At 45.3% G+C, this 72089-nt stretch overlaps 9 protein-coding genes across 9 annotated transcripts; 6 read left to right on the forward strand and 3 right to left on the reverse strand.

Moving 5' to 3' along the window:
• Window positions 1-16109: 16109 nt before the first annotated feature.
• On the forward strand, window positions 16110-16754 carry LOC309564738 (histone H1B-like; the record flags this gene model as incomplete). Its single annotated transcript, XM_082269421.1, has 1 exon — window positions 16110-16754. One exon carries the CDS (start codon window positions 16110-16112, stop codon window positions 16752-16754), a length of 645 nt encoding a protein of 214 aa, XP_082125547.1.
• A 2320-nt stretch (window positions 16755-19074) lies between these two features.
• Window positions 19075-19485, reverse strand: LOC309564751 (histone H3.2; the record flags this gene model as incomplete). The annotated part of the gene is made up of 1 exon (XM_082269433.1): window positions 19075-19485. One exon carries the CDS (start codon window positions 19483-19485, stop codon window positions 19075-19077), a length of 411 nt encoding a protein of 136 aa, XP_082125559.1.
• Window positions 19486-22658: 3173 nt separating this feature from the next.
• Window positions 22659-22970, forward strand: LOC309564831 (histone H4; the record flags this gene model as incomplete). The annotated part of the gene is made up of 1 exon (XM_082269514.1): window positions 22659-22970. The coding sequence occupies one exon, from the start codon at window positions 22659-22661 to the stop codon at window positions 22968-22970; it is 312 nt and encodes a 103-aa protein (XP_082125640.1).
• Window positions 22971-24377: 1407 nt separating this feature from the next.
• Window positions 24378-24770, reverse strand: LOC309564777 (histone H2A type 1-like; the record flags this gene model as incomplete). The annotated part of the gene is made up of 1 exon (XM_082269459.1): window positions 24378-24770. The coding sequence occupies one exon, from the start codon at window positions 24768-24770 to the stop codon at window positions 24378-24380; it is 393 nt and encodes a 130-aa protein (XP_082125585.1).
• Window positions 24771-25094: 324 nt separating this feature from the next.
• On the forward strand, window positions 25095-38895 carry LOC309563334 (histone H2B 1.1-like; the record flags this gene model as incomplete). The annotated part of the gene is made up of 2 exons (XM_082267729.1): window positions 25095-25448; window positions 38572-38895. The coding sequence occupies 2 exons, from the start codon at window positions 25095-25097 to the stop codon at window positions 38893-38895; spliced, it is 678 nt and encodes a 225-aa protein (XP_082123855.1).
• Window positions 38896-41128: 2233 nt separating this feature from the next.
• Window positions 41129-41509, forward strand: LOC309564794 (histone H2B 1.1; the record flags this gene model as incomplete). Its single annotated transcript, XM_082269476.1, has 1 exon — window positions 41129-41509. The coding sequence occupies one exon, from the start codon at window positions 41129-41131 to the stop codon at window positions 41507-41509; it is 381 nt and encodes a 126-aa protein (XP_082125602.1).
• Window positions 41510-44671: 3162 nt separating this feature from the next.
• Window positions 44672-45082, forward strand: LOC309564754 (histone H3.2; the record flags this gene model as incomplete). The annotated part of the gene is made up of 1 exon (XM_082269436.1): window positions 44672-45082. The coding sequence occupies one exon, from the start codon at window positions 44672-44674 to the stop codon at window positions 45080-45082; it is 411 nt and encodes a 136-aa protein (XP_082125562.1).
• Window positions 45083-45898: 816 nt separating this feature from the next.
• LOC309564734 (uncharacterized protein) lies at window positions 45899-46555 on the reverse strand (the record flags this gene model as incomplete). Its single annotated transcript, XM_082269417.1, has 1 exon — window positions 45899-46555. One exon carries the CDS (start codon window positions 46553-46555, stop codon window positions 45899-45901), a length of 657 nt encoding a protein of 218 aa, XP_082125543.1.
• A 4101-nt stretch (window positions 46556-50656) lies between these two features.
• Window positions 50657-50968, forward strand: LOC309564833 (histone H4; the record flags this gene model as incomplete). Its single annotated transcript, XM_082269516.1, has 1 exon — window positions 50657-50968. One exon carries the CDS (start codon window positions 50657-50659, stop codon window positions 50966-50968), a length of 312 nt encoding a protein of 103 aa, XP_082125642.1.
• Between the last annotated feature and the right edge of the window lie 21121 nt (window positions 50969-72089).

Here is a 72089-nt window from a genome sequence, read left to right on the forward strand (position 1 = left end):
AATAGTGTTCCTATCATTGGCATCAGCGAGAGGAATAGCGAACCATCCTTGTTGTTAGTGAGAGGAATAGTGCCACGTTATTGGCATCAGTGGGAGGAATAGTGCCCCATCATTGCTATCATGGGGGGAATCTTGCCCTATCACTGGTATTAGTGGGAGGAACAGTACCCCATCATTGGTATTAGTGGGAGAAATAGTGCCCCATCATTGGTATCAGTGGCAGGAATAGTGCCCCATTATTTTTATCAGTTGGAGGAATAGTGCCCCATCATTGGTGTAGGTGGGAGGAATAGTGTCCCATCATTGTTGTCAGTGGGAGGAATAGAGCCCCATCATTGGTATCAGTGGGAGGAATAGTGTCCCATCATTGGCATCAGTGGGAGGAATAGTGTCCCATCATTGGTATCAGTGGGGGAAATAGTGCCCCATCATTGGTATCAGTGGAGTGGAAGGAAATAGTGCCACATCATTGGTATCAATGAGAGCAATAGTGCCCCATCATTGGTATCAGTGGGAGGAATAGTGTCCTATCATTGGTATCAATGAAAGGAATAGTGCCCCGTCATTGGCATCAGTGGGAGGAATAGTACTCTATTCTTGGTCTCAGCAGGAGGAATAGTGTCCCATCATTGCTATCGGTGGGAGGAATAGTGCCCCATCATTGACATCAGTGGGAGGAATAGTACTCTATTCTTGGTCTCAGCAGGAGGAATAGTGCCCCATCATTGGTATCAGTGTGAGGAATAGTGCCCCATCATTGACATCAATGGGAGGAATAATGCCCCATCATTGGTATCAATGAGAGGAATAGTGTCCGATCATTGGTATCAGTAGGAGGAATAGTGTCCCATCATTGGTATCAATGAAAGGAATAGTGCCTCCATCAGAGCTGGGACAAGGCCATCCAGCGCCCAGGGCGAAGACACCAAACTGCGCCCCCCCAAGATGTAGGAACATAATGTTTTAGCAATATAAAAAAGAGAATTGAGCACTAATTGGCACACTTAGCCCTAAGAAGATATTCCCTTTCCAAGCCAAATATTTCCACAAACAAATATCCTCCCTCCTCCCAGTACACATCTCTCCCTGCTGAAATCCCCCTCCCTGCACAAATCTTTCCCCCCATCCTCTCTAAGCTCAAAGCCTCTCTCTTCCCAAATGTTCCCTGCTAGCACAACTATCACTATTCAAAAAAGCTCTGTTAGCGCACATTCTCACCCCTCAAATTTCCCCTCCAAACACAAATTCTCCCCTCTCCAAATCCCCCCTCCCAGCACAAATCTTCTCCTCCCCCAAATGTCCCCTCCTAACACAAATACCCATCAATTTTCCTACTAGCACAAATCCTCTCCCCCAAATCCCCCCCCCCCCTCCAAAAAAAAATGTTTTCCCTTCTTGCACGAATCCCCCCTCCTAGCACAAATCCTCTTCCCCATCCCCCCAGCACAAACCCCCCAAATTCCTCCTCCTAGCCCATCCCACCAAATCCCCCATCCTAGCACAAATCCCCCCTCTTAGCACAAATCCTCTTCCCCCATCCCCCCAGCACAAACCCCCCAAATTCCTCCTCCTAGCACATCCCACCAAATTCCCCCTCCTAGCACAAATCCTACCCCCAAATTTCCCCTCTAGCACAAATACCCCCAATCATCCCTACTAGCATAAATCCCCCCCTTTCCCATTTCTAACAGCCCAAAAACTCCCCATCCTGGCACAAATACCCCATCACCTCTTCTAGCCAAACCCCCCAAATACCCTCTTAGCCCAAATCCCCCCATCCCCCCAGCACAAATCCCCCCTCCTGGCACAAATCCTCTTCCCTCCATCCCCACAGCAAAAAATACCCCCTCCTGGCACAAATCCTCTGCCCCCCCCCCCCTTCCCACAGCACAAATATCCCTCCTGGCACAAATTCTCTTCCCTCCATCCACACAGCAAAAATCCCCCCTCCTGGCACAAATCCTCTCCCCCCCCCCATCCCAGCAGCACAAATCCCCCCTCCTAGCACAAACCCTCTTCCCCCATCTACCCAGCACATATCCCCCCTCCTGGCACAAATCCTCTTCCCCCAACCCCACCGCATAAGTCCCCCCCTCCTGGCACAAATCCTCCCCCCCATCTCCCTAAATCACCCTCCTAGTACCCCCCAAATGTTCCCCTTCTAGAACAAGTCTTAATTTCCCCCTAGCACAAATCCCCCCATCATTCCTACTGGCACAACCCCCCCCCCCCCAAATACCCCTTTTTAACAGCCCCAAGACTTCCTGTTCTGGCACAAATCCCCCCACCCCATCCCAATAATCTCTTCAAAGACAATCCCCAAGTCCCCCCTCCTGGCACAAATCCTCACCCCCCCCAGCACCCTCCCCCCAATTTCCCTGCTAGAAGAAATCTTATCTTGTCATCTCTCAAATTCCCCATCCCAGCACATCCCCCCCCCCCCCCCCCATATCGATCCCACCTAGAAGTAATCATCTTCTCCCCACCCCTCCTAGTACAAATACTTTTGGGGGGATTGTCCTGGGGGGGGGGGAATAAGAGAATTTGTACTAGGAGGGGTGGGGAGGAGATGATTACTTCATGGTGGGATCGATATGGGAGAGGGGGGGGGGGGGGGATTGTGCTGAGATGGTGGAATTTGAGAGGTGACAGGATAAGATTTGTGCCCCCGGTGCAGACAGTTCACCCTTTCCTCCAGACCTCAGATATAGCGCGGCACATCAATCTGTGATCCTCCTCTTCTGACTGGCTCCTTCTCATCTTCATATGTCAGAGCGGAGGAGGAGCCTAGGAGAAGACAATTCCTCAAGCTTTGCACGGAGAGATGCGGCTGCAGAAGGGGAGAAGATTGCGGCTCAGGAATGACACTGGATGTCAGATCGGGACTATACAGAGTTTGTTATCCCCTCTCCTCCCAGCAAAAAATGTGGAAAGGGGGCGGGTAACAAACTCTGTATAGTCCCGATCTGACATCCAGTGTCATTCCTGAGCCGCAATCTTCTTCCCCTTCTGAAGCCGCATCTCTCCGCTAGCCCAGCTGTCCGTGCAAAGGTTTAGGAAATGTCTTCTCCTAGGCTCCTCCTCCGCTCTGACATATGAAGATGAGAAGGAAAAGCCGAAGTCCCGATCTGACGACCGCTACAGTGATAGGAGTCAGTGTGAAGCCTGGCGAGAAGAGAGAGAGAGAGTACATCCCGCTCTCTCCTCTCAACTAATAGCCACAGAAACACTCTTGGCAGCGCCCCCTCCACCTCCCATGCTAACGACGCCCAGGGCAGCCGACCCTGCCGCCCACCCCTTGTACCGGCCCTGGCCTCCATCACTTGTGTTAGTGAGAGGAATAGTGCTCCATCACTTGTGTTAGTGAAATGAATAGTGCCCCATCTTTGGGGCACATATTGATGTGTCCACTCTGTTCACTCCTCTCCTTCCTGTCTCTATCCTCTTGTAGTATTGTGAGCTTGGTTTCTCCCTGACTAAAGAGTGCCCGTTGAAAATTGGAAGGAGGCAACCGCTGACCCTAAAACATTGTGAGTACTGACCAGAATTCTGTGCCCCAGTGAATACATGCAGATTCTCTTTACTCCAGAAGGCCCTTATATTTGCTGGCTTTGTGGTGTTCTCTTACATGGATTGTTTCAGTTATAATCTTCTGCTCTAGTGTACAGAGACTGCCTAGGAGAAAGAGAAGTGTCCTCTTGTTCTTCATTCTTCCTGGGGTATTCTCTAGTCTACTCTTGTATCTTTTCCAGGTTGTGATTTCATATAAAGTAACAATGTAAGGTGGGTGATTGTGGGATTTAAAATTGTAACAATGTTTCTGAGTGCAGCATAAATGTTCACTCAGTGCTGACACCTAGTGGTCAGTCGGGGTATAACACTTTGGTGTGTTTGCAGTAGAATAGAGGAATATATACAGTCAGAATGTGGAGATGATCTCCACAATCCAGAGAGAATCAGGATGCGACTAGAAGAAAATCTGGAGGCATCCAGAGCCCTGCAGAGGAGAGGACACAGCTGAGGCGTGAAAGAGGCAGAAATCACAAACGTACCATAAAAATAAATGACTTAAATGTCATAAAAAAAAAAAAAAAAAACTTAATTATTTTTTTTTTTTTTATTCCCCCAAACATACCTCAATTCTAATACTGAGCTCCATATTGTTCTGATCGGACAGTTACAGTATTTAGGGGAAATACTGGCACAAAAGATCAACACAACACTGCCACCGTGCGGCCATTTCATCAAACAGCAACAGGATGATTTATTTTTTTACGCTGTAATCGTAGAACAAAGACAATAAATGCGGCTCCAAAGGAAATACATAAAAATCATTGGATCAAACCATTTAAAAATTAAAAAAAATCTGATTGTTTCAACCCCCTTTAAGTGTGTGTCTACACATTTGTTCATCATTATTATTTTTTTTTTTTTTTCCTAGCAGGAATGTCATTTTCTGATCGTGATGAGTGATTTAATATATTTATTATTACCAAATGTGCATACAATGAAAGTTAGTGAATGTTATAGTGCATGGGGATGGGATGAGAGCTGTGATAGTAGAAATATCGGCTTAGAAGAGTCTTTAGGAGAATGTATTTCCACCCAACCATACAAAGAGCCCCACATATGTGTTTTTTTTTTGTCTCATTCTTTTTTTTTTTTTTTTCAAATATCATTTTATTGAAAAGTTTTCCTTCTCTTTTATAAAAAAACAAAAAAAATAAACAGTACGACCACAATACATGTTTCTCTCATTCTTTATTAATGTGATAAATTGTATTATTACTGTCAGGAAAAGGGCACTCTAAAGGCAAACACTTTGTCTTCTTATTCACACTCAGACTTGTAATACAGGTGAATAGTAATGAGGGGAAATCTCTCATCTCTTTTCATTACAATATATCAGCATTGTTGTTGGGGGATGGGATTGGATCTTCTTATTGTACAACATTACAGGGACTGATCCTCATTGCTCTCCATCCTTTACTTCTGATGGATGATTACATATTCTATACATTCCAAACAAGAATCCTTCCAACTGAAAAGGAACACAAATCTCATCACCTCCTTCACACTCATCAGAAGACAAAATCCTATCTGAAGGAATCTCCCACAACTGCGATTGGATCAACTTTCCAATTCCTTCCTATAAATGGATCCCAGGAATTCCATAGACCGTTACAGTCATCTCCGATCCACTCAGCCGACCTTACCGGGAACATTGATCAACTCAGGGGGATTCATGAACCGAGAATAAGAAATACGTTGGAAATAATAATTTCAGGATGTTTCATTTCACAATACAGAATCCGCCCTGCTATAGAGATCAATAGAAAGTCTACAGAACAAGTATTTTCTGGGCTGAGAACAGAGAGATCTCACAATACATTTCTTTGGATTCCTCATAAGAAGACATTATTACTGGCTGATGAAGGAGACGCCCACAGCTGTGATTGGCTCAGATTTCCAATAGCAGTTTTCAAATTTGCCCGCCAGAATTGTGTAGATCGTTACATAGAAATATTCAGCCCTTTTATACCGCCAAATCCGACACGGAGGAGATCATCAGATGAGACATTTATCGGCTAAATCCCATTATTACTCCAATGCCATTCGTACAGAAGGATTCTCTGTTACTAAACCATGAGAAAACACTTCAATATGTTCTCAGAATCCAGGATCTCACCACTGCTACACACACAGCATGATAGAGAAATGTATTCTATTATAGATCTCTACTTTTCTATATATGATGGGGAAATCATCACATACAGATCTGATCATCAATTTATGTCTCTTTCAGACATTTATCAGTGAAAGATTGTCCTCATATCACAAGCAGAATATGTATAACAAGAAATGTCTGGTAGTAACCATGACACATAAATATGTACAATGAATGAATAAAGAAACTATTTCATGCCTTAAGAACCAGATCGGTTTCCTCTTTGTATCACACAATCCGCCAAATGTTACAAGGTTCTAAGAACGTAAAATTCTCTACAGAAAGGCGCATGCGCGGCAGCTCCCGAGATGGCCGCTTAAGCCAGGAGCTCCGCGCCATCCCGGCTCACTCTCCCGCCCCGGGCAGCTAAACGGCCGAACACCGCTTTCACACCCTCCGCCGGTCACGCTACATAACGGCGGCAACCACCCTAGGACCGCGGAAGTGCCGTCCCGGATCGTTCCCCAGCCCCCAGCAGCCTAACGGCCACGAACGGCCTCCGGACCCGCCGCCGGTCACGCTACGCATCAGCGGCACCCGTCCTGTGACCGCGAGTCGGTCAACCCGGATTACTCACCGGCCCTGAGCAGTTACACGGCCACGAACGGCCTCCGGACCCGCCGCCAGCTACACGAAAGAGGCACCCGCCCTACGACCGAGAGTCGGTCATCCCGGCCCCTCCTTACACCCCGATCAGTGGAACTGCCACATATTGCCCCCAGACCCGCAGCTGGACACGCTACATCGGAGGGGCACCCGTCCTATGACCGCAAACCGGGTCAGAAGGGACCTAAGGAGTCAATTTCAGGCATCTGTGGGGGAGATCGATACTTCCAAAATGGCGGACCCTATGCCTCAGAGTGAGAACATGGAGGAGGGAGGACAGGCACAGACTCTGATAGCGCAGCAGATCGGGGGTCTGCAGGAAATGACCCCAAGGAACACAGTGAGTAACCCCCTTATGCTGACACCCTCCCCAGCCTCCACAGAATCCCTTCTCAGCAGAACTCTGGGGGCCTTCTCCCCTGACTATGTTTCTCCTCACATCACCTCAGGGATGCCTGCCATGGAGGGTGCAGGCAGACATGAATCCCTACTATATAATGACCTGCTCATCAAAATGTCATCTTTATTAGACAGGGGCTTGAACCAAATAGCAGACAGAATTACAGCAGACATGAAAATGGACTTTCAGAATCTGGGACACAGGATGGAAGCAATAGAGGGCAAACTTGATGTGACTGTAGCTAAAACGAATCAGCACACAGGGCTCATACAGTCTCTACAGGAACAATTGGACTCTGCTTTACTTCAAGTTGAAGATCTGGAGAACAGGTCCCGCAGGTATAACTTTCGCCTGCGGGGCCTTCCTGACTCTGTCACGGACATTCCTACTGCTATTCAGGGGTTAATTAAGGACCTCATCCCAGACATTCCTGCGCATAAATTGGAGCTGGACAGGGCCCATAGAGCACTGGGGCCTCCCAGGAGAGATGGTAACCCTAAAGATGTTGTGGTTAAGCCCCACTTCTTCTCAGTAAAAGAAGAAATCATTCACAGAGCTAGAAATGCTAAGCAACTTACCTGTCAGGGTCACCCGGTTCAAATATTTACCGACCTGGCCCCGTCCACGATCCAACGTCGGAGGACCCTAAAACCGTTATTGTCCATTTTATCACAGAAAGAACTGAAATACTGGTGGTCATTCCCCTTTGCACTCAAGTTTACTTACAAGAACAAGACATACTCTTTTTCAAGCTTCTCAGACGGTGAAAAACTACTTCATCACCTTCATTTGCTTCCTCAAACATCGGACCCAATCCCCTCCACTTCGAGCTCTGGATCCGCCAAACGCCCTACTCCATCTAGCCCTATTGCTCCCCTCTGGCACAAGTCCAACTTCAAGCGCTCCAAGGACGGAAAGCCTCCCTGATCATCTCTAGCTGACTCTCCTACCATTTTCATACCTGGGGTATTTTTGCCCCCATTAGTGACTTCCTCCTCATGTCCTGAGTCTGGCGAGTTGCTAAGTTAATTTTGTTGTCAACCAACTGACTGCTCTACATTTACCTTTTGAACAACACCCCCCCCCCTTTTTTTTTTTTTTTTTTTTTTTTTTTTCTTTTTTTTTTCGGGTTTTGAATTATATCCCCTGGATTTGACTGTTTCCCATTCACCCGATCGATGCAAACATCATACGCTCGGGCTAGGTTACCTAGTATGGTCCAATGACTCCGGTCATTTGCTTTTCAATCTTTCATTGGGAAACGGGATGTGTTACGTTATATAATGTATATGGCTGTTCTTTCATTGTTATTCTTCATTTTTGATATATAGTATGGGCGGGAGCACAGCCGGGGTGGCCGGATGGCGCCTCCTTTGATCACGAGAGAAAATCTCGGTTCTCTCTCGTGATCTTTTCCAGCCTCCCCAATTTGGGGGGCAGGAACTGTGCGATACCATTTGCCGGGTCGCAGCAGACCTCGACCCGGCAACTGTCATCCTTTTTGGATGTAGGTCTGCCTCCTCTTTACCTTTTCTGAGTTCTATTCACCCCTTCTCTTCTTACCCTTCTACAGTTGGTCTCCAGGATCAAGCTTTTCAGACATATATTTACACGCAAGCCCCCCCAAGCAGTCCGGTCTCCCTGCAGGAATCCTCACCACGGGTTCAGGTAAGTGACATGGTGTTCCAGATGCACTCACACTCTCTGCCCCATGGCTAGTTCTAAAAGTTCAGTACCATACCTCAGGATAGCGACTCATAATGTGCAGGGTCTAAACTCTCCCATGAAGCGAAGGAAGGCACTTCAGGACTTTCACCATAGGAGGGTGGAGGTCTTGATGCTTCAGGAAACTCATTTTCCGAAATCTTACAAACCTCGGTTTTTACATGCTAAATACCCCACGTTCTATTTGGCTAACGCGGATGACAAAAAACGCGGGGTGGCTATTTTGCTTGCCAAATCCTGCCAGTTTTCTCTTCACTCTGAGCTGGGGGATCCCGGGGGCAGATTCATCTTAGTTAAGGGCACTATTGATGAGCAACTATATTCCTTCGTCTCATACTATGCGCCTAATCAAAATCAAACCGCTTTCTTCCGTAAAATGTTTAAAAAGCTATTGCCACATTTGGAGGGCCATATTGTGTTTGGAGGAGATTCCAACACTGCTTTTGATTATGGATTGGACAAATCTAAACCACCGGGCTCCCGAGGGATTAAACCACCGAAACATAGTTCACAAATTGCTAAACTGATAAACCAGATGGGATTGGTAGATAGCTGGAGGGAATTGCACCCAACCGCAAAAGATTATACCCATTTTTCTCATCCTCACCAGACTTTCGCCCGCATCGATCATCTGTTAGTTTCCCAGGCTTTAATCCCATCCCTGACTTCAGCGGATATCAAGGATGTGGTCTGGTCAGACCACTCATTGGTGACCGTCAGGGTGTCTCGCTTCCACGCTCCTAGGGGACCTTTCCAGTGGAGACTGAACGAATCAATACTGAGTGACCCATGCAGGGTAACTGAGCTCGAAAGTGCAATCTCGGAATACTTTTCCCTGAACGATAAGGATGAGATATCTCCCACAACACTATGGGCGGCCCATAAAACGACAATCAGAGGGAAGCTTCTCCAAATTGCGTCAAACATTAAACGAGACAGGCGATCTCATATAGACCGCCTTGAAAAACAGTTTACCAACCTGTGCTCCTGTCACAAACAGAATCCTACTGCAAAGTCTGCGAGGACTCTTGATGCAGCCAGGGCCGAACTTAATCTGGCTCTGACCAACTCGGCGGAAAAGCACCTCCGCTGGCAAAGCGCCAGGTTCTACCACCTCAGGGACAAGACGGGCTCAATGCTGGCTCTCAACCTTAGACCTAGACCTAGACTCCAGGCTCTCCCTAAGATCTCAGTGCAAGGGGGTCGCAGGACCCAAAACCCACAACGTATTATGGAGGAGTTTTCAACTTATTTTGAAAGGCTATACAAGTCTGATTCTTCCGGGAATGCTCTTAATATGCATGACTTTTTACGGGAATTGCCCATACCTAGCATTTCCACAACACACAGGGATATCCTGGAAGCAAACTTCACTGTAGCAGAAATCAAAATGGTAATCAAGGACCTTAAGGTGGGTTCTTGCCCTGGCCCGGATGGCTTCTCTAATATTTACTATAAAACCTTCTCGGAGATGCTTTCCCCCTATCTAGCGAGGTTTTTTAATACTCTCAAAGGTGGGACTCCCATAGATAAGCAAAGCAACCTAGCCTTTATCTCCGCCATTCCAAAACCGGACAAGGACCCAGGTGAGGTGGGTAACTACAGACCTATCTCATTAATCAATAATGATTTAAAAATACTCACTAAAATTCTGGCCAATAGATTAGCGTCTTTCATCAACCATTATATTCATAAGGACCAAGTAGGCTTCATCCCGGGGAGGCAGGGTCCGGACCAGGTGCGACGCGCTATTGACATAATCTCCATATTGCGAACTGGGTGGGATGGTGGAGGTCCACAGGAAGGTATTCTTCTTTCTATAGATCTGCAAAAGGCCTTCGATTCGGTCGAATGGCCGTATTTATTCACGATCCTGGAACGCTGGGGCTTTGGGGATAACTTCATGGGAATAATTAGATCTCTATACTCCTACCCAACAGCACAAATCAGATACCAGGGCTTTTATTCGAGGGCATTCCCGATTTCGAAAGGAACAAGGCAGGGTTGTCCCCTATCCCCTCTTGTATTCGCCATAGCGATAGAAACGCTGGCCCTTGCACTCCGCACCAACCCGGATATAAGAGGGGTGTTGTGCGGACCACAGGAACATAAATGTGCATTATTTGCGGATGATGTACTCATGTTTGTAACTTCCCCTTCCACCTCCCTGCCAAACATTTGCAAGGTGCTGGAAGACTTTGCGAAATTCTCTGGCCTTAAAGTTAACCTGGCAAAGTCATCGGTTCTGAATATCTCCGTTAATGCAGTGGAGGCTCAACGTTTAAAGTCTTCATTTGCTTTTACCTGGAAAGACAAGCAAATTAAATACTTGGGGATTAACCTGACGGCCAAATTGGAAGATCTCCATAAAGCGAATTACACAAGTATCTACCAAGTTTTGGGTAAAGAAATGCAGGGTTGGTTACTTCATCATTTATCATGGTTGGGTAGAATCAATGCTATAAAGATGAATCTGCTCCCGAGACTCCTTTACCTGTTCAGGGCATTACCGATCCCCCTTCTCAAAGCCCCGTTACGCTCTTTCCAAAACTCTGTCATAAAATTTATCTGGGGCGGCAAGGGATACAGATTGTCTCGCAAGACTCTGTACTGCCCAAGGAAGCAAGGAGGGCTAGGAGTCCCCAATTTGTGGCTCTATTATCAAGCCGCCAGGTTGTCTCAACTATCCATAATATACTCCCGCTACGAAAAGCCGGATTGGGTTCAAATAGAAAAACAGGCAGTACCCTCTTACACACTGGATTTCCTTCTCTGGTGCCCCCCTAAAAACAGACCTCCCATTATGTCCCCTGTCCTGTCGTCCTCCTTCGCTTTATGGGACAAACTACGATGTCTGCCATCCCTCACCTCTAGCATGTGTCCATTATCTCATCTATTCCACAATCCGGCCTTTCACCCAGGAATGGACATCAAGGCGTTCCAGTGGTGGCTAGACAAGGGCCTCTATCGTATCGGACACTTTTTTACGCAAAGCGGACCCTTCTCTCTTGCACATTGTACTGACAAGCTTAAAATGCCAAAATCTGAAACATACCGTTTCTATCAAATCTCCCACTTCCTCTCATCAATCTCAGCGAAAGTGACTCCCCCCCTATCCTTTACGGAATACGAGGTATGGTGTTGCGACTCCAGGGAGCAGAGAGGGGGCATCTCTCTGATATACCTGTCACTTGCTTCCATAGGGGACAAATTGCCTTATATGAAGGCCTGGGAATTGGAGTTGGCGGAATCTTGGGATATGGAGGAATGGGGCAGGGCATGCTTTCGTTCTTTTCAAGGGATAGGTAGCGTATCTTTAATGGAAGCTAGCTTAAAAGTCATAACCCGCTGGTACTTGGTGCCAACGAGGTTGCACAGAATGTATCCTTCCTCCTCACCCCTGTGTTTCAGGGGATGTCAGCTCTCAGGGTCCATGATCCATGTATGGTGGGAATGTCCACGTATAAGAGGCACCTGGGATCGGATCTTTCATATGATCTACAAGGTCACTAACCACAGAATTCCTAAATCGGCCCAAATAGCCCTACTAAATACACTAATTCCTGGGGTGCCGAAACACACCCAAAAGCTGATTCTATACATTTTACTCGGTACTAGGCTCTCTATTGCAGGAGCTTGGAAGAAATCTACTGTCTCTATCCGGAAGATTCGCAATAAAATCACATGGGTTATGACCCAGGAGAGATTGGTGAGTGTGCTCACGGACACTGTGTCGAAATTTGAAAGAATCTGGGAACCTTGGGCCACATATGTGGGAATCTCATTGGTTCCCGGCGTGCACCCGAACTAAATGATAACCATCTGCGGCCCTGGAGACCGGCTGTTCTTTAGCGTTTCTACTGCTTTTCTTTTCCCCCTCTTCTCCTTTTCTCCATTTCCCCCTGGCCTCTTTATTTCTTCTCCTATTTTAGGCCAGGGGGCCTTTTTGCCTGACTTTATTGAGATAACTTTCACTTTTCACGATGAACCACACGAGGAGGGGTTCTGTTTTTGTTGCTAGTGGAATTCCTTTTGGTATATGCTAAATACAGTTTATGGGGAAGATGGGTTTGAAGTTCCTCTCTCCCCGGGTTATCTAGTAGATATTATGTTGTGGCTGGTCCTGACCTCTCTGCCACCTAGATACTGTTAATACCCACCTTCCCAATAGGGCTCTGGGGATCAGGACCAGGAAGTTATATGCCAATGAGGCTCTTTATACTGGGTTATGGACTTCACTACAGTACTCATGTTTAGTAAGGGATTTGGAAACCATCTCCCTCTTCTCCTAAAGTATGCTTTAGTTCTGCAAATGGGAAGCATACGCTTCACAGCTGATTTGTACCATTCTCCCACTGTTGTAACATCCTTCATGCTAATGTATTAAACTTCTGAGGCAGTATCTTCTCTTCTCAATAACCATTCATTGTAAGTAGATTACCATTCCCCCCGGGATGCAGTTTTTGCTCCCACTGGGGTGTCCCGGGAGGGATGGGGGAATGTCGGATACCTGTCCTGTCGTTAATTCCATGAAATGCCTGAGACGTGGATCTGCCTTACTAATTCACTAAGTCTAATGACGCCTCTCCTTGTCATTTAATCTAAAAGTGGAATGTTAAAATTAATGCTGCACTGCTGTTATTGTTTGTAACCTTTTCTTTTCCTTTGTTGAAAATTCAATAAAAACCATTGAAAGAAAAAATTCTCTACAGAATACGAATATGTTGTGGCCACGCCCCTTTCGATTAGTCTCCTATCAGGTCCGCTCAGGTTTAATCAGGGAAGAGGTGTTATTCGTATATATAATTTCTTTTTTAGAGTAATATTCTATAAATATGACATCGTTTTTGACAATAATATCTGGTGATTCGGAGGATAAACGCCAACACCTACCCACTTCACCCCAACAAAGGTCCTTCTCAGGGCCACCCACCTTCTCATACAAAGGGCTGTCTATGTTGATATTTATACATTGCTACCGGAGTTATGTGAGTTTCTAGCAATTTTAGAACAAATTTGTGGAGAAAGAAGGTTCTTTTTAGCTGAACATACACTAAAAGATCCGATTGTACATTTTTCTTTAGTACAAAACTAAAAGGCACTTTATAGCTAACCGACGATTTTTAAAAAAGATTGCATAGTATGTGGCCAGTGTTTAGAATGGCAGCAGATTTCCGTTGGTTAAGATTTCCTTAACCTGCAAATAAAGGCACACTTATCTTTTCAGAAGCCATTTGCAGTGAGGATCCAGACTGGGCCCTCCATCCAGCACTGTGCAGGAGGACGAGGGAGAGGTGGCAAAGTCCCTTTCTGAGGTATGAAGGTGTCTCCTGGATACTCTTACTCTCCTTTCCTCCCATTGATTGGATGCATTTTCATCAAAATGCAGAAAGAGGAATCTGATCCAATGCTTTCCGACCCTCTCTCACTATTTCCTTCTCACCTGCAATGACAATTATATATATATAAATTAAGATCTGCATGCACAGCGTCTAAAGGGCCATACACACTATAAGATTTTCTGAAGACTTTTTTCCTTCAGACTTACCAAAACCATATAATATGAGGTCATACCTATACACTTTCAATTTGTATGCAATCTGGCAGGCCCTTGCACTACATAGAAAAGGTGAATCTGAAGGAAATCTAACCACAAAAGTTGGATAGTGTGTATCCAGCTTTACTCTGAATCCTGAACCTGGATTTGGGTCCCATATCCTAGCAATGTGTCTAATCCAAAGGATGGAGGACAATGGAAACCAGTCCCTATAAGGAGATCATCTGCTTATCTAAATTCACATCAATTCAATGTGTTATATTAGACAATAAAATCATAGAGACTCATAATTGCTGTTAGGACAGACAGGTGTCATTATAACACATTGCCCCCCCCCCCCCCCACCCCCCCCCACCCGGATCACAATCTTCGGTGTCTAATTATACAATCAGATCTCCCAAACATGCATGTCCGGCTCCTTCTTAGATAGAAGTGGGTGGCTCTGAGAAGATCCATTGGGTTTGGTAATAGAAAATAATTGATTGGGTTTACTTGGCGGGCTTGTGGAAGGAATCTTCGAGGATTTTACCGCTTTGGAGGAAATATTTGGAAGCTGAAAACCGACACAAGTGATGTCATTTGGAGGAAGATGAACAGATTTATGAATAGAACTTCTACAATGTCGGATTTAGCGGTATAATGCGGCTGAATCTTCCTAACGGCCAGTAGAATTATGGCGGGAGATTTAAATATAGCAACTAGGAGCCATCATAGACGTGGTCTATTAATAGCCAAGAGGGAAAATAATTTCTGGAAATATGGAGTACAATGTGTTCTGACATTGGAGCTCTATGTAGGTGTGCATGGTTTTGGTTGGATGAGTTTAGCGGGGAGTAGACGATCAGCATAGAAAGATTGGAATGAAAAGAGATGAGAGAATGATGTCCTGTGATCACATTTCCCCTCATTACTATTCACCTGCATTACAAGTCTGAGTGCGATAAGAAGACAAAGTGTTTGCCTTTAGAGTGCACTTCATCTGACAGTAATAATACAATTTATCACATTGATAAAATATATCCTTTTTGAAGAATAGGAATAAAAACTGCGTATGTCCGGCTCTTTGTACAGAGATGTGGGTGACACGTTTGTGATGCTTCGATAAATATATCGTATTTGACTATTTTCCTCCTTTCACTGTAAATTTGGAAATTTGTTGAATTATGAGATACATGGACTTTTGATGTGATTAGGATCATGGAAAGCTTTTTTCTTGGCGCTGTATATTTTCCGGATTAGCCGGAATTGATTAACACTAGAAGAGCGGTGCTTGGAATGGAGGGGGGCAGATGACATTTTAATAGAGGCGAGGTCTTCCAGAGTGACTTCTTTACCTCTATATGACATTATACCTGAGTAGCCGCCAGTATAGATTTGCAGCAATATGTGACAATAAACATACTCAGAGTATTTGTATAAAAACATGTTTATCATGGTGAGCAGATAATGATACATTGTATATTAAACATGACATTGTGTAATCAGCTGAGACATTTGTATGTATAACAATCTCTCCCATCACATCACACAAGGATCTCATGTCACCGGCTGATGTTTTTCTTCCAGGCTCCTTCTACTCAGCTATAAATGAGCAGAGTTCTGTATTAGAGGGAAATGTTTCCTGGTGGTCACTCTTTACTCATCTAATGTGAAGATCATTCTAGAGGGAGATGTGAGAAGATTGTTTTCTGTGTAGAATTTGTGTAGAAAAGAAGATAGAAGGAAGAATGGGACACACACTCAGGAGGATGGAGGTGTTTGCAGCCTCTGTGTTCAGCCTCCTCAGCAGCTCCTGGCAGCTGTAAGTGACCCCCGATAAGTGACAGTCCAGTGAGCAGATCGGGTCCCCGATGAAGATCGGACAGCGTTCTATTTCACATAAAAGTCGGTTTTCTATCTACTGGGGAAACACAACAAGAGAGAGAAGATTCTCCAACTACTCCATGATACTGAGTGGGCGTGTCTGATGTGTAACCAATAGCAGAGCAGGAGGATTGTTGTGTACCGACCAATAGCAGTGCAGGACGTTTAACTATATAATCCCAGAAGAGGTGAGTGGGGAAGTTTATCTGTCCAATAGACTTTCTAGAATCATGTCTGAGACTGAGAGCGCCCCAGCCGCCGCTCCTCCAGCGGAGCCCGCCGCCAAGAAGAAGGCGACTAAGAAGGCGGCAGCCGGAGGAGGGAAGAAAGGCAGCAAGAAGCCGTCCGGTCCCAGCGTGTCCGATCTCATCGTCACAGCCGTGGCCGCTTCCAAGGAGCGCAGCGGGGTCTCCCTGGCCGCCCTCAAGAAGCTCCTGGCCGCCTCAGGATACGATGTGGAGAAGAACAACAACCGCCTCAAGGTCGCCATCAGGGCGCTGGTGACTAAGGGGAGCCTCGTCCAGGTGAAAGGACATGGAGCCTCCGGATCCTTCAAGATCAACAAGAAGCAGCAAGAGGGCGACAAGGCCAAGAAAGCCCCCAAAAAGAAGCCATCAGCTGCAGCCAAAAAGCCAGCCAAGTCCCCTAAGAAACCGGCGGCCAAGTCCCCCAAGAAGGCAGTAAAATCCCCCAAGAAGTCGGCCAAGAGCCCCAAGAAACCGGCAAAGGCTGCAGCTGCCAAGAAGGTGACAAAGAGCCCCAAGAAGCCCAAAGCTGCACCCAAGCCCAAAAAAGCCGCCAAGAGTCCGGCTAAGAAGGCGGCCAAACCCAAGGCAGCAGCCAAGCCCAAGAAGGCCGCTCCGAAGAAGAAATAAATCCAAGCAGCCGGAGGCCTCCTTCATCTACACCCCCCAAAGGCTCTTCTCAGAGCCACCCACCTCCTCCTAACAGAGCTACACATACCTACCTACACTCACCTCCTCCTAACTGAGCCACACATACCTACCTACACCCACCTCCTCCTAACAGAGCCACACATACCTACCTACACCCACCTCCTCCTAACAGAGCCACACATACCTACCTACACCCACCTCCTCCTAACTGAGCCACACATACCTACCTACACTCACCTCATCCTAACAGAGCCACACATACCTACCTACACTCACCTCCTCCTAACTGAGCCACACATACCTACCTACACCCACCTCCTCCTAACAGAGCCACACATACCTACCTACACCCACCTCATCCTAACAGAGCCACACATACCTACCTACACCCACCTCCTCCTAACTGAGCCACACATACCTACCTACACTCACCTCCTCCTAACAGAGCCACACATACCTACCTACACCCACCTCCTCCTAACTGAGCCACACATACCTACCTACACCCACCTCCTCCTAACAGAGCCACACCTACCTACACCCACCTCCTCCTAACAGAGCCACACCTACCTACACCCACCTCCTCCTAACAGAGCCACACATACCTACCTACACCCACCTCATCCTAACAGAGCCACACATACCTACCTACACCCACCTCCTAACAGAGCCACACATACCTACCTACACCCACCTCATCCTAACAGAGCCACACATACCTACCTACACCCACCTCCTCCTAACAGAGCCACACATACCTACCTACACCCACCTCCTCCTAACAGAGCCACACATACCTACCTACACCCACCTCCTCCTAACAGAGCCACACATACCTACCTACACCCACCTCCTCCTAACTGAGCCACACATACCTACCTACACCCACCTCCTCCTAACAGAGCCACACATACCTACCTACACCCACCTCCTCCTAACTGAGCCACACATACCTACCTACACCCACCTCCTCCTAACTGAGCCACACATACCTACCTACACCCACCTCCTCCTAACAGAGCCACACATACCTACCTACACCCACATCATCCTAACAGAGCCACACATACCTACCTACACCCACGGCACACAGTGCTCCGCATCTCTTCTACACATCTAATAGCACACAGACATCAGAGATGGGCGCTGATCAATATTTCCTCTTCTAGATCATTCACTTGTTTTAGTATGTAAAAGTTTAAAGGAGAATCATTCTAATGATCGGGAGATCTCATCCTCCGCTCATCTTACAATGATTAGGAAGTCTCCTGTGTTGAGAATGTTATAACTTTTTGAGAAGATAAATCTGTATGATTACCTAAAAGCTCCTATTGGCTGATATATATATAATTTATATTCAATTGCCTGCCAATATTTTAATGGTTTAAAATATTTGCAGTAACAGTGGAACCCCCAACATGGGCGTCGTGCGATAATAAGTAAAGAGAAACTACTGCTCGTAATCCCCCCCCCCCCCCCGCCTATCCTCATATCCGTACACAATAGTGCTGAGTGAGGGATGGGCAGGAAAATGAATCTCCATACAGATGAATTGTTTTCCTCTCCAATCCCGGATGTATTCTTCCCTGTAATGTGTCCGTGTGTGATCTCCTGTGATGACACAGTTCTAGTATGGGGGGAGGGGAGATAGAGGAAAAATCCCTCCTGATCCCCATAGTGACATCTCCATGTGGACTGTGTAAGGTTTACCCCCCTCCCCCCACAAATTAAATGGGCTGATTGGTCATCAGCTCTCTAAGCACGATTCCTAATGACTCGAAATCGATTCCATTGTTTGAAATAAGAAATTATTACGTTTCTAGAAAATGCAACTATGTGTCTCCTGAGAGAATGGGAACCAAAGATTGTTTAATCTGTTCCTAGGAAAGTGTGTTTTACCGTTAAATATTGTAACATTGTATCTATTAGGGAAGATATAGAGGAAGTGTGAATTGTGTTACAGATGAGTTCCATTGTATTTATTACAATAAATCGGCAAGAGAAAGGATGTCCCTTCTAGATGAGAAATGTGAATGTTTTCTGTGTAATTATATTAGAGGTGAGCTTTACTTCCACACTGAGCTTCGGAGCGCAGAGAAGGGAGAGAAAAGAAAGATGTGGTGAAGGTGATCCCGGGGAATGTATAGAAATATAGTAGCCGGTATTTTCCAGCATGTAGTCGGTGTGATGAGGTAGTATATATATAGAGCTCTGTATATAGGAGGATGTGGTGGCTCTGAAAAGAGCCTTTGTGTTGGGATGATGGGAGTAGTAGTAGGAGTGGTGGTGCCCTCCCCTTCTATGCCCTCTCTCCGCGGATGCGGCGTGCCAGCTGTATGTCTTTGGGCATGATGGTGACTCTCTTGGCGTGGATGGCGCAGAGGTTGGTGTCCTCGAAGAGTCCGACGAGATAAGCCTCTGAAGCCTCTTGCAGAGCCATGACGGCGGAGCTCTGGAAGCGCAGGTCGGTCTTGAAGTCCTGGGCGATCTCTCGGACGAGGCGCTGGAAGGGCAGCTTGCGGATGAGCAGCTCGGTGGATTTCTGGTAGCGGCGGATCTCTCGGAGAGCCACGGTGCCGGGCCTGTAGCGGTGAGGCTTCTTGACTCCGCCGGTGGCCGGGGCGCTCTTGCGGGCGGCTTTGGTGGCCAGCTGCTTGCGGGGAGCTTTCCCTCCGGTGGACTTCCGGGCGGTCTGCTTGGTTCTCGCCATCTTTACTCAACTCTCTGCTGGAACAGTGAATGTGAGGCATTGCCGCTCTGCGGAGCCATTTATACACAGCACCGGCTTCCGATTGGACAAGTAACTCACACGCCTTTCAATGATTGGTTTTCTTAAAAAAAGCGGCATTTTTAAAATGCCCGCCAAAATCTGCACGTTATCTTTGTAAGTAGAGTCACCATCTTTGTGTGGGATGGGGGAGGGGAGTTACTTTACATCATACAAGCGATCTCTATTCTCAAAAAGAGAAAACATTCATCAGACATATCTTTATAGATTTAGGAATTATAGACTGTGAGAATGGACTGGCGGTAGATCTCTACCTTTCTATATGATGGGAAATAAAGGATTCCATGTTTCATTATCAGATCTGTGTAGGATCATGGAACAGACCTCTATCAGACATGTAGCAGTTATAGATTTCCTCATATTAAAACTAGAATAAGAAAAAAGTGAAATGACTGGTAGAAATCATGGCACTGCCAGATATGTACAATGAATCAATAACACAAATATTTCATGTCTGAAGAAGCAGATCTGTCCCCTCTTAGAAACATTGTAAACATGTTGCTGGTTTCTAGTTACAAAGTAAATGAAATTCTCTTCGGAGTATTGAATGGCTGAGGATCCTTTCTATCAGTTTTCCTTCCTGCCAAATGAGAAAATATTCATCAGAAATATGATATAAAATAAAAAAGATCGGAGATTCCTAATCGGTGTAAGAATTAGAAGATCTGAGATTGGACAGTTTTTCTCCATAATACAGTAAATGAGATGACAGAAAATCCTCCTCCGATCTCACTGATCTGATTATTCCGTTCTTAGTGAATAACAAGTAGAAAGTTGACTTGCACAGCTTATTCCATCCAGCACAATTCTGTACTAACATGGAGGGACAGATCTCTGAGCAGACAATGAATCGTCCCCCCAGCATTGCCCTCCCTGCTCCGGGCAGATCTGGGATCAGTCGGTGTCATTGTTTCCAGATGGATCAGCGCTCAGGAAGTTTTCTATCAGATCCATTTGAATGAAATTGAACTAAACTGCTCCAATGTATTCTCTATGGAGGAGAAACACTGACACCTGCTGGTAAAAAGAGGAATGACTTCCGTGCGGGGATCTGTGAAGAGATACAATGTAATTTCATGGCTTCCTTTCCGAATCCATAGGAACAGAATAAAACGGATTAGTGTGTGCAGTTTGATAACAGAATTACAATTCATAGCTGAAGATCTGAGGAAATGGCATCCAGACTGCAAAATTTATCGGATTATTTTGCATGTTTTTTTTGTGTCAGATAAAACCTTTAGAAGTCGGCAGATGAGGGATCGCTCGGTGCGATCATTATTTCTAGATGTCCCATGTGGATCAGTATTAAATCCTAACACCTATTGCTGAATTCCCCTTTCAATCAAATCCCCGTGTAATAATTATAATAGGTGTGCCGCTACTGCACCTTTCACACATAGATAGATAGATTTTCGGTCTGTCTATCTATCTATCTATCTATCTATCTATCTATCTATCTATCTATCTATCTATCTATCTATCTATCTATCTATCTATCTATCTATCTATCTATCTATCTATCTATCTATCTATCTGTCTATCTGTCTATCTGTCTATCTGTCTATCTGTCTGTCTGTCTATCTGTCTGTCTGTCTGTCTGTCTGTCTGTCTGTCTGTCTGTCTGTCTGTCTGTCTGTCTGTCTGTCTGTCTGTCTGTCTGTCTGTCTGTCTGTCTGTCTGTCTGTCTGTCTGTCTGTCTGTCTGTCTGTCTGTCTGTCTGTCTGTCTGTCTATCTGTCTATCATCTTATGTGGATCTAAGATCGATCTGTAATGAATGATCAATTTGTCTATACAGTGGTACACCTCTAATTAAACAAGTAGGCTAAATGATCTGATTGCTGAGAATGGGGCATGTTTGATCCAGGGTGTATTGCTGCAGAATAACACATTAACTGATACAGTGCAATGATGTGGTGAGATTGGTTGGTGTATGAGCACTGAGGGATGGAATTGGTTTGTACCCCTCTGGTTATGTGCAGCAGCTGTGCAGGGTCCTATCCCATTCTAATAGAAGATGATGAGAGATCCGGGATTCTGGAGACATAATACATTGTGTGACATCTCATCTGTTCCAGGACTCTGGGGGAACATGACTTGTGAGAGATCAGCAAAGGGTTCTAGATGTCACAATCTATCCGTGCAGTGTATGACCTGAAGGAACCCAGAGCCGAGCGTTCATTGTGGGGACTTTATATAGTAATCTGGATAGGAAGGTCACCAGTGGAAGGTGTTAGAACATCTGTTATAAACAGGAGGATGGATTGAGGGGAGAACTTTATATGCAGGAAGCGTTAATGGTCTATGAAGTCTTCTCTGGTCAAAATATGTAATAAAAAGTCGGCTAAACGATTGTGATAATTATTGGGAAGGAAATGGATTTCTAGAAAATATTGGAAAACTGATAATTCTTCATAAGACAATTGTCTAAATGTTGGGGTGGCTAGAAGAATTTTAGTTTCCATATTGATGGAAAAAAAAAGGGGGAGGGCAGTTGTATGGACATTTGAGTGCGCTCACATCTCTGGTATTCTTCTTTCTTTTTTCCGGTTGGGGTCATTTATCTAGGAGATCTGCACTCTACTAAAAGCTGGGAGGTATTATGTCTCGTTTTGGGTGGGGTGGGGGTGTTACAAATGCTGCATTTTATGGTATTTTTGCGATTTCTATGTACTTCATAATATATTATTTTATATATTCTTTTTTTATATTAGGATACTATTATATTTTATTCACTGAATGTGAATATTCCGATGTCTGAGTATGTAGTGAGGACATTTATTTGGAGGATCCTGGGTGACGTCAGAGACATGACCTCACCAGTAATGATGATCAGGTAACATCCAATGGTCACCCAAAAGGAGTGAAATGTTGTTCTTTCTATTGAACAAAGAGCATCATCGAGCGGGAAATTCAAATCACGGAACTGCTGAGGATTGGATGATTGAGAGCACAGAGAGGCGGACTTATTGTGACGTCTGGACGCGCCCTCCTCCAACCCCTCCCCCTTATTCTCCATCAGGTCCGCATATGCTGCATATAAAGCGAGGCTGGGTGCTTTTACTTCACATTCCTCTAATACACGAAGAGCTTGGAGATGTCTGGTCGCGGTAAAGGAGGAAAGGGTCTGGGGAAAGGAGGCGCTAAGCGCCACAGGAAGGTGCTCCGGGACAACATCCAGGGCATCACCAAACCCGCCATCCGACGTTTGGCCCGCAGAGGGGGTGTCAAGCGCATCTCCGGTCTCATCTATGAGGAGACCCGCGGAGTGCTCAAAGTCTTCCTAGAGAATGTCATCCGCGATGCCGTCACCTACACCGAGCACGCCAAGAGGAAGACCGTCACCGCCATGGATGTCGTCTATGCGCTCAAACGCCAGGGCCGCACTCTCTACGGATTCGGAGGCTAAACCCCAACATCCACCGACCCACTTCACCCCAACAAAGGTCCTTCTCAGGGCCACCCACCTTCTCCTACAAAGAGCTGTAACCATTTATTTCTCTTAGATCAACTTTTATCACGTCGGAATGAAAGCTTTTTAGCTAAACACATATTAATCCGATTGTACAACTTTATTTTACTTGGAATACAACAGATCGAAGCGATCTAGTGTTTATATTCTCTCCGCTTACAATATCGTTAGATCACTTTATTATTTTTCAGCTAGCTTGTTGGGACACCGATAAACCCCTTTCTTAGGCATTATTTCCAGTCACCTCACATTTCTTTATAGAAAAATTCGGGGTGTGATAAGGGGACAATAAATATCGCTCAGTGACATTTCTAGATGATCATTACTCTATTTTCTCATCATAAAGAAAGGTAGAAGTCATGTGACTGTCGTGTTCTGTGTATAGCGGTGGATTCCGAGCACTTGCAATAAAGGACATTTTTTGGTCAGTAATAATCCGGTCACCCCTCTCTAATCTGATTGAAATTAAAGTGTTGATGTTTTTCCAATCAAAGTTCTCCTCTGCTGATCTCAATATTCAGGGTCGGATTTGGCGGTATAAAAGAAATGGATTTTTGTGTAATTTACACAATTCAGGCGGGTGAAATTTGAAATATTGGCCAATCAGAGTTGTGGGAGATCCCACAGCCAGCCACTAATGTCTTTCCTATGAGTACAAAGAAAGTGTGCGCTCCCTCTCCTTTCTCAGAGTAGAGGTCACGTGTTCAGTGACTTTCTAATCATCTCTACAGCAGGGCGGACTCTGAAGTATCAAACAACAAAACGGACGTTTATCAATGTATGGATTATCGTTGTGAAATAAAGGGACCGTTGATGAATGTTCCACAATAGAAGCTGCTGTATTATCGTGATGGTAGATGGGAAGTGTAAAGAGAATTGTGGCGGGAAACATGAAGATTTCAGCAATCAGAACTGTGAGATTCCATGAGAGATGACATGACAATGTATATTTGTGTTGCGGTGAGAGTGAAGGAGGGGGGGGGGGGGATTGTTATTTCTAGAATGATTTGAAGTAAAGGATGGAGGAGAATGAAGAGGAGTCCCTGTAATGAGAGGACATTGCTCTATAAAAAGGGACACTGAAAGCGTTCCAATATAAACATCTATCATCATTTCTTATTACTGCCACGTGTCATCCTAAGACATTGTTCCCCCCCCCATGGGGAATCACACCTTCTAGTCATAGTAAGTATTTTATTTCCTACCTGGAAAATAAATGCAATCTTTCATTGTTACAATTAGATCTCCGAATAACAATGTAGATGTATGCAGCTCTATGTATGGATGGGTGGGTGGCTCTGAAAAGAGCCGTTGTGTTGGGTGACGTGGATGAACCGGTGGGGATTACTTGGTCTTGGCGGCCTTGTGGCTCTCGGTCTTCTTGGGCAGCAGCACGGCCTGGATGTTGGGTAGGACTCCTCCCTGGGCGATGGTGACGCCCCCGAGCAGCTTGTTGAGCTCCTCGTCGTTGCGGACTGCCAGCTGGAGGTGTCGGGGGATGATGCGGGTCTTCTTGTTGTCGCGGGCGGCGTTACCGGCCAGCTCGAGGATCTCAGCGGTGAGATACTCGAGGACGGCGGCCAGATAAACGGGAGCTCCGGCCCCAACCCGCTCGGCATAGTTACCCTTCCTGAGCAGACGGTGAACACGACCGACTGGGAACTGCAGACCAGCCCGGGATGATCGGGTCTTGGCCTTAGCCCGAACCTTTCCTCCTTGTTTGCCGCGGCCAGACATGTCTCTGTGATATTGGAGTTCTCAAAGAGATATGAATGGCTGCAGCCGCTCCCTTTCCTGTTATACTTTGAATGATATGACGTCTCGCTCTATGATTGGCCACGTTTGAAGCCAGCCAATGCTCTCTAGGTTTGCATCTAGACCAATCGGTAAACGAGGAAGGAAAGCATGACGTCACTCCCCATCACATGACCATGTCTTCCAATTGAAGAGTGAGGAGGAAGGAAGCTCATTTGCATAGGACAGCCTATATAAGCAGCACATGAGGGCGGCGCCAGTACACTTTATCTTCTCAGAGCGGAGAAAACATTCTTATCCCTTATCATGCCTGAACCAGCCAAGTCCGCCCCGGCGCCCAAGAAGGGCTCCAAGAAAGCCGTGACCAAGAGCCAGAAGAAGGACGGCAAGAAGCGGAGGAAGAGCAGGAAGGAGAGTTATGCCATCTACGTCTACAAGGTGCTCAAGCAGGTCCACCCCGACACCGGCATCTCCTCCAAGGCCATGAGCATCATGAACTCCTTCGTCAATGACATCTTCGAGCGCATCGCCGGCGAAGCTTCCCGCCTGGCTCATTACAACAAGCGCTCCACCATCACCTCCCGGGAGATACAGACCGCTGTCCGCCTCCTCCTGCCCGGAGAGCTGGCCAAGCACGCCGTCTCCGAGGGCACCAAGGCTGTCACCAAGTACACCAGCGCCAAGTAATACCCCTCCCCCATCCATCACCCCAACAACACACAAAGGCTCTTCTAAGAGCCACCCACATACTACACAACCGAGCTGTCATACAATTTTTATGTATCGTACAATGTATTACTTTTACAAGTTTTAGCTCTTCGGATAATTTAAAATGAACTCAAAATGGCATCATTAATAATCTTGAGATGAGAAGTAGGTCGGTCAGACTGGAAGGGGAATGAATAAAACCTTCCTTCTAATCTCATCCTTCTTTATTGCGGAGATCGTCTCCCCTTTCTGGCTCTATACATTTCCTATTCCTCGCCTTGTACTGCACACACCCAACTGCTCTAATCACCTCTGCTGCATTGTTACAATGAGAGATTCTCCGCAATCTCCCGCCTTACATTGTTCCTTTATCTGGGAAGATCCTGGAGCTTTTATTCCGCAACACAATGGGGGATAGAAGCAAGAAAAGTGAAACATATCTGCTCAGTCATCTCAGATCGGCTAATCCGACACTGACAATTATTCATAGAAAATATCACTCTTTCCCGGACAGTCCCTTCAATTCCAGGAAATATATATGTAGAAATATTATTGTTCTGTTTTAAGGTTTGATTTTGCACATCAGAATACAGAAGTTGCTCTGTTATTGGATGTTTGTTATAGAGAACTATGAGAAGTCTACGGAACAAATATTTTCTAGGCTGAAAACGGAGATAAATCTCCTAATAAAATTCTTTGGATTCCTCATAAAGACATCGCTGCCTAAATAAGACTGATAATGAAACCGCTCACAGTTCTGATTGGCTCAGATCTGAAATAGCTATTTTCAAATTTCCCGCCTGAATTGTGAAAACGTTACAGAGAAATAATCAACCCCATTATAACACCAAATCCCACACTGAGATCATCAGAGGAGATATTTATCCGATAAATATCTTTAACACTTTATTTTCAGGCAGATTCGATTAATATGGAATAAACAGAAATAGAAATGAAAGATTATTGAATAATGTAAAACATTTCCATATGTTCAAAATGCAGAATCCCTACCCCCCCCCCCCCCCCCCACACACACACACACACACACACACACTGCTACATACAGAACATGATAGTGAGATTACTTCTCTCATAGATCTCTACCTTTCTATGTGATTGGAAATAAAGTATTACATGTTTCATTATCAGATCTGTATATGATCGGGGAACTGGCCGATAATTAATGTTTCATTTTTCAGACATGACATGTAGCCGTTACGGATTTCCCCCCTACATCCTAAAATAAAGGAAAAGTGAAAGGGCTGGTAAAAATCTGTAGTAATCACAACACCGCCAGATAAATATATACAAATAATCAATAAACACAGTTTTTGTAACTAGATATCAGAAAAATGTTAACAATGTGTCTAAGTAAGTGAAATTCTCTGCAGAGTATTGAATGGCTGTGACCCCGCCCCTTCCATCAGTCTTCCATCAGGTCAGCTTTTTCTTATAAGCAAGAATGCAGGCCTTTTTTTTTTTTTTTTTTTTTTTACAGTAATATTGTATAAATATGAAATTGTTATGATGTGTGACAGATGAATGTTTTCTGTGTAATCTCCAAGGAAGAACGAGGAAACCGCAGTAAAGGAAGAATAGCGCCAAATATGAACAGGGAATGGATGAAGAGAGGATTTCTGTACAATTCACTGTTTCCTTCATTTCTATTACTTGTGCAAGTAAAGTCTTCTATTTATTGTTGTAGTCCCACCCCCTCCCCCATATAATGTGAAAAATAGAATTAGGGTAATGCGAATTTTCCTGACCCTACAACAGCTCCAGAATAGGTGGAAGGAAAATCAATCAATGTTGTCTCTATTAGATCATCACAAATATGTTTAAAAACAGCAAAATGTATTGCAGTTAGTGCTGAGCTCCGACTATGTCACCCCGTTGTCATCTACTGATCCATCAAACGGTTCTCTGCACCTTATCATTGGATTATGGGTCCCATATCCCAACAATGTGTCTAATCTAAAGGATGGAGGGCAATGGACACCAAGGAGATCACCTGCTTATCTAAACTCACATCAATTCAATGTGTTATATTAGACTTTAAAATCATATAAAAAAAAAAAAAAAAACTTAATTGCTGTTAGGACGGACAGGTGTCATTATAGCACATTGTCCCCCCACCCGGATCACAATTTTCGGTGTCTAATTATACAATCAGATCTCCCACACATGTATGTCCGGCTCCTTCTTAGATAGAGGTGGGTGACTCTGAGAAGATCCGTTGGGTTTGGTAATTAAAAAAAAAAAAAAAAAAAAAAAAAAATGATTGGGTTTACTTGGCGGGCTTGTGGCAGTAATATTCGAGGATTTTACAGCTTTGGAGAAAATATTTGAAAGCTGAAAACCGACACAAGTGACGTCATTTTGGAGGAAGATGAACAGATCTATGAATAGAACTTCTACAATGTCGGCTTTAGCGGTATAATGCGGCTGAATCTTCCTAACGGCCAGTAGAATTATGGCGGGAGATTTAAATATAGCAACTCGGAGCCATCATAGGCGTGGTCTATTAATAGCAAATTGGGGAAATAATTTCTGGAAATATGGAGTACAATGTGTTCTGACATTGGAGCTCTATGTAGGTGTGCATGGTTTTGGTTGGAGGAGTTTAGCGGTGAGTAGACGATCAGCATAGAAAAGATTGGAAGTAAAAGAGATGAGAGAATGATGTCCTGATGTCCTGTCCACATTTCCCCTCATTACTATTCACCTGTATTACAAGTCTGAGTGCGATAAGAAGACAAAGTGTTTGCCTTTAGAGTGCACTTCATCTGACAGTAATAATACAATTTATCACATTAATAAAATATATCCTTATTTAAGAATAGGAATAAATGCTGCGTATGTCCGGCTCTGTGTACAGAGATGTGGGTGACATGTTTGTGAGGCTTCAATAAATATATAATAGTCATAATAATTTATTTCTATATATTCTATATTTTTTTGCGGAGATCATCTCCACTTTCTAGCCATTTCCTATTCATCTCCTTGTACTGCACACACCGAGATGTTGTACCTGGAATGACCACAAGGTGGCAGAGGTTACTAAACTTTTATGCCTCACTCAAACATTGTTACAATAACAGATTCTCAACAATCTCCCGCCATAAATTTGTTACTTTGTTACTTTGTATTTGGGAAGATCGTGGAGCTTTTAACTCGCAACACAATGGGGAATAGAAGCAAGAAAAACGAAACATTGTATCTACTCGGTCAGCCCAGTCAAATCTTTGTCTATCTGTATCTATTTAATGAATAAGCAACAGATCATTGTACATAGCTAACTCAATGAGCTGCCTGATATGTAAATGACAAAAATATGTACAAAGTATCTGCTACATACAAATCTTATTACAATAATATCACCTCGGATAACAGTCCTTTATATAAGTTAGAAGTAGAAAATTGTTTCACTGAAATGTTTAGCTCATTTATTGGTGAAGTTACATATAATCTCCAATCCTGGACCCCCCCATCGTTCCATAACTTCCGAACATCACATAACTTCGGAGCTGAACAACGAACGTCATTAAAGTCTCTGGGAACAAGGCTGGGAAAATAAAAAAATAAAAAGTGCTCTTTTTTAAATGTATTATAATTTATGTTTTTTTTTTTTTTGTTTGTTTTTTAGTTAGGGTTTTAAGTGTTACAGAGTAAATATGGACATTTGAATTTAGTCAACTAGAGCAATAAAACCCCTGAAAAGCACAAGAAAAGAGATTAATGACCTGAAAATTATACAAAAATAACCCCCCCCCCCCACACACACACACACACACACACAAACACACAAATGTGTCCAAAGATCAAGTTTGCCCCTTTCGAGAAGGTTCACCCACCAAGCAATGAAATCTTCAACAAGTGGTCATTGGGGAGAACTTTGACCCATGACACAGCCGTCAGGTGGAACAGGACAGCCAATTGAAACATTTCAGCACATGGACAGTCCCCCTACCCTATAAATAGACCTGTAGGGAGAGGTCTGCTGTGCTCATCAGTGAGAGTTTGCTAGACACATATAGCACTGTGAAGATCCACAAAAGTCCTTTTCAGGGCTGGTATTTCCGTATAGGCCTTCTACAGTCTCTTTTCAGGTTAGGGACAGGTATCCAGGGGTTGCTTTAGGGGTAGTTAGAGATTGGCTGCAGTCACACAAATTGCTATGTTAATGTCCACAATAGTCCTTTTCAGGGCTGGTATATCGGTATAGGTCCAGTCTTTCTTCAGTATAGGGACATGTTATCCAGTCTGTGCTGTAGGGGCAATTAGAGATTGTCATCTGCAGTGACACAAATCGCTCTGTTAATGTCCACAAAAGTCATTTAAAGTGCTGCAATGTCGGTATAGGGTCTATTACAGTCTCTTTAGTATTGGGGGCAGGTATCCAGTCTGTGCTGTAGGGGCAGTTAGAGATCGTCAGCAGTGACACAAATTGCTCTGTTAATGTCCACAACAGTCATTTAAAGGGCTGCAATTTTTTTGGTATTGCTGTGCAGTGCACTAAAAAGGGGGTGGGGGAGGGGGGTTAATCTACAGTATAATATACTTTGTAGAAAGCATATTATAGTGGATTAGTAGTAGTATTGTGCACTGTGCAGCATTGTGACAGGTGTGCTGACTGAGCATTGCTGCAGCAATACTACACACAGTGACAAACTCCCTAGCCAATTATTTGTAGAACTGGTGTGATAGACCAGTGGCCCCCCAATACCACATATTGAAGTGGGGTGTTATCTGAGTATACTTTTACAAGTGCATTTGTGTCCTGCAACAATATTGCCTCTTTTGCTGAGTTAAGTCTGATACACACAGCGATAAACTCCCTGGCCATTTTTTTCAACAACTGGTGTGATAGACCAGTGGCCCCACAATACCACATATTGAAGTGGGGTGTTTTTTAACAGTATACTTTTCTAAGAGTGTACTTTAGTCCTGCAAAAAATTGTCCTCTCTTGCTGTGTTGACTGTGCTACACAAAGTGACAACAGTTACTGGCCAATTATTTGTAGAACTGGTGTGATAGATACCCCAATACCACATATTGAAGTGGGGTGTTATCTACCTTTTTCCAGATATAATGCAATTCTCTAGAGACTTTTGTCACAGGGTAATTAAAAAACATGACAGGCAGAGGAAGAGACAGAGATGTACGCAGGGGTGGTAGTGGTAGGGCAGGAGCAATAGGCCGGAGCCTAACTGTGAAGTTTCAAAAGGCGCGTGCAATTACGGCAAAGGACGCACCAGACTTGGTTGAGTGGGTCACTCAGCCTTCCTCTTCTGCACCCTCCTCATCCTCTCTATCTGCACCCTCTTCACGCTCTGCTGTGTGCACCCCCAAAGACACCACCACCACATACCCTCCACTTGAGTCACTGGAATTATTTTCCAATCCATCACAAGACGTTTGCGATGCACAGCCATTGTTGGCATTGGATCAGGAAGAGGAGGTAGCAACAGCCACCACTCAGCAGTCTGACGACAGTACCCAGATCAGCCCAAGGAGGTTGGTCCCCGCTGTTGCTGCCTACTCAGAGATCTTGAATGTTAGTAGTGGGGAAGGTGACGTGGATGATGACGAGCCTATGGACATCACGTGGGAGTCCACAAGAGAGAAAGAGGAAGGGAGTTCAGAGGGGGAGACGGGCCGGCAGATAGGGAGGAGAGGCAGGCAGAATTTGCATTGCACAAGAGGTAGAAAGCAGACTGCAAATGTATCAGGAGTGAGCCATCAACCATGTACAGTCACATCTGGCATTAGCAGGACGCCGGCACATGGCTCCGCAGTGTGGGTTTTTTTTAATGTGTCCGTTGCTGACAACAGTGTTGTCATCTGCAGCCTTTGCAGTCCATGCATAAGTCGCGGTAAGCCCAACACTCACCTAGGGACCACCGCCTTAAGAAGGCACCTGAACTCCCATAACCGAGCCCAGTGGGAGCAACACCATCAGAACCCACAAAGCAACACTCCAGGCTCTCATCGTCCAGCCCCTTCTCCTTCTCATCTCTCCTCACATTTGCCCTCCACTCCCCCTTCCATGATGCCGTCATCACGTTGTTCTGGAAAAAGGCAGGCTTCTGTGGTCCAAATGTTGGAGTGGAAATAAATAATGATGCCGGATAACCCTCTTGCCCAACGTTTGACTGCTGGCTTGTCGGAACTGATAGCCCGCAAACTACTGCCATATCAACTGTGGGACTTGGAGGCCTTTTGTAAATTTGTGGCCATTGGAACAACACAATGGGAGGTCCCAAGCAGGAAATATTTCTCGCAAAAGGGCATTCCAGAGCTGTATGGCCATGTTCAGCGGCAAGTGAATATATCTCTGGCACACAGTGTTGGTGCCAAGATACATCTGACCACAGACACATGGTCTAACAATGGTCTGTCAGTTAAACCCATGTGAGCTAATTTTTGGAGCCTATACAGGCCAACACTTACTTCTGTATACTGTGCATGCCTACTGTACCTCTAGCCATCAAATACTAAGTTATTTGCTGTCAGTTCAAACCATGTGAGCTAATTTTTTTGGAGCCTATACAGGCCGACACTTACTTCTGTATACTGTGAATGCCTACTGTACCTCTAGCCATCAAATACTAAGTTCTTTGCTGTCAGTTAAACCCATGTGGGCTAATTTTTGGGGCCTTTTATGGCCGACACTTACTTCTTTTTTTTTTCCAAACAGATTTTTATTGGTTATAAACAGCAGATACAAGAAATGCATTCAAGGTGTCAAAAGACACAACAGAAAAAATAAATTTACATAAACAACAAGTAATACAAGGTATTGTTATTCGAGAGATATAGTCAGAAACAATTAACACTCATTTATCATTCCAAGTGATCCATGGTTCCCAGTGTTTGGTATGTGTCCTAAGAGAATGGGACTGTAATGCTAGTGATTTCTTAAATTCAAATGTGAGTGTCACTGAGGCTACAACCTCCAATAGGTTTGGTGCTTCTTTTTTTTTTCCATCTCCTAGTAATGGTGGCCCTAGCGGCCAGCAAAATGTGTGAAACAACCCATCTGACCTTACTAGGAAGCAGATCGATGGCCAGGGTATTGAGTGCCAAAGCCGGATTTAGCTTAATGGGCGATTGTGTTACAGAGGAGATGAGGCCAAAGACCTGGTTCCAGAAGCTTGTAAGGTTTTTACATGTCCACAAGATGTGGTATAAGTTGCCAACCTGGCCACACTCTCGCCAGCAGAGCGGGGAGTGTGCTGGGTAGAATTGAGACAGCCTATATGGTGTAAGGTACCAGCGGGAGAGAATTTTCTACGACAGTTCCCAGTGGTTGGTGCATTTCGACACCCCGTACGAGTGCCGGAAGGTGTGGGTCCACTGTTGTGGTGAGAAAGGTCGTTGGAGGTCGCCCTCCCACTTAATCATGGGATTTCATTTTTGAAAAGTTTTTTTTGGCATGGAATATGTTATAGAAGAAGGTGATGCCTTTTATCGACCCAGGAGGGGTTGTGAGGAACTGGTATACTGGGTATGGAATAGTGATGGGTGCTGGTGGGTTTTTAGTCAGGAACGTGGAGATACGAGTGTAAGTCTATAGTTCCGAACGAGGGATTTGGTATTGTTGAGTGAGGGAAGTAAATGGTTTCAGTCGATGTCGCTAAAGAGGTCGTCAATCCAGTGGATGTCACTGTCCTTCCATTTTAGGGTAGATAGACATGGGATCAAGATGTCTAGTAGTCGGATAGGTAGTCTTTGTTTACAATGGGCATCTCCTACATTTGTGTGTTTATGTAGTTCCCTCCAGGCTGCGATGGCGATTCTCATTGTAATCAACAAGTCTGGCATGTTTTGAGGTTTCCAATTGTCTGCTAGTAGTAAATGGTGCTCACCATTTGCTTCGTAATGGGCTCACCACACGCTGGCGGCCTGGACCCCGGAGTGAGGGGGCGGGTAGTGGCAGCCCGCTTTGTCCAGTAAGCGACGCTGGGGACTACCTGTTCACAGTGTGTTCCCATTGGGGGGGACAGGTACTCCTCTTTTCATCTTCCCACTCCGTTCGGGTTCTAGGTCCGCCCTCGCCCATGGTTTATTGAGGTACTACTCTTACTGGTATGCCTATAATGCAATTATGGTTGGGGGTTCCCTATGTTAGGGGCTCTCAACATGCCTTTTTTTGCTCATTGACAATTTTTCCTGTATTTGCACATTTGAAGCTGATGTTAATGCTTCTGTTTATGTAATCACGGCCTTACCCTATACTTTGTTATTACTGTATTATCTGAAAAACTTTCAATAAAAATTTATGTTTAAAAAAAAAAGAAGGCCCTTGAGCACCAGTGCAAATGAAACGCCCACAAAATTACCCCATTTAGCAAAGTAAACACCCAAACGTATATTCTGTTAAGCATAATGAGTCTTTTGAACATGTAATTTCTTTTCAAGTTTTTGGAAAATATGAAAAGAAAATTAAAGTGCATTTTTTTTACACAAAGTTGTTCATTTATAACAGGGATCCTCAAACGATGGCCCTCCAGCTGTTGCGGAACTACATGTCCCATGAAGCATTGTAAAACTCTGATATTCACAGACATGACTAGGCATGATGGGAATTGTAGTTCCTAAACAACTTGATGGCCATAGTTTGAAGACCCCTGATTTATAAGATATTTCAAACACATAGTATGCACATAGCAAAAATGACACCCCAAAATACATTGTGCTAATCCTCCTGAGTCTCGGCTCTCCCTCTATCTGTCTATTATATATTTTTTCCCCTAAATTGGGGGATAGTCTGTGTTGGTACGTGTGAGATCCACCTTTCCAAGTTTTTGGGGTTCATCTCATACTTCTGAAGATTTGAGGGTGCTGCCTGTTCCATACTCCCCCTACTCCTCATCCAGCGTTTTAGGGGTACAAACAATAGTAATTGGGGCCTAGTGTGGTTGTGTACGTGTGAGATACATACACTTTTTTGGATCATATTTTCTATTCCGCTATTTAATCAAAAACCTTTGGAGATCAGTTAAATTGGGGGATAGTCTGTTTTGGTATGTGTGAGATCCACCTTTCCAAGTTTTTGGGGTTCATCTCATACTTCTGAAGATTTGAGGGTGCTGCCTGTTCCATACTCCCCCTACTCCTCATCCAGCCTTTTAGGGGTACAAACAATAGTAATTGGGGCCTAGTGTGGTTGTGTACGTGTGAGATACATACACTTTTTTGGATCATATTTTCTATTCCGCTATTTAATCAAAAACCTTTTGGGATGAGTGAAATTGGGGGATAGTCTGTGTTGGTACGTGTGAGATCCACCTTTCCAAGTTTTTGGGGTTCATCTCATACTTCTGAAGATTTGAGGGTGCTGCCTGTTCCATACTCCCCCTACTCCTCATCCAGCCTTTTAGGGGTACAAACAATAGTAATTGGGGCCTAGTGTGGTTGTGTACGTGTGAGATACATACACTTTTTTGGATTATATTTTCTATTCCGCTATTTAATCAAAAACCTTTGGGGATCAGTTAAATTGGGGGATAGTCTGTGTTGGTACGTGTGAGATCCACCTTTCCAAGTTTTTGGGGTTCATCTCATACTTCTGAAGATTTGAGGGTGCTGCCCAGGACTGGGAGGTGAGTTGAATGCCCAAATATGTCATGGAAGAACTGGGTGCCCAGGAGAAGGGGGGCATGTTTTTGCTGAAAAAAAACTTTTTTGAAAAGGAGCTTTTATTCCACAACACAATGGAGGATAGAAGCAAGAAAAGTGAAACATTGTATCTGCTCAATCATCTCAGATCGGCTAATCCGACACTGAAAATTATTCATAGAAAATATCACTCTTTCCGGGACTGTCCCTTCACTTCCAGGAAATATATATGTTGAAATATTATTGTTCTGTTTTAAGGTTTGATTTTGCACATCAGAATACAGAATTTGCTCTGTTATAGAGTTAGTTTGTTATAGAGATCTATAAAAAGTCTATGGAACAAATCTTTTCTGGGCTGAAAACCGAGAAGAATCTCCGAATACAATTCTTTGGATTCCTCATAAAGACATCGCTGACCAATGAAGGCTGATAATGAAACCGCTCACAGTTCTGATTGGCTCAGATCTGAATTAGCCATTTTCAAATCTTCCCGCTTGAATTGTGAAAAACGTTACAGACAAATAACCAGTCCCATTATAACACCAAATCCCACACTGAGAACTGAGATAATCAGATGAGATATGTATCCAATAAATATCTGTAACACTTTATTTTCAGGCAGATTAATTGATTAGTACGGAATAAACAGAAATAAAATTGGAAGATTATTGAATAGTGTAAAGCATTTCCATATGATCTCAGAATGCAGAACCCCCCCCTTCCACTGCTACATACAGAACATGATAGTGAGATGACTCCTCTCATAGATCTCTACCTTTCTATATGATGGGAAATAAAGTATTACATGTTTCATTATCAGATCTGTATATGATCGGGGAACTGACCGATAATTAATGTTTCATCTTTCAGACATGACATGTAGCCGTTACGGATTCCCCCCTACATCCTAAAATAAACAAAAAGTGAAAGGGCTGGTAGAAATCTGTAGTAATCATGACACTGCCAGATAAATATATATACAACGAATCAATAAACACAGTTGTTTCATTTCAGTCTCTTATTTGTAAATAGAAATCGGAAACATTTTAACAATGTGTCTAAGTAAATTAAATTCTCTGCAGATCATTGAATGGCTGTGACCCCGCCCCTTCCATCAGTCTTCCATCAGGTCAGTTTTTTCTTATAAGCAAGAATGCAGGCCTTTTTTTTCTCCTCAATATATTTTATTGTGAATAAAAAGGTAATTCAAAATAACAAGAGAAAAATAAAGCAGTAGTGAGACCGCAAGACTATCTCACTGCAGGAGAAGTGACATTTTATCCAAAACAAGAAATGCATGTAGATGCAGATATGTAGATGTTAGTAAACATGTCAAATGACTTTATTGGACAATTTCCTACTTCTAACTTCTATAAAGGACTGTGTGCTGTCCGAGGTGATATTGTGATCAGATTTGTATGTAGCTGATACTTTGTACATATTTTGTGTCATTTACCTATCAGGCAGTTTATGCCTTTATCTATGGACATCGATCTGCTGTTGATGATGGAAATAGATACCAATAGACAAAGATATAATGTTTAGTTTTTCTTGCTTCTCTCCCCCATTGTGTTGTGGGATAAAAGCTCCGTGATCTTCCCAACGTGTGATTTGAGATAAAGTAACAATGTAAGGCGGGAGATTGTGGATGATGTTTTATTGTAAGAATGTGTGAGTGCGGCATATAGATGTTTAGGAGATCTGATTGTAGGTTTCCTATTGTGATCCGGGTGAGGGAACAACGTGCTATATATTTATTTATTTATTTATATTTGTTTATATCGTATTTATGTGTGAAGGAAGGATGTGGTCTCCTTACAGGGACTGGCTGTCATTTTCCTCCATCCTTTGATCTCCAGAAGATATTCAACAGCATTAGAGATCATTGAATATTAAATACCAAACAAACATCCCCCATCTGAAAAGGAACACAGATCTCAGATCCCCCTTCACACTCCTTGGAAGGAAAAATACATTTTATTATCGGAAGAAAACGCCCAGAACTGTGATTGGTGCAATGTTCGCATTTTATAACTCATATTTCCCGCCGGAATTCTATGGAACGTTCCAATTATCTCAGATAGAATAATCCCACACTAAAATCTCATATCTCTTCCTCCGGGAACATCGATCAACCGTCCTCTGAATTGTCGGGCAGTTTATCTAACCATGAATAATAAATACGTTAGAAATATAAATGTCACATTTCTTCCAGTCTTTTTTCTTTTACTTCACAATACAGAATCCGCCCTGCTAGAGAATGTTTCCTATAGAGATCAAAGAAAAGTCTACTGAACAAGTATTTTCTGGGGGGGAAACGGAGAAAGATCTCAGAATACATTTCTTTGAAATCCTTATAAGAAAGACATTACTGGCTAAAGAAGGAAACGCCCACATCTCTGATTGGCTCAGATTTTATATTGCTCTGTTTTGAATTTGCCGCCTGAATTGTGAAGAACGTTACAGAGAAATAATCAGCTCTATTGTACCGCCAAATCCGACACTGAGATCATCAGATGAGACATATATCCGAGAAAATTAACATATACACTTCTGTATATGATCGTGGAACTGGTCGATAATTAGTGTTCTGTCTTTCAGAGATGAAGTAGTTACAGATTTCCCTCATATTAAAACCAGAATAAAAAAGTGAAAGTGTTGGTAGAAATATGTAGTAATAATGACACTGCCAGATACATATGTACAATGAATTAATAAAACAAATGTTTCTATTTTATCGGTCCCGTTTTGTAAATAGAAATAGCAAAATATTGACAATGTTTCTAAGTAAGGGAAATAAATAAATAAATATATATATATATATATATATATATATATATATATATATATATATATATATATCATCATCATGATATGTCAGAAAAAAATGTACAGTGGATCAATAAAGGAAACATTGCGCTTCTGATAAATTACACCCGTTTCTATTCAGTAAAACATTTAAAAGCTTCCAAATAAATTAACTTCTCTGCAGTGTAATAAATGACTGAACCCCGCCCCCTTCTCAGCATGTCTCCCATCAGGTCCGCTCAGCCTGTGAAATGTCTGAAGATGTGTGTCTTTGTTTCCTTTTCACAATATTTATAAATTTAAATTATATGAAATTACTATGAACAATTTCATGAAACTGGTTACTTTGTTTCTGGTAATAAAGTGTTAAGTTTCCTGTTCGTGTAATCTCCAGGAATAAATCGAAAATAAATGAGAAGAAGGAATACATGAATCTTCTGGAAATGTATTGCTGTGTATGTAATGCAACATTAATGTATCTGAATATAATATAATGATTAGGAGCCTTATAAATGAATAAGATTATCTTTATTTTGTATGAATGGTGTGACTCCGCCTCTTTCGCAGGAAGGTTTCCATCTGGTCCGCCAGGCTGTATATAAGGAGGGCGGGCAGACAGCTGATCTCAGTCTGTCTTTGTAGCAGAGAATCATCATGTCTGGGCGCGGTAAAGGAGGGAAGGGTCTGGGGAAAGGAGGCGCCAAGCGGCACAGGAAGGTGCTCCGGGACAACATCCAGGGCATCACCAAACCCGCCATCCGACGTTTGGCCCGCAGAGGGGGTGTCAAGCGCATCTCCGGACTCATCTATGAGGAGACCCGCGGAGTGCTCAAAGTCTTCCTGGAGAATGTCATCCGCGATGCCGTCACCTACACCGAGCACGCCAAGAGGAAGACCGTCACCGCCATGGATGTCGTCTATGCCCTAAAACGCCAGGGCCGCACTCTCTACGGATTCGGAGGCTAAACCCAGACACCCACCGCTTACCCCACTTCACCCCAACAAAGGTCCTTCTCAGGGCCACCCACCTTCTCACACAAAGGGCTGATGATGATTCATAACTCAGAAATGTAATTTCTATATATTTATCGTGTAACAATAAGAACTTCCGCTAATTGTTTCAGTAAGAAATTGAATGGAGCGATGTCTGGCTGCCCATACACTCTGCTAAACATAAAGCAGATTGAACAATAGATGTTAGAACAGGACAATATTATATGTGGAATCTTATTGGGCGGTCAGTAGATCTATAGGAGATTGTACAGTCAGCACTCAGGGTGGTGGAGCCGATTGCTGAGTCAGGAGAATAGATCATAGTTTATCCTGGAACTGAACCTACAAATGTATATTTCATTATGAAAAGAATGGAGATCACTAATACTGAGATGATTCTAGAAATAGAATGTTTCAAAGATGGAATTTTTGTGAACATTCCGATTGTAATACAGGAAGAAGAAATCTGTGCATCTGCTATATGTACAAATTGTATATCAGGCAGAGGGGAGATATAGTTCTACACAGATCTGATAATGAAACATGCAATCCTTTATTTCCCATCATATAGAAAGGTAGAGATCTATGAGAGAAGTCCTCTCATGTTGTGTGTGGGGGAGGGGGATTCTGAGGACTTTAAATAATGTAAAACATTTTCATATGTTCTCTTTTCTTTCATCTTCAGATTCCATTTGTAGTCATTCCTCACTAAGCGGTGAAAATAAAACTATGAAGTGTTGATATTTCTCGGATAAATGTCGGATTTGGCGGTATAATAGGGCTGATTATTTCTCTGTAACGTTCTCCACAATTCAGGCGGGCAAATTTAAAATCTGAGCCAATCAGAGCTGTGGGCGTTCCTTTCATCCGCCAGTAATGGCTGAGGATTCTGTAGTAAAATCAAACCCTAAAACAATGTAACATTTCAATGCTTATAAAACTGCCTGGAAGCAGAGGCTGACCGTTGATGAATTTTCCCCGGAAGGGAGATTTTATGTCAGATCAGCCAATCAGGGAGGATTGTAACTTTCCATGCTATTCCTGCGGGAAATTTGAGCCAATCACAGTTCTGAACGTTTTTTCTTCCTTTACAGGAGAATCCTGACTTGGATGATATTGGAGATCCTTGGGAAGATGTTTTGTTTGGTAATTGCTGATTTGTAGAATCCATTCAGCAGGAATAAAGGATGGGGAATGACGAGGAGTTCCTGGAGGGAGATGAGAACTTTAGAAAGGAGATTCTCCAATAATGAGTGGAAGGCTCTCTTTAGATGTAGGAAATGTTCTCACTACAAGTCCCCGGTATTAGAAGGGTTAATAAGCAAGTTGTTTGCTTTTTAGAGGTATTTGTAGGAATGAAAAACTTTTCCTACTGAGTGATAGATGTGATTTGTTGTAAGACACAGAATGAGGTATGAGGCTCTTTGTATGTAGTTGTGGGTGGCTCTGAGAAGAGCCTTTGTGTTTGGTGAGGAAGAGGAGTTGGGGATTACTTGGTCTTGGCGGCCTTGTGGCTCTCGGTCTTCTTGGGCAGCAGCACGGCCTGGATGTTGGGTAGGACTCCTCCCTGGGCGATGGTGACGCCCCCGAGCAGCTTGTTGAGCTCCTCGTCGTTGCGGACGGCGAGCTGGAGGTGTCGGGGGATGATGCGGGTCTTCTTGTTGTCGCGGGCGGCGTTGCCGGCCAGCTCGAGGATCTCAGCGGTGAGATACTCGAGAACAGCGGCGAGATAGACGGGAGCTCCGGCCCCGACCCGCTCGGCATAGTTACCCTTCCTGAGCAGGCGGTGAACACGACCGACTGGGAACTGCAGACCAGCCCGGGACGATCGGGTCTTGGCCTTAGCCCGAACCTTTCCTCCTTGTTTACCGCGGCCAGACATGATTCTGTGATATTGGAGTTCTCAAAGAGATGTGAATGGCTGGAGCCGCTCCCTTTCCTGTTATACTCTGAATGATATGACGTCTCGCCCTGTGATTGGCCACGTTTGAAGCCAGCCAATAACCTCTAGGTTTGTATCTAGACCAATCGGTAAAAGAGGTAGGAAAGCATGACGTCACTCCCCATCACATGGCTGAGTCCTCCAATAGAAGAGTGAGGAGGGAGGAGGCTCATTTGCATAGGACCGCCTATATAAGCAGCACATGAGGGCGGCGCCAGTACACTTTCTCTTCTCAGAGCGGAGGAAACATTCTTATCCCTTATCATGCCTGAACCAGCCAAGTCCGCCCCGGCGCCCAAGAAGGGCTCCAAGAAAGCCGTGACCAAGAGCCAGAAGAAGGACGGCAAGAAGCGGAGGAAGAGCAGGAAGGAGAGTTATGCCATTTACGTCTACAAGGTGCTCAAGCAGGTCCACCCCGACACCGGCATCTCCTCCAAGGCCATGAGCATCATGAACTCCTTCGTCAATGACATCTTCGAGCGCATCGCCGGCGAAGCTTCCCGCCTGGCTCATTACAACAAGCGCTCCACCATCACCTCCCGGGAGATACAGACGGCTGTCCGCCTCCTCCTGCCCGGAGAGCTGGCCAAGCACGCCGTCTCCGAGGGCACCAAGGCCGTCACCAAGTACACCAGCGCCAAGTAATACCCTTCCCCCATCCATCACCCCAACACACAAAGGCTCTTCTAAGAGCCACCCACAGACATCACAGCAGAGCTCTACTCCGATCTTTATGTGTTTTGTCATTTAGGAAGTTAATTAATTTTTAGAAAATAGAAAACTTTTCTCTTTAAATTATCTTTAGATAAGTACTGTAGATCGCCTAGACTGGGAGGGGAGTGGATCGAACCTTCCTTCTATTCCCATCCTGATTCTAGATTTATTGCGGAGATCTATCTCCACTTTCTGCCTCTATACATTCATCGCCTCGTAATGCACACACACCCGACTGTTCTACCAGGAATCACCACAAGGCGGCAGAGCTGAATAAACATGTATATGCCGAACTCACACATTCTTACAATAAAACATCCTCCGCCTTACATTGTTACTTTATCTCAAATCACACGTTGGGAAGATCGCGGAGCTTTTATCCCACAACACAATGGGGGAGAGAAACAAGAAAAATGAAACATTTATCTATTCAATCAGCCCAGCCAAATCTTTGTCTATTTGTATATATTTCCATCACCAACAGCAAATCGATGTCCATAGATAAAGCCATAAGCTACCTGATAGGTAAATGACACAAAATATGTACAAAGTATCAGCTACACAAAAATCTGATCACAATATCACCTCGGACAGCACACAGTCCTTTATAGAAGAAGACAATTCTCCAATGAAGTCATTGGACAGCCTGCCATTACAAGGAGGGGGAGGGGACTTCCCCACATTCTGCGCAAAATTCTAATAAATTACAGCATATAAAACAGCCAAACGTGGCGTTTTGAATGTTTCCAAGCGCAGAGGAGGGGTTTGGGGTCTTTTAGACCCCCAGATCCCTCCACAAGAGTACCTGTAAAAAAAATAATAATAAAACATATATGTATATATATATATATGTATATATATATATTTTTTTTTTTTTGTATTTATTTTAATGTACGAAAATATCGGTTGATATTTACCGATATGCGATGACCAAACTATCGGTATCGGCAATAAAAAAAAAAAAAAAAAAAAAAAAAAAACTATAACGGTCGATCACTAGTTTTAAGAACAAAATGTAACAACAGGTATAATTTTTAAAACATTTTGTGTAGTTTGGTGCCTAAAAAGTCCATAAGAGTTCACTGATCAATTTACTATTATATTTGGGATGTGGCACCTTTTTATGCTCGCATTCACAGCACCACCCTGTGAGGAGGCCTTTATTCCCTAGCTCCTTTATTACTAACACTTTAAGTTTTTAATCTGCTAATGATGATTCATCTATAAATGTGTAGATATTAGTAATTGTGTTAAACATGTGGAATGACGTAGGAACATTTTTCTATTTCTAACTTTTATAAAGGACTGTGTGCTGTCTGAGGTGATATTGTGATCAGATTTGTATGTAGCTGATACTTTGTACATATTTTGTGTCATTTACCTATCAGGCAGCTTATGGCTTTATCTATGGACATCGATCTGCTGTTGGTGATGGAAATAGATACAAATAGACAAAGATTTGGCTGGGCTGATTGAATAGATACAATGTATCGTTTCTCTTGCTTCTCTCCTCCATTGTGTTGTGGGATAAAAGCTCCGCGATCTTCCCAACGTGTGATTTGAGATAAAGTAACAATGTAAGGCGGGAGATTGTGGAGGATGTTTTATTGTAAGAATGTGTGAGTGCGGCATATAGATGTTTAGGAGATCTGATTGTAGATTTCCTCACCTAAGATTGTGATCCGGCTGAGGGAACAACGTGCTATATATTTATTTAGTTATTATATTTGTTTATATCGTATTTAATGTGAAGGAAGGATGTGATCTCCTTACAGGGACTGGCTGACATTTCCCTCCATCCTTTCATCTCCAGAAGATATTCAGCAGAATTAGAGACAGAGAACTGTGATTGGTGAAATTTTCACATTATATAATTCAAATTTCCCGCCGTAATTCTATGGAACGTTGCAATTATCTCAAATAGAATAATCCGACACTAAAATTTGACATCTCTTCCTTCGGGAACATCGATCAACCGTCCTCTGAATTGTCGGGCAGTTTATCTAACCAAGAATAATAAATACGTTAGAAATATAAATGTTCATTTCTTCCAGTCTTTTCTTTTACTTCACAATCCAGAATTCGCCCTGCTAGAGAAGGTTTCCTATAGAAATTAATGAAAAGTCTACTGAACAAGTATTTTTTTTTTTTTTGGGGGGGGGGGGGGAACGATTAAAGATTTCAGAATGCATTTCTTTAAAATCCTTATAAGAAAGACATTATTGACTGAAGAAGGAAACGCCCACAGCTGTGATTGGCTCAGATTTCAAATTGCTCCTTTTTAAATTTGCCGCCTGAATTGTAAAGAACGTTACAGAGAAATAATCAGCCCTATTATACCGCCAAATCCGACACTGAAACCTGAGATCATCAGATGAGACATTTAACCGAGAAATCTCATCAATTCTTTATTATCAAGAAGATGAATAGAAATGGAATGTGAAGATGATTGAATAATGTAAAACATTTCCATATCTTCTCTTTTATTCCAAGTCCTCAGAATGCAGAATCCCCTCCCCCATTGCTACATACAGAACATGATAGTGAGATGACTTTTCTCATAGAACTCTACCTTTCTATATGATGGGATAGGAAGTATTACACGTTTCATAGAAACCTTCATTAGAGATTTTACCTGAAAATCAAATCTAAACTCTGACACCTTACTGATCACTAAGAAAAAAACGACTTTATAAAGCCAGAAATTATTTCCGATTCAATAAAACATTTCCCGATGATCCTTCCTGGGCAGTTTATAGTAAAATTGTCCTTTAGTGGATTTCACAAAGCATTTCATCTTCACAATATTTCTAATGTCTCCTATTTCAGGAATGGCGCGCACAGCTTTCCGGGCAGGTTCGGGTTAATCTGCCCCATGTGACCTCTTGCTGGGAAAGCCCCGCCCTACTGAAAGCTGAATCACACAACTCAGTCATTGGCTGATTAGAGCTCTAAGAAATAGTCCAATTAAACCTAAGAAGGCGTGGTTAGCACTAACCAATAAACGCGGAGCGCGGTCTGTATAAATAGACGCCGCACAGCCCGTGTTCTCACACTTCTGTTACGTCTGGAGATTAGAAGAGTTTTTCCGCCATGGCAAGAACCAAGCAGACCGCTCGTAAGTCCACCGGAGGGAAAGCTCCCCGCAAGCAGCTGGCCACCAAAGCCGCCCGCAAGAGCGCCCCGGCTACCGGCGGAGTCAAGAAGCCTCACCGCTACAGGCCCGGCACCGTGGCTCTCCGGGAGATCCGCCGCTACCAGAAATCCACCGAGCTGCTCATCCGCAAGCTGCCCTTCCAGCGCCTCGTCCGAGAGATCGCCCAGGACTTCAAGACCGACCTGCGCTTCCAGAGCTCCGCCGTCATGGCTCTGCAGGAAGCCTCCGAGGCTTATCTCGTAGGACTCTTCGAGGACACCAACCTCTGCGCCATCCACGCCAAGAGGGTCACCATCATGCCCAAAGACATACAGCTGGCACGCCGCATCCGCGGAGAGAGGGCCTAAATACATTCTTATCTCCCTCCATACTATCTTTACACAGCACAAAGGCTCTTTTCAGAGCCACCGCATCCGCCTCACAAAGAGCTCCATACTACCTCATCACCCCTACTAAATGCTGCCAATCCCCGCTACTACATTTCTACACTTTCCCGGCCATCAGCTTCACTGCATTTCTCTTTTCTCTCCGCTCCGATCCTCAGTGTGGAAGTAAATCTCATCTGTAACATTTCTAAACCGATCCCAGAGAAATTCACATTTCTCATCTATAAAGGAGATCCTTTTACCGATTTATTGTCCCCTAAATACAATGGAACTCATCTGTAACATTACTAACAATTACAGAGTAACAATTCACACTTCCTCAATATCTTCCCTAAGAGATACATTGGGACAATATTTAACGGTAAAACAAATCACTTCCTAGGAACAGATTGAACAATGTTTGGATTCTCTCAGGAGACACATTCTTGTATTTTCTAGAAACGTCATTTCTTATTCCAAACAGAATCGCTAGGAATAGTGCTTAGAGATCTGAGGATCGATCAGCCCATAGAGGAGGATGAGATCTCACGATCATTACAATGATTCTTCTTAGAACGTTCATAATGGCCGCATTACATACTGAAATATCATATGTGGCTCTGTTAGGAGGAGATGGGTGTAGGTAGGTGTAGCTCTGATAGGAGGAGATGGGTGTAGGTAGGTGTAGCTGTTAGGAGGTGGGGTGTAGGCAGGTATGTGTAGCTCTGTTAGGAGGAGGTGGGTGGCTCTGAGAAGAGCCTTTGGGGGGTGTAGATGGAGATCTCCGGCTGCTGGGATTTATTTCTTCTTCGGAGCGGCCTTCTTGGGCTTGGCTGCTGTCTTGGCTTTGGCCGCCTTCTTAGCCGGACTCTTGGCGGCTTTTTTCGGTTTGGCTGCAGCTTTGGGCTTCTTGGGGCTCTTTGTCGCCTTCTTGGCAGCTGCAGCCTTTGCCGGTTTTTTGGGGCTCTTGGCCGCTTTGCTGGCCGCCTTCTTCTTAGGGGACTTCGCCGGCTTCTTGGGTGATTTGGCCGCCGGTTTCTTGGGGGACTTGGCCGGCTTCTTAGCAGCAGCCAATGGCTTCTTGGCGGTTTTCTTGGCCTTGTCGCCCTCTTGCTGCTTCTTGTTGATCTTGAAGGATCCGGAGGCTCCATGTCCTTTCACCTGGACGAGGTTCCCCTTGGTCACCAGCGCCCTGACGGCGATCTTCAGACGGCTGTTGTTCTTCTCCACATCGTATCCTCCGGCGGCCAGGAGCTTCTTGAGGGCGGCCAGGGAGACCCCGCTGCGCTCCTTGGAAGCGGCCACGGCTGTGACGATGAGATCGGACACGCTGGGACCGGACGGCTTCTTGCTGCCTTTCTTCCCTCCTCCGGCTGTCGCCTTCTTAGTCGCCTTCTTCTTGGCGGCGGGCTCCGCTGGAGGAGCGGCGGCTGGGGCGCTCTCAGTCTCCGTCATGATTCTCAGGGAGTTTTTAAAACAGATAATAGAAACATCATTCTGGGGTGGCGCTCTGCCTTATATACAGACGTTCTGCGCCGCTATTGGTTGATATAGAATTTGTCTTCTGCGCCGCTATTGGTTACACCTTAAACACGCCCACTAATTCTTATTTCTGTGTTGGAGAATCTTCTCTCTCTTCTTGTGTTTCCCCGTCAGAGACATAAACGATTTTAATATGAAATGGAAGGATGGCCGATCTTTATCGGGGACCCGATCTGCTCACTGGACTGTCACTTATCGATCTCTCACTTACCGCTCTCATCATCTGCTCAGGAGGCTGAACACAGAGGCTGCAAACACCTCCAACCTCCTGAGTGTGTGTCTCATTCTTCCTTCTACCTGCTTTTCTACACACATTCCCATCAGAAAACAATCTTCTCACATCTCCAACTAAATCATCTCCACATGACATGAGTGAAGAGAGAAGATCAGGAAACATTTCCCTCCAACACACAAATCTGCTCGTCTATAGCTGAGTAGAAGGAGCCTGGAACAAAAACATCAGCCGGGGACATCAGATCCCTGTGTGATGTGATGGGAGAGATTGTTAGAGATTTCGAAGGTGTCAGTACATTAAACATTACATGTTCTCATCATCTTTGTATCATTTTCTGCTCATCATTACAAATATATTGTCACTGGATATTCTGAGTAACTTTATTAGCACATATTACTACACAGCTATATAGACTACTCAGGTAGAATGTTTCCGTGTATCTAGAATCAGAGGTAAAATCTACACATTCCTTCACACGGGGCAAAAAGAGGATGTAAGTAAGGCAGAGGTTGGTGTTAATCGTCTTTATTATTATTATTATTATTATTATTATTATTATTATTATTAATAATAATAATCATTTTTATTTATTTTTCCATTTTATTTCAATATATAAAATAAGGGAGGGTTATAATAAACCCCATGAAAAATGTATTTTTACCATCTTTGGTCCCATAGCTAAACGGGGAGTGAGAAGAAATCCTTGCAAAGTGAGGGGATCCCTGATTCACACCAGAACTAGTGTCCAGTGTGAAAGAATTCCACTCTACTACTGTTCCGGTGATAACCCAACATTTGAGATTTTCTTTTACTTTCAAGCTCAGTGAAAATGGTAAACAGGACAGATAGAGAGGGTAAATACCCCCCTCAATGGGGACACAAGCAGAATTAAAAACCTGTCAGGGGGTCCTATCCCTTTCCACTCCAACTAAAATAAAGAAAAAAGTATGTGTCTTAAGTGATCTTTTTTTTTTTTTTTTTTTTTTTTTTAAATTATTATTATTACTTTAATTTTGTATTTGATTTTTTTTTTTTTTTTTAAAGATGTAAAGGAAACAAAAAATGAAATGAGAAGATACATTCTCAAAGTATAGCATGTATACAAATTGGATTGCTCAGAGAGCAAACAAATATACAATTCAAGAAGTACGGGCATGTAAGCTATTGGTCTGTATATATAAGGTCATGTGGCTATGAATATTTGGGTTGTATCATACCGCAAGTATTTTATTTGCTCTTTCTATTTCAAGAACAAAATGCAATAAAATGTATCATTTGTAAGACATTTTGTGTAGTTTGGTGCCTAAACAGGCCATAAGAGTTCACTGATCAATTTTGCTATTCAATTTGGGATGTGGCACCTTTTTATGCTCGCATTTACAGTACCACCCTACGAGGATGCCTTTATTCCTTAGCTCCTTTATTACTAACACTTTAAGTTTTTAATCTGCTAATGTTGATTCATCTATAAATGTGTATATATTAGTAAAGGTGCTCCTTCTGGACGATAGGAAGATTCAGATGCATTATCCCGCTAAACTCGACATTGTAGAAGTTCTATTCATAGATCTGCTCATCTTCTTCAAAATCACATCACTTGTGTCGCTTTTCAGGTTCCAAATATTTCTTCCAAACCGGTTAAATTCTCGATGATTACTGACACAAGTCTGGCGCCAAGTAATCCGAATCAATTATTTTCTATTTCCAAATCCAACAGATCTTCCCAGAGCCTAAGAAGGAGCCGGACATACATGTTTAGGAGATCTGATCGTATATTTATACACCTAAGATTGTGATCCGGGTGGGGGGGCAAAGTGCTATAATGACACCTGTCTGTTCAAATTAGAATATATATATATATATATATATATATATATATATATATATATATATATATATATAGCATCTAATTGTTTATATCGTATAAGGAACGATGTGATCTCCTTATAGGGGTTAGTTTTCATTTTCCGTCATCCTTTAATTCTGCTGAATATCCTCTGGAGATCAGAGATCTTTCAGTATTAAATACCAAACAAACATCCCTCATCTGAAAAGCAACAAAAATTTCAGATCCTCCTTTACACTGCTTGGACGAAAAATACATTTTATTATCAGAAGAAAACGTCCAGAACTGTGATTGGTGCAATTTTTACATTCTAAAATTCAGATTTCCCGCCGGAATTCTATGGAACGTTCCAATTATCTCACAAAGAATAATCAGACACTAAAATCTGTTATCTCTTTCTCCGGGAACATCGATCATCCGTCCTCTGAATTGTCGGACAGTTTATCTAACCAAGAATAATAAATACGTTAGAAATATAAATGTCACATTTCTTCCAAGCTTTTCTTTTACTTTACAATACAGACTCCGCCCTGCTAGAGAATGTTTCCTATAGAGATCAAAGAAAAGTCTACTGAACAAGTATTTTCTAGGGGGGAAACGGAGAAAGATCTCAGAATAGATTTCTATGAAATCCTCATAAGAAAGACATAACTGGCTTAAGAGGGAAACGCCCACAGCTCTGATTGGCCCAGGTTTCACATAGCTCCTTTTTTAAATTTGCCGCCTGAATTGTAAAGAACGTTACAGAGAAATAATCAGTGCTATTATACCGCCAAATCCGACACTGAGACCTGAGATCATCAGATGAGACATTTATCCGAGAAATCTTATCAATGCTTTATTATCAAGAAGATGAATAGAAATGGAATGTGAAGATGATTGAATAATGTAAAACATTTCCATATGTTCTCTTTTATTCCAAGTCCTCAGAATGCAGAATCCAACCCCCCCCCCCCCCCCCCACACACACACACACACATACACTGCTACACAGAGAACATGATAGTGAGATGACTTCTCTCATAGATCTCTACCTTTCTATATGATGGGATAAGAAGTATTACACGTTTCGTCATCACATCTGTATATGATCGTGGAACTGGCCGATAATTAATGTTCCCTTTTTCAGAGATGTAACAGTTACAGATTTTCCCCATATTAAAACTAGAATAAAAAAGTGAAAGTGCTGGTAGAGATATGTAGCAATGATTACACTGCCAGATACATATGTACAATGAAACAAATGTTTCATGTCTGATCGGCTCCCTCTTTGTAACTTTAAAATCAGCAAACTGTTAACAATGTTTCCAACTAGTAAATGAAGAAAGAAAAAACTTATATAAATATATCAAATTATGACATGTCAGAAAAAAATGTACAATGAATCAATAAAGAAAATATCTCGCTTCTGATAAATTACATCCGTTTCCATTCATGAAAATATTCTAAATAAATGCAATTATCTGCAGTGTAATAAATGACTGACAGCGCCCCCTTCTCAGCATGTCTCCCATCAGGTCCGCCCAGCCTTACACCCAGGAAGGTGAGATGTCGGGAAAACGTGTCATTGTTTCCTTTTCAAAACAATATTTTATAAATATTAAATTACTTTGAACAATTAAAACTGGTGATTGTGTTTCTGTTATGAAGTGTTAAAGATTCCCTTTCTCTGTGTAATCTCCAGCTATAAATAGAAATACATGATAAGAAGGAATAAATGCATCTTCCGGAAATGTATTGCTGTTGCATTAATGTATCGGAATATAATATAATAATTAGGTGCCTTATAAATGAATTAAATTGTCTTATTTTTGTATGAACGGTGTGACTCCGCCTCTTTCCCAGGAAGGTTTCCATCTGGTCCGCTCAGGCTGTATATAAGGAGGGCGGGCAGACAGCTGAGCTTAGTCTGTCTTTGTAGCAGAGAATCATCATGTCTGGTCGCGGTAAAGGAGGAAAGGGTCTGGGGAAAGGAGGCGCTAAGCGGCACAGGAAGGTGCTCCGGGACAACATCCAGGGCATCACCAAACCCGCCATCCGACGTTTGGCCCGCAGAGGGGGTGTCAAGCGCATCTCCGGACTCATCTATGAGGAGACCCGCGGAGTGCTGAAGGTTTTCCTGGAGAATGTCATCCGCGATGCCGTCACCTACACCGAGCACGCCAAGAGGAAGACCGTCACCGCCATGGATGTCGTCTATGCTCTCAAACGCCAGGGGCGCACTCTCTACGGATTCGGAGGTTAAAAAAACCCCACCGCTTACCCCACTTCATCACAATAAAGGTCCTTTTCAGGGCCACCCACCTTCTCACACAAAGGGCTGATCATTCACAACTCCCAACACTCATTTCTACACATTTATTGTGTAACCATAGGAACTGCCGCTCATTTCTTTTCACTAAGAAATGGAGTGCTGCGATGTCTAGCTGCCCATACACTCTGCGATCTGATTGTTCGATCTGTTTTACGTTTAACAAAGCTATGGAAGAACAGAACAATATTACAAATTACATTGGTTGGGCAGTTGATGCATTGTTATAGTTGATTGTAGAGTCCGCACTCCGGGTGATGGAGCCGATTTTCCGAGCTGGCTGCTGGGTGAGGAGAATATATCGTTTATGTTGAAACTGAACCTAATATTTCTAACGTATTTATTATTCTTGGTTAGATAAACTGCCCGACAATTCAGAGGACGGATGATCGATGTTCCCGGAGGAAAAGATATCAGATTTTAGTGTCGGATTATTCTATCTGAGATAATTGGAACGTTCCATAGAATTCCGGCGGGAAATTTAAATTTTAAAATGTGAAAATTGCACCAATCACAGTTCTGGGCGGTTTCTTCCCATAATAAAATGTATTTTTCTTCCAAGGAGTGTGAAGGGGGATCTGAGATCTGTGTTCCTTTTCAGATGGGGGATGTTTGTTTGGTATTTAATATTCAATGATCTCTGATCTCCAGAAATTATTCAGCAGAATTAAAGGATGGAGGTGTTTGGGAATAGAAAATAATTGATTGAATATTTGGAACCTGAAAGGCGACACGAGTGATGTGATTTGGAGGAAGATGAGCGAATCTATGAATAGAACTTCTACAATGTTGAGTTTAGCGGGATAATGCGGCTGAATCTTCCTATTGGCCAGTCGAATAACGGCGGGAGATTTAAAAGAAGCAACTCTGATCCATTATAGGCGTGGTCTATTAATAGCCAAGAGAGTAAATAATGTCCTGAACTATGAATTATAATGTGATGTGACGTAGGAGGGATGGATTTGGTTGGAGGAGTTTAGCGGTGAGTAGACGATCAGCATAGATAGATTGGAAGTAAAAGAGATGAGAGAGAATGAAGTTCTGTGATCACATTTCCTCTCATTACTACTCACCTGTATTACAAGTCTGAGTGTGATAAGAAGACAAAGTGTTTGCCTGTAGAGTGCACTTTAATTATACAATTTATCACAATAAAATATTACTTGATAAAGAAAATAAATCCAATTATGTCCGGCTCTTGGGTGGGAAACTAATAATAATGACATTTAGTAGAGAAGTACTGTGGGGAATGGATCGAACCGTCCTGATTCTAGATTTATTGCGGAGATCATCTCCACTTTCTGCCTCTATACATTCCCAATTCATCGCCTTGTACTGCACACATACCCAACTGTTCTACCAGGAATCACCACAAGGTGGCAGAGCTGAATAAACATTTATGCCGCGCTCACACATTCTTACAAGAGAAAAGAAGCAAGATAAACGAAACATTGTATTTATTCCATCAGCCCAGCCCAGTCTATTTGTATCTATTTCCATCATCAACAGCAGATTGATGTCCATAGATAAAGCCATAAGCTGCCTGATAGGTAAATGACACAAAATATGTACAAAGTATCAGCTACATACAAATCTGATCACAATATCACCTCGGACAGCACACAGTCCTTTATAGAAGTTTGAAGTAGAAAATGTTTCCTTTATCATTGGACATGTGTAGCACCTTTACTAATATCTACACATTTTTTTTTCAAATTTTTTTATATCTGTTTTTTTTTTTTACAGAATTCTGAGTTTATTAATACAATAGTCTCTATTAGGATGATTTTAGAACCAATGAGGAACAAAGTAGTACCACCCACAGACCATCTTTCTGCAGACATACATATCTTCTGCTCTGTAAGATTTGTAAATCTATCCTAGTTACAGCATACAGTATAGGGAAGCAGGGCTTTTTTTTACAGCAGGAGAAGTCATCCTCTTTGACTCCCTTGGGGCGATTTTGTGTGCATCTGCGTGGGCCGTTGTGAGTGGGAGACCCCCTCGATTGTGACCCCATGTGGAAAAAAGAGAAGTTAGTACTGGTTTTTGTATGTTGTTTTTTTGTATTCCCCTACCCCTTCTCCTTATATCTCACCCTTTACCTCGCTTCCCTCACTAATTGTGGTGAAGGCCCTGGCCCAATTTATTTGCATATCTTTGCTCTTACCCCATCTAGAGTCAGATACTTACTCTCTGAGCTTCCAGCTAAGGCGTGTTCATTCCCACTCCTGCAACCAGTTCTCTCCCCTGATTACCCTCCCTGAAGTTAATATCATGGAATGTTAAGGGCCTCCGGTCCCCTCTCAAGCGCATGAAAATTTTACGTCACTTGCACAGACTGCATGCAGACATTGCCCTACTGCAAGAGACACACCTCGCCCCCTCAGACTTCCACCGGCTTAGGAAGCTCTGGGTGGGTGAGGTGCTGAGATCAGCAGCTCTAGGTCGCAAGGCTGGGGTCATTATACTGATCCATAAAAATCTATCCTGTAATGTTTTGTCAGTCACATCTGACGACCATGGTCGTTTTTGTACGGCTCACATCCAGATTGGCTCCACGGAGTTGTTAATATCCAATGTTTATGCTCTGAACACACCGGACAAACCATTTTTCGAGAAACTCATCGCACACCTCCTGAATTTCCCTCAACTTCCCCCTAAGCGGATCAGTGAGGCAATGCTGGAATACTATTCCAGGCTTTACTCTAGAGACCCCATTGACCCCCCGACCACCCGCGAGTTCTTGCAACGCACTAAGCTGCCTAAGGTGACCCCTTCACAGCTGGAAACTCTTAATGCTCCAATTTCACCAGATGAACTGAGTTCGGTCATAAAATCCCTGCCCTCTAATAAAGCCCCTGGCCCTGACGGCTTTACCGGCAAATTTTTCAAATCCTTTCGCGAAGTGATCCAACCCACTCTACATCGGGTTTACACCAACATTTGGGAAGGCGGCGAATATCTGCCGACCGGTAATCAAGCCTTAATTAAACTCTTAGCTAAAAAAGGTAAAGACCCTCTTGACCCAGGTGCTTACCGCCCAATTTCCCTACTTAATTTGGATGTAAAAATTTTGTCAAAACTAGTGGCGACCAGATTGGCTAACCTTTTACCCTCTTCGGCCATCCATTTAATCCATTCGGCCCAATCAGGTTTTGTGAAAGGTAGAACGGCCATGCTAAATATCTTGTGGTTTTGGAACAGGCCCGGCTCCACCCTGGGGAAGACCTGGCAATCATCACCCTGGATGCCGAGAAAGCCTTCGACAACGTGGGTTTTCACTGGTTGTCGATGGTCCTTTCCGACATGGGCTTCTCTGGGGTCTTCACCCATTTGATTGATTCCATGTATAAGGCACCTACAGCCAGACTGGTGGTGGAGGGTCTCCTCACGGGGGAATTTAGCCTGCATAAAGGTACGAGACAAGGCCCCAGAGATGGCAAGACGGAAGACCGAGGCCCCAACAGTCCGCAAACTCTCGGACTTCTTTCGGCCGGCGACTCCCAGTCTTAAAAAAAATGGTGCCGGCTCCCAGCCATTGCCGCAGCGCGCCAGCCCTCTAGCGGCGGCCGCACCTGCATCAGGCGAGCCCCGGGCAGCACGGCTCACCGACCCAGATGCGATCATCCTGCACAGGGGACTCCTCTCCATCCACTCCCTCCACGCAAAGCCCTGCGAAATCCAGGCCTAGATGGGACAGCAGCCATGCGACATATGAAACACCGGACATGGAGGTGAGCACTCAATCATCTACCAGCCCTCTGCCTTGGGCCTATATACCGCCTCCAGACCCCTTTGCTGCCATTACCACCACAGGGCAGCCAGTGTCAGACACCACGCTCAAGGAGATGATGTCCATGCTTAACAACTCCATGCAGGCTAACATTGCTGCATATATCTCCTACTGCCAGAAAGAGCTGCATGGCTTGGGGGACCGGGTACACAATCTGGAAGACAAGATGGAGGAATTCACATCCTCCTATAATGTATTAGTGGACTCTCACGTCTCCCATCAGGAAGACATCCACAAAATCCAAGCAAAAATTGCAGATCTGGAAGACAGATCCAGACGCAACAATCTTAAGATCCGTGGCGTCCCGGAGTCACTTTTACCTAACCAACTACCGTCTTTCGCGAGGGACCTTTTTCAAAAAGCGGTTCCGGAACTCACTAATGCGGACTTAACAATAGATCGGATTCACTGCATCCCCAAGCCATCCTTCCTCCGACCAGAGACGTGCTGCTCAGGATCCATTTCTTTCAAGCCAAAGAAAAAAATCTGGAAGCTTTCAGGCGCAGAGATCGCCTACCTGACCAAATTGGATCACTGCAGGTTCTTCCAGACTATTCTCTATACACTCTGCAACTTAGGCGCAATTTGAACACCGTCACCAAGGCCCTCCGCAACCACAAAGTTGTTTATAAATGGAAATATCCTGCGAGACTCTGCGTGACTCACCAAGGTACTACATCCCATATCACTTCCCTGGATCAAGGGATCCGATTGCTCCGCCAATGGGGAATTGTACCAGAACCTCAGGATCCCCAACGCAACACCACCACACTTCCGCCCCGGCATGTTCAACCCGAGTGGAACGTCGTGTCAAGATCCTCTAGATCCAGATCACGCCACAAGTGACAGCAGTTTTCCTTACCCTCGCTGGGTGGATCAGACCCCAATTTGCTGAATGAGCACATACCACCGTGCTTTTCACCCCTGATGCCTTTGCAATGCCTGTTGTACACCTGGTCGTAAAAGGCCAAGTATTTTTTACCCTACCCTACTCTTTTCTTGTTTTTTGTGTGTCGTTTTTGTTTTTGCCAATTTTTTGCAGTTACATCCTGTGATTCCTGGTTTGGAACCTTTCATTGACACTCGCTCGAGTCACCATCTTCGCCTTCCTCCAGGGGTGGACCGGAGTCGTCTCTTTGTGCTCCTGCAATGCACTGCTACTATCCTGTCCGAAGACCCACGTCGACTGGCCCCTCAGGTACTCTCTCTTATCTGCTCCTTCCCACATTCCATCTGTTACTGGAATGACATTCATCCCAGCCGCAACCCATCCCCGGAGGAGCTGCCTCCTGAACTTTTGCACAACACCTCCTGCTTCAATCATACCCTTTACCCAATGCTACCATGACCCTTCAACTTCTCTCTCTGAACGCTAAGGGGCTAAATCACCCCGTGAAGCGCTACTCTATGTGGCGGGAGGCGACTACAGCTAGGGCAGATGTACTAGCGGTACAAGAGACGCACTTTAAACAAGACCACAGTCCTCGTTGCACACACCCGGACTATCCTCACAACTTCCAGGCCTCCTCTACAGAGAAAAAGAGGGGTGTGATGCTGGCGCTTCGTTCTTCTGTATCCTTCTCCTACTCCAAGCTGGTGCAGGACGTAGAGGGCAGATACATAATTCTTGTTTGTGTCATAGATAATTGTCCGTACACCTTAGTTAACGTGTATGCCCCCAATAGACACCAACTACTTCTTACGTAAACTTTGTATGAAGGTATCTAAACTAAAAGTGGGTAGACAGATCATGTGCGGTGATTACAACTTGGTGATGGACCATGTCATGGACTCCTCCTCCAGGGGCGCATCAAAACTGCCTTCTCTAGCTTCTCTGGCACATGCTGAGGGGCTCCATGACGTGTGGCGTTACCAACACGTGGAAGAGCGGGACTATTACTTTTTTTCACCTTGCCATAATACGTACACTAGGATAGACATGTTCCTAGTGGACTCTACATTGTTACCGCTTGTGCTGGACACTTCTATATCCCCTATCACGTGGTCCGACCACGCTGCGGTTCTCATGTCACTATCTAACTAGCCCCACTACCCCTTCTTCCTTTGTATGGCGATGCAATAATTCTCTCCTCTCTGATCCTGAGTCACTCACACACATACAGGCCCAATTGCGAGAATTCTTCGACACAAACTCCCGATTAGTGTTGAGCGAACACGGACTGTATTATTCGTGTTCGTACCGAATAATTGGATTTTTTTACCCGAACACGGACACAAACACTTTACTGTATATTCGGGTAAAAATCCGTGTTCGGTCGTTTTATTTCCGGGTTTTACATGCTTTGGCGCGCTTTTCATGGCGGGCTTTCAACAGCCAATCAACAAGCGTTTAACTGGTGTGCCTAAGCCATCCCAGCCATGCCTGCAAATGTATCAGTAGCTGTGATTGGCCGTCTGAAGCATGTGACCAAGTCTTTATAAGTTCGAGGCAGCACCGCTGCGGCGTCATTCTGCTGTTTAGATCAGGGAGAGAGCACACATCAACGTGCTGGCTGCTGATTAGGGACAGAAAGGCAGGCAAAACTCATTTGTGTCCGCATAGAATTGAGGGACAGGTCGGAGTGTGTTAGGCAGGGCAAGTTGTAGGCATTTTAGGGAGAGAGTCTGCTGATTTTAGGGACAGTGTGTTCTACAAACTACAATCGACATTGCTGTGTGGGGGGGGGGGGGGTTTGCAGTCACCCGATCTACAATCTTATAAATCCTGTTAGGGAGAGAGTCTGCTGATTTTTAGGGAAAGTGTGTTCTACAAACTACAATCGATATTGCTGTGTGGGGTGGGGTTTGCAGTCACCTGATCTACGATCTTATCAATCCTGTTAGGGATAGAGTCTGCTGATTTTTAGGGAAAGTGTGTTCTACAAACTACAATCAATATTGCTGTGTGGTGTGGGATAGGAGATAGGCAGGTGTCAGTGGTCCACATCCATTTTGCTGTGTGTTGGCTGCAGTGAACACAATCTTTTTGGGGTGCAGTGAACACAATCTTTTTGGGGTGCAGTGAACGCAATCTTTTTGGGGTACAGTGAACACAATCTTTTTGGGGTGCAGTGAACACAATGTTTTTTGCCCACTGAGGAGGAGGGAGAAAAGTATTTTTCTATCAGGCACTGTGTGCAGCCTTTTTCCTTCAGCTGTGCTGTGCTGAGTGACTGATCATACACTGCTGTGTTCAGTTCACATGTGCTAATATTGAGTGGTTTCAAAAATCATACACTTTTTTTCTATTCCACTATTCAATATACAGCCTTGGGTTAAAAAAAAATTAAGTTGTGGCCTGCAGCAGAGCTGAATGATATTTGGGGTTTTTGGGGTTCATCTCATACTTCTGAAGATTTGAGGGTGCTGCCTGTTCCATACTCCCCCTACTCCTCATCCAGCCTTTTAGGGGTACAAACAATAGTAATTGGGGCCTAGTGTGGTTGTGTACGTGTGATATACATACACTTTTTTTGATCATATTCTCTATTCCGCTATTTAATCAAAAACCTTTGGGGATCAGTTAAATTGGGGGATAGTCTGTGTTGGTACGTGTGAGAGAGATCCACCTTTCCAAGTTTTTGGGGTTCATCTCATACTTCTGAAGATTTGAGAGTGCTGCCTGTTCCATACTCCTCCTACTCCTCATCCTGCCTTTAGGGGTACAAACAATAGTAATTGGGGCCTAGTGTGGTTGTGTACGTGTGATATACATACACTTTTTTTTGGATCATATTTTCTATTCCTCTATGTAATCAAAACCTTTGGGTATAAACAATTAAATTGCGTGATAGTCTGTGTCGGTACGTGTGAGATACACCTTTCCAATTTTTGGGGCACATCTCATACTGCCGAGGATTTGAGGGTGCTTCAGTCTGCCTCCTGCCTGTTCCGAACTCCTCCTACTCCTCATCCTGCCTTTAGGGTAGAAAAAATTGTAATCGGGGCCTAGTTTGTGTTTGTACGTGTGAGATACACCGTTTTGTAAAATTTGTCCTATTCCGCTATTCAATATACACCCTCTTTGAGTGTAAAAAATTAAATTGCGGGATAGTCTGTACCGGTACATGTGAGATACACCTTTTTAAATTTGTTTGGCGGGGGGGGCGTGGCGACCGCCGACGATCATAGCCGCACACTGCTAGAGCTCCGCTCCGCTCAGGGACACATCTACCGCCATCGAGCCTCCCGCACCCGCCTGCCACACTCCACCGGACCGCTACACTCCTTCTCACCTCACCGCTGCTCCGGATATGCGGCGCCGCCGCCTAGATCCGCCGCCAGTGAAGAAGCTCTCCGCATTCTTTCCCCCCATGCTGCGAGGAAGCAGCCAAAATGGCGCCGGCTCCGGGACCCGTCCTCCGGCACTTCTCCCTCATCCATCCGAGGTGGGATCGGATCGGGAGCAGCAGCAGCACAACTTCCAGGCAAGTCCTCCACCTCCCTCCTCCTCCCCTCCCTCGGAGCCCTCATCCCCTACCTCCAGAAGCCCAGCCAAATCTAGGCCCAGGTTTGAGCCCCCTCCACATGAGGCCTATTCATCACCCATGGACACTCATGCGGCCCCCTCTGCAGACCCCTTTCAGGACTTTCCATCCTCGGACCAACCACTCTCTGTGTCCTTAATGAAGGACATGCTGCGGACACTCCGCACCTCCATCCATATGGATACACAATCATGCCTTAGGGAATGCAAGGCTGATATCGCACATCTTGGCGATAGAGTCAACCAAGTTGAAATTCAGATGAGCAAAGTCACATCTTCATTTAACTCTCTAGTGGACTCACACTCCTCACACCATGAGGTCATCTTCTCTATGCAGGCAAAGATTGCTGATTTGGAGGATAGGTCTCGCAGGAACAACCTGAAGATACGTGGGATCCCTGAACATATCCTGCCACAACAACTCCCTCACTCTGCCAAAGATCTTTTTCTGGCAGTAATCCCGTCCCTCACAAACGCTGATCTCACTATCGACAGGATTCATAGAGTTCCTAAACCCTCCTTCCTACCTGCAGAAACCCCTAGAGATGTGCTGCTGCGCATTCATTTTTTCCAAGTGAAAGAAAATCTACTCTCAGCCTTTCGCCAACGCAAAGATTTACCCCCCCCAAGCTGCTAACCTGCAAGTTCTACCCGACCTTTCCCAATTCACTCTGCAGAGACGCCGTAACCTCTCATCCATTACAAAGGCCTTGCGCAATCACAAGGTAATATATCGCTGGAAATATCCAGCCAAGCTGGAAATATCCCACGAGGGCTCCAAACATTATGTCAACACCCTGGATGAGGGCTTCCGCCTGCTCCGACTGTAGAATATCCTTCCAGACGAACAGGATGGGCAAGCCATGGCTGCCCCCTCACCCCCGGCTCATCTTCGCCAAGAGTGGCACATGGTTTCCCACCAGAGGTCCTCCAAGAAACACAAGGGGGCCAAGGAGGCTCTACTTTTCTCTCTAGCACCTACTGTCCCCTGAGCGTACAGCGGGTACTCGCTGATGTACCCGTTCCCCTCCACACCTGGCACTAATCACTGTCCTGGCCTTCCCGAGGCCGCTTTTTTAAGCTCTTCGGTTTTTTTTGTTTTTGTTCACTTTTTCGCTGTTGACCCTTTTTTTTTGTTGGGGTCTCCAGCGCCTTTTTGGTCGAGCATGTCTGTACTCAACAAATCACCTTTCTCAGGATACCCATTTCTACGCTTAAGCTGCAGTTTGTTTTTACCTCTACCTCATGTCAACCGCTGTTTGTTCCTGACTCCACCCTCTTCTGCAATTCTTGGATGACCAACACCTTCTCTTCAAAGTGCTTTCATTCGTGCTCCCTGCTACCTACTCCACTCCTGCATTCCCAGACCAATCTCTACGGAACTCTGACACTTCTTTTCCTCCGATGCCATGGGTATAAAAGTTGTTTCGGTTAACGCCAGGGGTCTCAACCACCCGGCCAAACGGAGATCCCTATGGCAGGAGGCACTCCACCTGAAAGCGGATATTCTTACGGCCCAGGAGACCCACTTTGACATCCATGCGACACCGAACTGTTCCCACCCTTCATTCCCTCATGTCTTCCTTGCCTCTGCAAGCGAAAAGAAAAGAGGAGTCCTGATCGCAGTTTGTGATACTGTCACCTTTACCCTTATGGACTCCACGATCGATCCGGACGGTCGGTATATTATCTTGAAGTGCATTATTAATAGCTTACCTCTTACCATTGTGTCTGCCTATGCTCCCAATGTGAGACAGAAACGCTTTCTAGTTAAACTGTTGAAAAAAGTGTCTAATCCTAGGTATGGTAATCTCATTGTTTGTGGTGACCTTAATGCACCTGTGAATCCCAGCCTCGATACATCCTCCCCTCGAGGCAGAGGCTCCCCTTCTCTAGCGGGCCTCCTCGAGTCGGAGGATCTTTATGACGCTTGGCGATGCTTGAACTCTAATGACAGATCTTGCACATACTATTCCCCGTGTCACAACTCCTACTCGCGCCTTGATTTTTTCTTGGTTGATAAAATCTTGTTGCAGAGAGTTTCCGAAGCTACCATTCACGACATTGTATGGTCGGATCACGCCCCGATTTCTTTGTTCCTGAAGATGGAAACTCCTTTGCCACGGCGAGAGTATGGAGGTGCAACACGTCCCTTTTCCAGGACCCTGCCACTAAACAAATAATTTCTCAACACCTACACCACTTATTTTCCCTTAATTCAGCCTCTGATACCACTGCCTTTAATAACTGGTGTGCCCACAAGGCCTTTATCAGAGGTATTCTCCTTCAACTAAATGCCCGCTCCCGTAAAGCCTTTCGCTCCAAGCTTGACACTCTCCTTGCGGACATCCGCACTCTGGACGGCCAAAATCAAATCTCCCCAACACAAGCCTTATCGGACAAGATAGCCACCCTTCGCCAATCCCTCAGGGAACATTTGTCCTCCCAACATGACCACTACATGCGTAAACTAAAGCTAGACTACTACGCTAACAATAATAGAGCTGGTAAGCTTTTGGCTAATCGCCTAAAGTCCAGGCGATCTAAATCGAAGATCTCTTCCCTCACCCATCCCCACACCCAAACTCCCCTAACTAATCCCCAAGCCATTTCTGACACGTTCTCGGACTACTATGGCTCCCTCTACAATCTTTCCTCCTGTCCCTCTACCCCCCAACCCACTGAGACAAAAATTGCTGATTTCCTCTCTAACCTACACCTCCCCTCCCTCTCTCCATCCCAATTAGATTCCCTGAACCAACCTTTTACTGCGGAGGAAGTCGCTAAAGTGATATGCTCCCTGCCCAATGGTAAGTCCCCGGGCCCAGACGGCCTTCCTTCAGAGTACTTTAAAACATATCTCCCCGTTCTGTCCCCCCAACTCCTTGCTGTTTTCCTATCCTCGGCTGCCAAGGGTTCCTTTCCAGAGGAGATGCTGCTGGCCCATGTGGTGACCATCCCGAAACCGGGGAAAACACCAGATACCCCCTCAAATTTCCGCCCAATATCCCTTCTTAATGTGGATGTAAAGATCTACGCCAAACTCCTGGCAAATAGACTCCATCATGTCCTCCCCTCCCTCATTGCCCTAGATCAGTCCAGCTTTATGTTAGGACGCCAACCCTCGGATGCCACACGTCGGATGATCAATCTTTTTTTTTTTTTTTCAAACGTTTTATTGAATAATAAAGATACAATACAGCAAAAATGACAACCATATGCAAGTAAATATACATATACAGTATATATCAAAACAATTGAGTTCCCCACCCACAGTTGCAGACATAAAAAGGCCAATAAGACCCAGGACCAACGTAAGGCGTCGCAAGCTCAAAGCTATGCGCATCGGTCCAGGAGCATCTGTCAAATCTGGCATAGAATGTGTAACCTGTAATGACATACCAAACCCCGAGAGGGGAAGGTTCAGATCCAGAATCCCCATATCCAACAATGTGAGGGGGTACAGAAAACCAGTAACAAACCCGTACAGCTTAGGAACACAAAAGAAAAGGAGAACCACTGTGAGGCACTCTAAGCCAAAAGGGTCATGACCTTGCACATGAGCGCGCTCCGGGCCCAACCGGCCCAGGCACAGCAGCGGTAGGGAGGGGGGAATCAAAAAGAGGGAGAAAATAAAAGAAAGAACAAAAAATGGTCATCAGGAAGGGCTGAGGAAAGGTGCGAGCCGTGTGGACCAGCCAGACAGGTCAGAGCACCTAAAGGAGGTCGGGGGCAGGGAGGAAGAAGGAGGGAGGCAGGGCAAGGAGGGGGAAGGGGAAGGCGGGGAAAGGAAGGGGGAGACAGGAGAAAGAGAGGAGAGAGAGAGAGAAAAAAAAAAAAGGGGGGGGGAGCTAATGCCAATTCGTATGTAATGATAGCCAACAATAATAGAAACATTGGGAAAGAGGGTGTCGATTCGGAAAACCAATGTACCATCTAAGTAGCCCCAAAATATGATACCAAACCAAGGTGTATCACCAAAGAAATAAGCGTAGCTTAAGCGTTAAGTGTAGCAAATTCCGGTGTGGTTGTGAAGTGAGCCCAGCATGCCCATTTCTTGTGATGTTTAGTGGGGGTGTCATTGGCAACATGGATGAGCTCCTCCATCTCCGCGATAACAGCAATTCTACGCAGCCACTGTTTAATCGTAGGTGCCTGCATTGAATTCCACAGAACAGGAACGCATTGGCGCGCCGCGTTGATCATCTGGACAGTAAGCAATTTTGTGTAGGAAGCATGTGAGGAGGGGGAGTGGTGCAGTAGGAATTGAGCCGGTGAGAAGTCCAGATCATCCGTAGTCACCTGTTTGATGATTCGGTGGACCTCCGCCAGAAAGGCCGTCAATCGAGGGCAAGACCACAGAATATGGAGGAGAGAGCCAGTGTCCGCCAGACACCTCCAGCAAGTGGAGGGTATGGAAGGTGTAATCTTGTGAAGGAGCGTCGGGGTGCGGTACCACCGAGAAACAATTTTATAACCGTTTTCTTGGGTCGTAACGTTCCGCGAACATTTATGGTTTTTCAAGAAGATCTGCTCCCATTCGTCTTCAGAGAACGAACAGGCCAGTTCCCTCTCCCAGGCAGCACAGCGGGTCCGAACAAGCTGACCCGTGTCCTCAAACAGGAGAGAGTGCGTGACGGAGATAAGCCTACGGAGGGGGCCTTCCTGCTGACAGAGCCCGTCAAACGTGGTCGGGGAATCCCGACAGGGGAACTTTCTAATGAATGTTCGCACATAGTGGGCCAGCAAAAGATAGGACCAAGGTGGAACAAGGGGTTTCTTTGCTTTCTGAGCAATAGAAGAGGCCGAAAAGACCTCCTCTCCGTCGCTGACATGGTGAATGCGCAGTCGTGCCTGCGGCCAGTGGTCAAGTAAGTAATGTTGGTGCATGCCGGGGGGAAAGTCAGGATTGAGTTTGAGCGGGGTCATCGGACCCTGAGCCCTCGAAACACCATGCGTTTTGCACGTTGTGCGGAAAGATAGGAGAGTAGGGCCGATCAAAGGGTGAAGCCGAAGAGAGGGCGGCAAGTGAGTGGGACTCAACCACGGGGACGTAGCCAAATCAAGTGTAGTGAAGCCACCTTCCAGGGACACCCAGTCCTTATACGGCTCATGAACGTTCCAATCAATGATTCTAGTTAAGTGACACGCCATGTGATAATTCCGAGCGTCAGGAAGACCAATACCTCCTTTGTGTTTGGGCAAGCAGAGGAGGTTCTAATGTATACAGGGATGTTTATTATTCCATAAGAACGCGGACACAAGACGTTTATAGTCCCCAAAGAAGGACCGCGGAATTGCCACGGGAACTGTTTGGAGAACATATAGCAGCCTGGGTAGAACATTCATTTTTAAGACCGCAGCTCGCCCAAACCAAGATAGAGGCAAACGAGTCCAAGCGAGGAGATCCTGTTTAATTTTGGAGAGAATCGGGGGAAAGTTCCAAAGGAACAAATTACGCAGATCAGCCGGAATCTGTATGCCCAAATATGTCAAGGAGTCTTGCTTCCAAACAAAGCGGAAGTTGGTCTTGCACATTTGCACCTCTTGAGGGGATAAGGAGACATTCAGTGCAAAAGATTTGGCAAAATTGATTTTCATGTTAGACAAAGAGGAAAATTGACGAAACTCCCGCATGACCGAAGGCAGAGTAGTAACAGGTTCAGTCAAAAACAGCAAGAGATCGTCTGCGTAAGCAGCCACCTTGTATTCCTTGGAAGCAGACTTGACCCCGCGAATAGATGGATTACTTCTAATACTGTTCAAGAAAGGTTCCAATGTCATAACAAAAAGTAGGGGGGACAAAGGGCACCCCTGTCTAGTTCCATTGCGGACAGGGAAGGCATTTGATAGGGTGTCGTTTACCCAGACCCGGGCACTCGGATTAGCGTAGAGAGACATAAGGAAGCACAACATGCGCGGGCCCAACCCCCAAGCGCGAAGGGCAGCCTCCATATAGTCCCACGACACCCCGTCAAACGCCTTCTCGGCATCCAGGGAAAGGAGGAACCCCCTCTGCCGAGACATTGAAAGGACGTGGTGAAGGTTAATAGCTTTAATGGTGTTATCCCTGGCCTCCCGGCCAGGGATAAAGCCAACTTGATCAAGATGTATCTCTTTAGAGAGGAGAGGAAGCAACCTGTTAGCCATGATTCGAGCAAAGATTTTTATATCCACGTTCAACAACGAAATCGGTCTATAATTGGACAGAGCGGTCGAGTCCTTCCCCTCCTTCGGGATAACAACTATGTGCGCTTCAAGCATACATGGGGATAGGGGCTGATCAGCCGAAAGAGAATTAAACGCCGCCAGAAATGGGGTGGATAGAACATCGGCAAAAGATTTATAGTAAGCCGCAGACAGGCCATCCGGGCCCGGACTCCTGTTTGGCTTAAGCTGCTTGAGTGCCGACGTCCATTCAAGAAGGGTGATGGGGGTGTCAAGAGAAGCCCTGGAATCCGACGAAATCCCCTGAGTCAGATTCCTGGAGAGGAAGTCGTCGAGAGCACGCACTCTCGATTCAGGGGTAGAGGAGGGAGATTTCTCACGTGGTAAGTTATATAGCTGACAATAGAACCTCTCAAATGCGCCAGCTATATCCCTATTGTTAGAGATACGCGAGCCAGAATCCGAGCGAAGGTGGTGGACGACCGTTTTGGCTTTCCGGGCATGCAAGGCTCTCGCAAGGAGGCGGCCACTCTTATTGCCATGCTCATAAAAAAAGCTTCTGGGAAAGCAAAAAGCTCCTGCGTGTCCTCCTGTCTAACTCCAACTGAAGCTTTTCTCTAGTGTCCATGAGAGTGTCATGCGTGGCCTGAGCCAGCGTCTTCTTGTGAGCCCTCTCCAGGGCAGAGATTTGAGACAAGTACTCAGAGATGGTCGCCTCCCTCTGCTTCCGCAGCGCAGAGGCTAGCGCCAAGAGTTTACCTCGGACCACACACTTGTGTGCAGCCCACTGAGTGACCAGAGACGTATCGGGAGTCGAATTACAGCGAAAGTAATCCACTAGGCAGGAGCGGATTTCGGACAGTCGGGTAGGGTCCGTCAGCAGGGAGGTGTCCAGCCTCCAGATTCTGTCCCGTGGGACAGAGATAGGCAGAGACAGTGTCATCGTAATCGGGTTATGATCGGAGATAATAGATGGTTCAATTGTAGCATCCACAAGATAAATCAAATCCTTTTGGGATAGAAAGATATAATCTATCCTGGAATACTTCCGGTGCAGCGGGGAGAAAAAAGTAAAATCTTTATCACGTGCATGCATAGTGCGCCAAGAATCGTGCAGGGACAATTCCTGAAGGCCCAATTTAATTTGTTTCAGAGCCTTGTAGGGAAGGCAAGAGGAACCCGTGGAAGTGTCCAACAGAGGGTCCAAAGGGACATTGAAATCACCCCCAAAAATGAGAGTGCCCTTCTGGAAGGGAATCAGTTCAGCAACCACAGCACGGAAAAAAGAAACTTGGGAGCAATTCGGACTATAAACATTCACCAGAGTGAGAGGCTGGTCACGAATAGATCCAGTCAAAAAGAGGTAGCGACCCAAGGGGTCCGCTAAAGAGGCCGAGATGGTGAAAGGAACAGACTTGGCAATCAGAATCAAAACCCCCTTAGTCTTAGAGTCTGCCGACGTAGCATGAAAAACGGTAGGATAATACTTGTTGTGGCAGTGGGGAATAGCATCAGAGCGAAAGTGCGTCTCCTGAAGAAAGACCACGTCCGCTCTGAGTCTGCGCATGTATGTTAGAACCGTTGACCGCTTCTGTGGGGTGTTAAGACCCTTAGCGTTAAAGGAAACTATTTTCAGTGTTTGGGCGTCGGGGCCCAACGAAGGGGCACGTGGCATGTTAGCAACTGGTAGGAGCCAAAACCCTAGGAAAAAAAAAAAAAAAGAGGGGGGGGGAGAAGAGAGTGGAAAGAGAAAGGGCTAAGAGGTAAGGGAGGGGAACAAGCAGGGAGGGGGGGGGGAGCAGATAGGGGACAAAAACCGAGGGTGTAAGTAGACCTGCTACCTTACCCAACTAGGGAAGGGAGGGGAGAAAAAATATCGGATCAAGTTCGGGAGAGGTAAATCACCTCAGCCGTTGGCGAGTGTGGAAGGTAGAGTATCCAAAAATGGGAGTCAGCACCAGGCACCTGGAAGGCCCTGAAAGCTGAAAAAAGAGCCCTATAAACGCAAGGAAACCAGGGGAGCAGTTCTGGCATACAAGCCTAAATACAGGGGCATACAGCCCAGTCCCATAAGGAAAGGGCGAGGGGGCAGCCCGAAATATAGGAGTACAGAGGTAGAGAACGGAGGAGGGGGTAGAACACAGCAAAATATGCAACAGTCTGGACAAATTTGGCCAAAAAAACAACATAACCCAACCCAAAGTAACCGTGAGCCGTGTATCAGGGTCTAGACAAAAGGGGATGGGGGAAGGGAAGGAGAAACCCATGGAGTACCTAATGTCACCCTAAAACAAGGGAGAGAGAAGCCTGTGCCCCAACCTTAAAGCATAACACCTGTAGAGATAAGACCATTAGTGTGCATGAAAATCACAACATCACAAAATTGTTTCCCACCAAGGAGCCAGTAAGGCACTTCCACAGAGCTAGTCTGCACTAAGGCAATTCCCAGGCGGTGGAAACATCAACACCGCCAAGGGAACGGCAGGAGGACAGAGGGTTAAGAGACATAGTGGATCATGAAAAGGTAACAACAGAATAGGCCCAGTTCGAGACCCCCAGCCCCCCCCCCCCCTCCAACATCCCCCACCCCACCCCTCCAACCCCACCAGAAGATCTCGATCACTACAGAACAGTGCCACCCAAAAGACTGTCAAATAGGGGTCATACACTGAGGGAGCCAGCCGGCATGGCAATGCAAGACACAGCCCGCAGCCCTCAGTGCACGACACCGCAATGACAGTGAAAAAGCAAATCCTTCCGGAGCAAACATGACCAGCATCACACCCAGGGAAAGTCAGCGATATCAGCAGCCAGTATCATCCGAGAGGGCCGCTGTATGAGCAGAGGCATGCTGAAAGATGTGGTGCTAGTGGCCCAGGGCGAAACTCCAAGTCCAAAAAAGCAGGAGGCTGCGGGGCAAGCAAAGTCAGAAGGCAAGTACAAATCCCAGGAGGTGACTGCATAGGGTATCGTGCAAAACAGTATATACCTAATCCCTCTAAGCACAGCACAGGGAACGGTGACAGAGTCTGGCAGAGGAGGGGGGGGGGGAGGGCCACCGCCACAGTACCGACATGTAACGTCTGTCGAAGATAAAGCAGGGCGGGGGGGGGGGACGAACGCCCCAGGGAGCAATGAATCCATGGAAGAGACCAACAGGGGTACAGCTCAGCATAGCGTTCAGGAGGGGGGGGGGGATTAAGTGGACGGGGGGCCCCGTCGATCAAAGCGGCTTCTCAGTGTCCAGGCTATGTAAAGGGCAGTCACAGTGCGTGGGTGATGGAAACATACATTAGGCAGCCAGGCTACAGCCAGAGAAACGTAGGAGAATCCAGGGCAACGGACACAGGGGACATCAGGTACTCACACCAAGACGCCGCACAGATCACGGCGTGTATCGTGCTCGGCGGTGGTCAGGGGAAGCCATCGGACTGCCATTGCGGGGTGGGCCAGCTCCCTCAGCCGGAGGAGAAGAAGGCGGGTGAGCTCTGCGTCTGCCGACGCCGAAGTGGAAGTTGCCTGCAGGATGCACTCCCTCCATCGGAGCATCACGGTGAAGTGGCGAGAGACGAAATTCACTGTACCAATCCGGTAAGTGGACGTAGGGGATGTCCAGCATGGAGCAAAAGTGTTCCAGGTCCTCCGGGACCCGAAGCAGAGCGGTGCGACCCTGAGAGGTGGCCGAGAGCCCGAAGGGAAACTTCCAGCGGTAGACGATGGCTCTAGAGCGGAGCTCCTCCAGCAGGGGGCGCAGTTCTCTCCGTCGCTGCAAAGTGATGTTAGAGAGGTCTTGGAACATCTTAATTTCGGCGCCATTATATGTAAGATGTTGTCGGACTCTGGCATTCCTTAGAACGTCTTCCTTCACCTGGAAGTTCGCCAGGCAGCAGACCACGTCTCTAGGTGGATCATTGTCCCTGCCCCGAGGGCGTAAGGCACGGTGGATCCGCTCCAGGACGACCGGCGTTTCAGGGGGTCTCCCCAGCAGATCGTTGCATATGGCCGCCACAGCTTGTGGAAGGTTCTGGTGTTCTACACTCTCCGGGACACCCCGAACCCGCAAGTTCTTTCGCCGACCCCTATTATCCAGGTCCTCCACGTGGCGATTCAAATCCCTCAAGAGTACTGCGTGGGATTCCGTGACCTGCTGAACATGACACAGTGAGGCATCATGGCGGACAGTTGTAGATTCCACCTCATCCACACGCATGGCCATGGCCTGAAAGTCACTCCGGAGGTCCGCAATGGCCGCAGAGAAGGTGGCTTTAATGTCCATTTTGATATCCGTGGCCACCAGCTGCAGGTCAGCAAACGACAGGGAAGCCACTGGTCTGGGAGCGCTCGCTTCAGGCGGTGAGGCATCAACACTCGGGGGGGCCCTACTCGGCGAGCGGGAACGAGGTAGGCTGGAGGGAGAGGTAGTAGGCCGCTGAGGATCCCTGTTCTGGGTGCGGAAGATTTCGGGTATATTCCGGCTGGGCTGGGACTCCGGTTCCCGCGAGGACCGGGATCGGGTAGCCGAAGAGCTCCGTGACGTACTCCCCATGGTTAGGTAGCGGGTAAGGGGTGATTTTGGGCAGCAAAGAGAGAAGATCGGGCCGTGAGGTGCAGGAGCTCGGAGCTAAGCAGCCATCTTGGATCGGGACCAAGCCACACCCCCCGGATGATCAATCTTATCCACCACGCCAAGTCCTGTCGGATGCCTTCTCTCCTTCTCTCTATTGATGCGGAGAAGGCGTTCGACAGGGTTCACTGGGGCTATCTAAAAGCAACCCTTCACAAATTTGGTTTCCAAGGCCTCATCCTCTCCTCTATATTAGCGTTGTACTCGTGCCCCTCGGCCAAAGTACTTACTAATGGTATGCTCTCCAAATTGTTCAGGATTACAAACGGTACCCGTCAGGGCTGCCCCCTATCCCCTTCTATATTCAATTTGGCCATAGAACCACTTGCCGAAGCTGTTCGGTCGCATCCACACATCACAGGTTTTAAATTAAACCAACGTTCCCACACCATTAACCTCTTTGCGGATGATATCATCCTCTCCCTCACTCGCCCAACGGTGTCCCTCCCCTTCGCCCATGACCTTCTCCAACAGTTCAGTGCTGTGTCCTTTTACAAGGTGAACTTTTCTAAATCGATCATTCTGAATTTGGGTGTCAACCCTCATGCCAAGTCACACCTCTCCTCCTCCCTCCCCTACATTTGGACTGACCACAGCATATCATATTTAGGAATCTCCCTAGCCCCTTCCATCCCCAAAATGTCCTCCTTAAATTTGGATCGCCTGCTGCTCCAGCTCAACAAGGATCTGGCGGCCCTGGCCAGACATGAACTTTCGTGGGTGGGCAGGGTCGCCACCTTTAAAATGCTCCTATTACCCAAAGTCCTGTACCTGTTCAGGACCCTTCCCATCCCTATTTCCGCTCACCGACTCAACAAATTGACTGCTTGCATGAAACGCTTCTTGTGGCAGAGTAAAAAGGCCAGATGTGCCCTTAAATATCTCACACTACATAGACGTGCAGGAGGTCTCGGCCTGCCTGACATTGGGGACTACTACACAGCCTCGATTCTAGCACAACTGCCCCACTGGTTTGCAGACCCAGACCTCTCATGCTGGACCTCCCTGGAAGCGTCCTGTTCCTATACGTCCGACCTCTCACTGTTGCTCCTAGCGGATGCTTGGAAGCCACTTAACCTCACTAATCTTTCTCCCCCTACACATGCCTCCATCCTGGCATGGCGTTCCCTGCTCTTCCACTCGACTCCGAATACTAACAGCACCAAAGTTAGGCTTCCTCTACGGACGTTAGAGATCCTCATCCCTCATTTGTCCCTTACCCTCTTTAGGTCAGCAGACATCTTGTGGATCGACCAGCTTTATGCTGGCAGAGGTCTAATACCCTACAAAACTCTCTCCCTGAATCATCACCTTCCAGCTAAGGCCCTCTTCTCCTACACCCAAATCTCGTCCTTCCTGCTCAAATACCCTCCCCCTGACATAAAACTAGACTCTCAAGCTTGGAACCACATGACCAACCCAAACTCACGTAATAAAGGCATTACCCTCTTCTACTCTCTCCTACACCAAAAAACCCAGTTGTCCAAGACCCCCCTGATGACTGCTTGGGAGTCGGACCTCGCCAAGGAATTCTCTTTACACCAGTGGGCCTGTGCACTTAAGTCGGCATACGCCTCATCCCACTGTATTAACCACTGGGAAACCTACCAGAAACTACTGACCAGATGGTACAGGACCCCCCAATTACTGGCCCGGTTCTATTCGTCTCTATCGCCCTGCTGCTGGAGGGACTGTGGACAACTGGGTTCTATTTTCCACATCTTTTGGACTTGTAAGTCACTCACCAGTTACTGGCACAAAATTTTTTCCATTGTATCACAAATCACGGGTACTAACACAAACCCGGACTCTGCTCTTGCCCTGCTGCTCTTGGGGATTGACGCTTTTCCACCAGCACAACGCACGTTAGTCTCCCACATTCTACTAGCCTCCACGCTGGCCATTGCTAGACACTGGCGCACCTCCTCACCCCCCAACCCGTCCGAAGTGATCTCACAGGTACAGCTCAACTACCAATATG

This window comes from Pelophylax lessonae (genome assembly GCF_965119305.1).
Source record: "Pelophylax lessonae genome assembly, chromosome: 9".
Classification (NCBI taxonomy): Eukaryota; Metazoa; Chordata; class Amphibia; order Anura; family Ranidae; genus Pelophylax; species Pelophylax lessonae.